Source organism: Ciconia boyciana, chromosome 8 (genome assembly GCF_034638445.1).
Source record: "Ciconia boyciana chromosome 8, ASM3463844v1, whole genome shotgun sequence".
Lineage (NCBI taxonomy): Eukaryota > Metazoa > Chordata > Aves > Ciconiiformes > Ciconiidae > Ciconia > Ciconia boyciana.
This window is the reverse complement of record NC_132941.1, coordinates 33,028,394-33,100,482: the sequence shown is the minus strand read 5'-3', so window position 1 is coordinate 33,100,482 and position 72,089 is coordinate 33,028,394. Positions and strand designations below refer to the sequence as shown.

General features: G+C 40.6%; 1 protein-coding gene across 4 annotated transcripts; it reads right to left on the bottom strand.

Annotated features, from left to right (window-relative positions):
• Positions 1–12,910: 12,910 nt before the first annotated feature.
• Positions 12,911–66,895, bottom strand: RHOBTB1 (Rho related BTB domain containing 1). Of its 4 annotated transcripts, XM_072871276.1 has the most exons (12): positions 66,618–66,895; positions 61,855–61,953; positions 38,242–38,443; positions 37,779–37,882; positions 24,775–24,960; positions 22,411–23,045; positions 22,078–22,272; positions 21,531–21,649; positions 19,100–19,250; positions 17,295–17,383; positions 15,678–15,783; positions 12,911–15,174 (listed from the first exon to the last, which is right to left on the bottom strand). In XM_072871276.1, exons 3-12 carry the CDS (start codon positions 38,431–38,433, stop codon positions 15,005–15,007), a joined length of 1,947 nt encoding a protein of 648 aa, XP_072727377.1. In that variant the 5' UTR covers positions 38,434–38,443; positions 61,855–61,953; positions 66,618–66,895; the 3' UTR covers positions 12,911–15,004. The 4 variants fall into 4 exon arrangements, with proteins under 4 accessions (XP_072727377.1, XP_072727376.1, XP_072727378.1 ...); XM_072871275.1 differs by having other exon boundaries at positions 22,078–23,045; XM_072871277.1 differs by lacking the exons at positions 37,779–37,882; positions 38,242–38,443 and having other exon boundaries at positions 22,078–23,045.
• Between the last annotated feature and the right edge of the window lie 5,194 nt (positions 66,896–72,089).

Here is a 72,089-nt window from a genome sequence, read left to right as displayed (position 1 = left end):
GTCCAAGTGGAGACCAGTGATGAGTGGCATTCCTCAGGGGTCGATATTGGGACCGGTGCTGTTTAACATCTTTGTCGGTGACACGGACAGTGGGATTGAGTGCACCCTCAGCAAGTTTGCTGACAACACCAAGCTGTGTGGTGCGGTCAACGTGCTGGAGGGAAGGGATGCCATCCAGAGGGACCTTGACAGGCTTGAGAGGTTGGCCCGGGCGAACCTCATGAAGTTCAACAAGCCCAAGTGCAAGGTCCTGCACGTGGGTTGGGGCAATCCAAAGCACAAATACAGGCTGGGCAGAGAATGGATTGAGAGCAGCCCTGAGGAGAAGGACTTGGGGGTGCTGGTTGATAAGAAGCTCAACATGACCCAGCAAGGTGCACTTGCAGCCCAGAAGGCCATCTGTATCCTGGGCTGCATCAAAAGAAGCGTGGCCAGCAGGTCGAGGGAGGTGATTCTGCCCCTCTACTCTGCTCTGGTAAGACCCCACCTGGAGTACTGCATCCAGCTCTGGAGCCCTCAGCACAAGAAGGACATGGAGCTGTTGGAGTGGGTCCAGAGGAGGGCCACGAAAATGATCTGAGGGCTGGAGCACCTCTCCTACGAGGACAGGCTGAGAGAGCTGGGGTTGTTCAGCCTGGAGAAGAGAAGGCTGCAGGGAGACCTTATAGCAGCCTTCCAGTACTTAAAGGAGGCCTATAGGAAAGACGGGGACAGACTTTTTAGTAGGGCCTGTAGCAATAGGACAAGGGGTAATGATTTTAAACTAAAAGAGGGTAGATTTAGACTAGATACAAGGAAGACATTTTTTACAATGAGGATGGTGAAGCACTGGCACAGGTTGCCCAGAGAGGTGGTAGATGCCCCACCCCTGGAAACATTCAAGGTCAGGTTGGACGGGGCTCTGAGCAACCTGATCTAGTTGAAGATGTCCCTGCTCATTGCAGGGGGGGTTGGAACAAGATGATCTTTACGGTCCCTTCCAACCCAAACCATTCTATGATTCTATAATTATTATTACTTTATTATAATTATTTTAATAATTTCTGGCTGTAAAATTATGAGCTATGTGATCTCTATCGGCCCCATAAGACTTTCTGACCAGTTACAAGAGCCAAACTGAGACATCAATACCATAGGCTTAATGTCCTACGGCTACATGGGATTATCAGTGTCTCTGCTTTCATTTAAAAGGCTTTTTGTTTCATTTTAAATTCTCTAGGCCTCACAGAGGGACTGGAAGGCAAAACGCTCCACCATCATAGTAACCAGCTGTACTGGATTCTGCCTTGTCAGCCTGGATCTGCTGGCAGGACACGGCCACTGCCTTGTGCAAAGGGCCTCAGGTACCATACTGACGTGCAAACCCACGGCCCCACTCAGCCCTCTGCAAGGGCCTGAGAGGAGGCTGTGGGGCTTGGCTCCGCTGCCCCCATCCACGCGCAGGGACCGGCCTCCCCAGCGCTCTTGCTCTGACGTTCATAGGCAGCTCGCTCCCAGCTGCCACCTGGGACTGTCTCGCATCCCACAGCAGTGGTGTGCTCTGGAGGCGGCTGCCCCACTGGCAAACCCAGCTTGGGGCAAGAAAGGAGCCGGCAGGAGCAGGCAAAGGGAAGGGCCCCAGACAAACCCATACAGATCTGTTTTATAAACCACCAAACAATCACTTTCATGGCAGGAGGTATCTTCCCTACAGCAGGTAAAATTACAGCATAAGGAGCGTTCACCTAGGCCGCATATCAGATTGACAGAGCATCCCTGAGAGCTTCATCACGCTGAAGAAAACATCTAGCTCTAGAGAGTCTCAGATGAACATATCTAAAACATGTGAATATCCCTAATATTTTCTTCATCTATTTAGTCGCATGCATATATTCCCTACAAAACTGTAGGCTGTTAACAAATGCAGCATGTATGATATGTGTAGGTAGAGCATCAAAGGAAATGCTTTGCCAAGGAAGTGGCGAACCTATCACCTGTACGGTAGGTCACAGCACAACTATGAAGGATTGTTTCCTTTTATTGTGCAATGGACAGTAACACTGAAACACACTTTTTCCTCACGCTTTGCTGCCTAATGGAACCAAGAAAAAAAGGTTATACTTGAACAATTTGAGGAAAACTTCAGCTGGAGACTGAAGGAGAAGCAGCAGCACACAGAAAAGGATTAAACACCACTATCTCTTTCTTTTCTGGTCAGCAGAATTCTCTTACCTTTTTTCCTCAAGATCCTCTTTGAGGCCCTCTTTGAGATCCAAGCTCCAAACTTCATGTAAGGCTGTAGTAGACGACTCCTTACAGAAGAACACGTCAAAGCTTATGAATACATCTCCACTAAAAAATAAGCTTAAAAAGATTTTTTTTTCATGTAAACTATTTTAACTTGCACAATGAAAGCAAGAAGACATTACTGTGCTTAATGCAACACAATTTCAGCAGAAAAAGATGGAAAGAAACAAGAATTAAAACCCATGCTGTATCTGAAATAAATCTACTCTCCTAGTAGGTCAAAGCCCACTGAAATAAAGCCCAGGGGAGGAGGAAGAGGAGGAGGAGAGGCTGCAAAGGCTTCTGGGGGATGGGAGGGCTATAAAACCCAAAGTAGCAGCAGACCTGGCCAGTTCAGAGCTTGTTGATGGAAAGGAGAAGTAATACTCAGAGCTAAAGGAAGCAAAAGGCAAACTGCTTCACACTTACCAAGCTTAAACTGATATTTTTTCTTCTGTTGTGTAAGAAGTGTAAGCTGGAAGATGAGATCTATTTCTTCCAAGGTCTATTAGAACCTTTATTCCTTTGCGTGAAATCTTCCATCCCATGACAAGTCAGTGGTTACATGCTGTTAGCAGTTTAGGTCCATGTTTGTTTAACTTGTATGCTTGCTCATAGACTGAGCTAAGGGTTCCTCACAGCTTCTTCTGTCCTGCTTTGGCATCCAAGACTTTGGTCTGCTAGAAACCTTCTCTTCCTGGCTTCATTGGGGTTGGCCTTGTGCTAGTTTGTAACACTGGAGGATGCCTCTTGTAAGGAAACAGTTGTAAGCTCCTGTCGTCTTTAGACTTCAGTCTCTGTTCCCTGCTGCTATACTACACTATTGTGCTAAAGAAAGAGGCGTTTAATTAAGGAACGAGCAGTAAAACACCTAGCAACCATAAGGATGAGTTGTCGTGTGGGGTATCTTGACCATGAATCCTAGCTGATCACTAATAGCAAGGAAAATGCCTTGCTCGAAGTTACAGAGGGTATTGCTGCTGTAGCTCGATTGCGAACAAATAGGCATGGGGCTCTCTGTGCAGCTGATGTACTTACAATTAGCTTCCACAGAGTATTTTTATCTACTACTTTTTCCTTATTCAGTGGGGTAATCCACCTACTTAAAAGTGGTGTTATGGTGCTAAATTAATCTCAGTAATATGCTTTTATAGCACTGCCTCATCTACTACAGAAAAGTTAATGATCAGCCACTCCTATTGCTTGAATCAGGCTTTCAACAGCCCATTCAGCTTTTAATTTACCCTTTTTAGATGCTGTAATGCATTTTTTTTTGTTTGCCACATTTTCCTCTGCTCCTGGCAACCTTCAAAACCCTCAGCAGGTGGGTAAAATATCCCAAACAGAGGAACTGAGCCTCATATTTATGAGGGAATGTGATGCTCTTTCACAACTAGCCACACAGCTATGTTCTAGCTAGCTATGCAAAGACAGATTTGATACGTACAACTCAGCAGAAAGCAGAGCCAAAAAGAAGCCATCTGTGCAGCTGGCACACATCCAAAGGGAATGGTGTGAAGGTTGTCCTAATAGCTCACCTGTGCTGCTGCCTAACGAGCTGCTCCAGTGCTTTCCTGCAGCTGGAGGTCAGAGGGTGATGGTGCAAGAGGAAGGATTAGGAGCTCTGTGCATGCAGGAGGCTTGCAAACACCCTTCTCAGCTAAGGTGAATGCACGTGAATCCACTCATGGTGATGATTATGCATGTGATAGGCCCAGTTTCTCCTCGGGTTGCCTACTACGTCCTCTTCAGCCTCCTCTAAATATTATTTTCCTTTTTCCTTTCCCCCGTCCAAAAGGCAGTGAAGTACGCACAGTATTTCCAAGGGCCCAGTCGGCAAAACAGGATGCAGGGCGAGGACAAAAGACACTGCTCTCCCTGAACTTTAAATCCTCTGAACCTATTTTTAGGAAAAGTCATGGTCTTTGTTGACCACCTTAGTACCAATAGACTCAATGTTTACTTTATTGACCAATATAGGTGTTCTGCCTAAGGTTTGGGTCTCTAAAAAAAAAAGGCACTAAGCCTTACATAAACATAGTTCTCAGTTAGCTGAACCCGGGCACTTCCCAAAAGGCATTTATGGTAGATCAAGTGATGTGCTGTGACTGCAATCTGGTATCAGCGTATCTGGGAGGAGTGTGTTGCCCCTTTTTGTCTTTCACAAGAAATAGTGAGGACTGGTCTGTATCTGATGGCTCTGACTGCGCCTTGTTCTGTCCTACCTGAAGTGCTGCACAAGCTCTCCATCACTAATGGCACTTGTACAAAACCAAGTTAAGTTTTCCCTGTAGTCTGACATGAGTATACCCACAGTCATCTTTAATCACGCTTAACTACATTTTGCTACATAGCTTAAGAAAAGCTTAAGCTACAAGAGGGAGGAGGATGTATGGGGAGGAAAGAACCATTTCAATTTTAAAGGCAACAGTAAGACAGAGCCTAAACTTTTAAAACTATATATAAAATAAAATATACGGATAAAAATATGTAACTTAAACTAAGAGCATGGAGCCAGAAAACCAAAGGACAGCAACTCAGAGGGACAGTTGCAGCTTGCTGTTTGAAGGGTCCTCAGCTGCTCTGGATGGAAGCGAGAAGCTCCCGCTGCAGGGAGGATGCCAGGCCCTACACTGTCTAGCTGGAGCTGAGAATTGAACTGCTGATTGAACTGGTGTGAGGTGGCAGAAGTCAGCAGGTTTGAAGCCTAATTTTTTAGGTGAAAAATTGCACTGTGAAAGCAGAGAGCTACAATAAAGAAAAAAGCACAACACTGATCCACTAGCCAGCAAAGAACTCATCAGAGACATATAAATACAACTTCACACACTTTAGTGTATAAACCACTCAACAAAATAAATTATGCTACACTGGCAAAGTGGTAAAAGGCCTTAAGAAAATTGAAAAAGCTTATAATAATGAAAGATTATTCCCAGTGCAATAGAAGAAATGTGTATCACACTAAGAGATAGTACTTTGTCAGCCTCGTGTGTGAAAATAAGCAAAGTGAGTAAGAAGCAAGACAAAGAGGGTAGGCAGAAGTGGTGGCTGGACACAGTATTTACCTTGCCTCTCTACAGTCAGCAACAGGCTGATGGCTACACATAGGGTAAGACATATCTCCCTATCTCCCTACTATCACTGCTCACATCAGAATTATTCTTTTTTTTTTTTAAATATGCTACTGTGCAACTCCAGAACTGGAAACTGATTAACTCCCAACAGGCAAAAGGGCCTCCTAAAGCGCAGGGCAGCATAGGTGACTCTGGGGATCACAACACAAAGAGCTGAATCTAACATGTACTGAGGTACTTGGTTAGGGTGAAATGATTCAAGATGCTTTAAAATCCCTGACAGACACTGTATTCATGCTGTGTGTTCTCATGTGATTTAGCATCATCCAGAACAATGACCAGTTTTTGCTGTAGACCGCGAGGCCAGTTTTCATCTTTAAGTGTATTGGCCAGGACTAGTCTATCTTACTCCCAGGAGCTGGTACCTGGGTCTGACTCCTGTGAGCAAAGGTGCTTCTGTTTTGCAGTCTTTCTACCTATAGACGCAATCACTTCATGGATCTGATCTCTTCTAAAAGAGTAATCCTTTGCACAGAGCAGCGCAGGAACACCACAATCTTCCAGGAACGGATGAAGGATGAATTCCTCTGCTTTCCCTCCTCCCCCTTTATGGGCGAGCCTGTACTTGCGAACAGGTAAGTGATGAGCTCCTGAACTGACACCAGATAGAAGACCAACCTGTTCAAACAGAAGGAACTCTGCCTGCAGCACAGGGAGAGAAAGAGCAGACTTGGGTATTCCTGCAGTGAAGTGGGAGTGTCCTTAATGAGGGTCACAAGAACAGCCACAAGCAGATCACCAAAGGTCTACTCAGCCCCAAATCCTGCCTCTGACAGTGGCCAACAGCAGATGCTTGGGAAACATAAAGCAAAGGTAAGGGTGAAATGGTATTTGGTGGTATACTCCCAACTTTCAGTGCCTTGGGCTTAAGTCCCTGAAGCAGAGGTGATGATCTTGTATTGGACAGCTTTCCTCCCCAAAGGTTTCTTTTGGGACCTGTGTGAGCTTCCAGCCAGTGTTCTCTGGCAAGAAATTTTGCAGCTCAACTAACACTGGTGTGGAGAGATTCTCTTGGTTGTGAACCTGCCACGTGCTAGTTTCATTTGATGCCATTCAACTCCCATACTATGGGAGTGCTTAGCTACTCCCTGATAGCCTTTCCACCTTCCATGAGTTTGGGCTTCTCCAATTCCCCACCCCTCTCAGGCTGAACACAGCCCTTCATGTAATAACGATGCCTGCTTTCTTAGCAGGCTAGAAGGACTAACTCTTCCTGAAAAGTATTCTGGTTTCCTAGAGTATGCTACTCCCTACAAATGTGCAGACAACTCAGCACAAACGCAGTGATTGTGCCAGCCTGCCCTCCCTATGCCAAATTATAGCCTGTATCAAAGAATGAGGATGCTCATGAAATGTCAAGTACCCATATCAAATGGTTTCGACTTGATTAGCGCTTCACTCAAATGCTGCCAAATCAGAAGATGACAGTGTAGCTGACTGCTGAAGGGACAAGGGGAAAATATTGTGGCTGCATTTTTCTCCCTAGGTATTGTGATTAAGACCAAAAGGGAATTCAAAGAGAAGGTCTGTCTTACACTGATGGGTCCTTGAAAGAAAATAGCAGTGGATGAAACAGTGAAAGAGCAAATTAGTTGAACCTGTAGCTTAAACCTGATGGTCCATTCAAGAATGCTGATTAGCTGTGCACCTAAAGGAGAGAGATCAGGGGCAGGTCTTGATCACTTGCACGATCCTGGCAAAACCACCTCTGTTTCAACTCTGCTGCAAAATAAAGATAACAATCCAGAGCCACTATGGTACAGGTTTGGATAAACATCCAGGAGATTTAAGGTGTGCTAGAGTGGTTATGGACTCTTGTGGATGATGGACAGCCTGCCAAGACGTGGCTTAGAGAATGGGCAATAATCCCATTTAAGTGCAGGTGGTGCAGTAAAGGCACACTGAAGTGCTGCGTGTTAACCCACAAAAAGCACAGCTAACTGATTTTTTTTTTTTTTTATGCATGCTACCATCAATGCCACCTGGATTTATTATTAGCATTAGAGTATCATGAGAACTTCCAATAATGGAAGGTGATCAGAAAAATTGCCTGGAAAGAACCCTATTAGATAGCTTATTGCAAAGGAGCACATGGACAGGTGGGAAAAGCTCCCCCCTGCACTGAATCCTTCATCCCAACATTTTTTTGGAGCATAGAGATCAGCAGTGCTGGGTCAGACCAAGGATTCATCTGTCCCTTCTGTTGCCTCTGACAGCAGCCAAAACCTGATGCTCAGAGAAACAAAGAACAGCATGACCAGTTAGCGATACCTCTCCTGAAAACTCCCAGCTATTTGCTTGACTTCAGAAATTGCTCAGTCGGGCATACTTTCTATGTATTTTATTAACTCCCAGTAAACTTCTCATCCATGAGCCTTTCCAGATTACTCAGGAACTTGTGCAAGCTCTTCACATCCCCAGTGTCATGTGGCAAGTTCTGCAGCTCGGTTGCTCTGCATGGGCAGCCTGGCTGACAAGGACTGAAAAACAGCTTAGAAGGAATGGAAGTGCAACGGGCAGAACTGCTGGATTTCTCTTTGGTGTCTGTATACCAAGGTTTAAGGAAAAAAAGCTTTTGAAGCCTGAGGGGACAATGTAGTTCTAACAAACAAGTTACCTCCCCGGTCCAAGTCTCACCCTGTGTTAATGGGCTGGAAGGGTGAGGAACGTCTCCTTGGTTTCTTTTCCTAGAGAGAAACAAAAGCCGTGGAGCTAGAACAGCAAGGTCATCAAATGCTGCCCTATAGTTGCAGCTTACACAGCAAATGCCTGCCTTTTTCAGGTGCATGGCACATGTGCTCCGTGTACCACTACTCAGTGCAGGCCACAGAACTCTTCCTGGAGCCCTACAGCAAGCTCAGACCAACACCACCTATTGTAGTGTCTAGCCAATAGGTAGCAGAAAAGACTGAAGGTGAATCATTTTACGGCTTCTAACAAACTCTGAGGCACCAGCCTCCCTGCCCCTCTGTTCAGCTATGGAGGAGCAATCAGTTCTACTAACAGTTAGTAAAATTCTGCCCAGCAACCCCTGCACTGACCTTCAGTCCCCTCCTCACCTTCAGACATACTGGAGAGGCCTAAGAAGAAAGGAAAACAAGTCTTTAACTTAATTACCCAATTATCTTTTGATAATCACCCAATTATCTTTTGATGCAGTAATTTTTATTTCTTACTCCTCCTATCTTCTTAACAAATTAGCTTCCACAAAACAAACCTTGCTGTGACTACAGCAAACAAACAAACAGAGCCCCCATAGCAAATAAAAAATGCCATTAAGTGCAGACATCAGTCTCTACAGCTCATTACCACTGTTCCTTTTCTAGCCTTGGAAACAAGAAAGGAAAGGGCTGTGCAGCTGTGGGAACTGCAGTCCTCCACTGGCTGCAGCACCTGCCAGAGAGATGCACTCTGGCCAGAAATCACTGCAGGCCAGAAATCACTTCAGTGTACTCAAACTTTACTGCCCTTGGCCAGCCAAAATGAGGGGGGAACAAAGCTGGGGAGGACCTGCCTCAGCAGACCAGCCTGAGGGAGGGAGGAAAAGCTCTGTGTACCCCTTGGACAACTAAGAAGTAGAAGCATATTTTAATCTCCGAAGATGAGTAGTAAGTGTGTGAGTACTTACACTTGATTGAGGTTGTTTTACAGAGTGCTGTCAGACATCTTCCAGACCGCAGGACTAGTGACACTTGATCACATCCCCTGCAAGCCAATGCAGCTCTTCCTGTGGACTCTGCTGTGCAGGAACAGGGAGGATTCACAGAGCTTCACTGGCCTTGGAGAGTCCCCGGGGGTTCCTTAGAAACCCCCTTTCTTTATACTGCTTGTGGGGAAAAGCATCATCATCTAACAAACTTTCATCACATGACAAGATCTGTTAATTATTTAAAAAATAATGCTAGACACTCTACACTTGAAAATGCTGATGTGATATAATCAGCATAGGGATCCACAAAACTTTGCAAGCAGGCTGTAAGTCTAATTGAGGACCCAGGAGAGAAATCTAAAGAAAGTTCTTTGTAATACGTAGTGCACAACTAATATTTATAATAGCTGGGGGGGGGGAGGGAAATCACATCTGATCATCCAGTCAGAATGACCAGCTTATATTTAATGACTAAGATGCAAATTTAATCATATACTCTTAAACTGCTGCTAATTGTAGGGGGTTTCTTTAACCTGTGAGGATAATTTGACTACTCAGCACTAATACCTGAAATGCCATGTAATCCTTATTATATAGCCATAACTTAAAAAAATATTAATCCCCGTGGGGAATAAAGAATCCTTTTTTTAAAATGCTAAAGGCAAGAAAAATTCTTAAGAAAATCCTCCCAGTGAAGTGTCATCACCTGGCTGCTTGTCTAAAACTTCAGAGCAGCCAGAATGGGGTGAGGGGAAGAGAGAGTCCTCCAGTGTGGCTGCTCAGACCTGTGCAATATGGAGGGATGGCACCCAGCTTGCTAATTTTATCTAACGGTGAACGCTGCTTTTCTTTAAAGCTGAAAACCAGAGCTGGTATCTACAGGGAATCTACCCATCCCCAGTTTAGCATCTTTAAATGGTACCTGAAATACTGCTGTCCAGGCTGTCATGCAGCTGGTCCCTGTGTGTTCTGTGACTTGGTCTCTGACTTTCTGAGTGTTTTTTGAAAGTTGTTTATTTTATATTTTTTAGCTTGAAATCCCTAAACAGGCCAATACCTGGCTGCCACAGAGCTTTGTTCTTCCACTGTGGGCTGTCCCAGTGAAGGAGACTGGCTGGAGATCCTCCATACGCTGGGGTAAGGTCCCTGCTGTTCTGGAATATCCTTCAACACGAGACAAAAATAGATATACCATGTCCAGCAGGTGGTACTGGGCTCCTCTGCGGGCCACAGGACAGATTGTGGGGTATCAGTGCTATACAGGAAAGGACTTGAGATGAATCAGCAATATAATGTTTTCACAGTAACCGGTGTCTCCCCCACTTTGTGGAGGGGGGATGCAGGACCTGCATGATGAGAACATCTACTGCTGCAGAACAGCCCAGTGGGAAGTTGTAGCTGTATGGCCTGCTTACAAATGAAATAATAAGGCTAAACAATTATAAATGAGCCATTACAATTCTATTGTCCCATGCTAACTGCTCTCTCTGAATCACATCTTTATCTCAGTTTGACTTTATCTAGAGCTGGGATACATTAGCATAATCATCCTTGCATTCTCTGATGTTAAAATTTTCTTCTTAGTCTCCTGCAGCCTTGTTCCAAAAGCTTTTCATGTTTCTACCAGAAATCAAGATTTCTATATAAGCAGCAGGGAGGGATTTATTTTGCATGTATAAATATACAATAGTCTCACTACTCTGGCTGCTAGTGCAAAGTGAATCCATGATATGGGTTATATTCTCTTGGCTAAAGGCAAAGGCATACGTTAACTGACAATGAATTATCCTATGGCAGAGCCTGCAGGATGGGGATTATTGCTGCTAACACACTGTCTTATCCTGTATGCAGTACACAGAGCAAACTTCTGTTAGCAGATTTGGAACACAGGCAAGTGATAATGTGTAAATTCATTAGGTGGCATCTCAAAGCCCAATGTGTGTGTGGGGGGGTATCACATCCATTTCAATAGGAATTTTGCCTGCAGGAGAATTAGACTCATGCAAATGCTGTTAGATCATTTTAATAGACCAAAAATCTAAGGGGATTCAGGAGTGGCAAGCAGCCACCTTAAAGACACCTCACTGCATAGTAGGTACCTTGGATTCCAACCCAGAGTAAATAAGTGCTGGCCTATCCAGTGACAAGAGTAAAAAGACTGTGATCTAGAAAAAAAGAGACAGAACAGGGACAAAACTGTAGTTTCATCTGACAAAGCAAATCTCATCACCAGGCTGTAATCTTAAAAAGTCTGCAAGAACGGAAATATTTCACCATCCTGGAGTTTAGGTACCAAAATTAATCCTATTTAGTACATTAGATCTTTACCTAAACCTCTTTGTACAGAAGATGGAACACTTGGCCCTCAGAGGAGGATTTCCAAGATGCTTTCAGCCGGTCTCCCAGTTCTTGTTACTGGAACATGGAAAAAACTCCCTGATTTTACAAATTAAACACTTCTAGGCATAAATTATTCTTGAGGGATATCTGTGGGTAAGTTGCTGAAGACTTAGGGCAATAAAGCACTGTGCTCCTCTTGCCTTGCTCTGGTACAATCCTGCTTTCAGTGCTCAGAAGGGATGTCCATATTAGTTTCTTCTACTAGGCACCCCTTCTTAATGCACCCACTATTTAGGACTATCTAGCTTACCGTTGCACACTTTGAGGCCTGATCTGACTAAAAGACAATGATGAGTAGGTCTTCAGTGAATGAAATTAGTGAGTTGTGGCTGAAGTCTGGCCAATCTCATCTTACTCACAAAACACTATTTCTGTCTTTGGTGTGCTATTTGTGGGTGGGAAGCCACAGAATCTGGTTTGTGTTGTGATGCAGAGGAACTTGCTCGCAGAAATTCTGTCTTAAAGAACCAATAAAAACCCCACTGTTTCTAAGAAATAAGCTGAATGAGACTCCCCAGAAACAAAGGACATGCAACTTCTTTTATATGGTCATAATATTTAAAAAAGAATGCCCTGAAGAGCAATGCTTCTGATTTGCTCCTTCCTTCCATGCTCCTAGTTTTGTCATAATCAATCAAGAGAAACATTTTTACATCTACTGTCACCACTTTTTCTGTTGAGCCCATTACCTTTTCTAATTGTAAGATCAAAGAAATAAAATTTTGCTTCCAAAAATAAATCACTGAGATATGCAACATTCTCATAAATCAGCATGTTAAAAAAAATGTATACTGTGTGCTGAATGTGCTTACTTTCAATGTCCTTGGCATTGCTTAAAAGCCTTAAAAAAAAAAATCACAAACATGGCATTCTTTGCATGACATCTTGCAGAAATCCTCTAGAAAAGCACCAGCTTTCTACCTCTATCAGTTAAACAACCTATATTCAGGGAGGTAGTTGCTGAGAGTCCACTAACAGGGAACGAGAGATTCTGTGTAATGGTTGACAACTAAGGCAGCGAGAAAGCAGGGAAAACAGTGTCTGTACAAAGTTTAGAGCGTACTGAAAACCTTATGGACTTCCTGCTGTTTACCTGCATTTTTCCTCCCCATGTCTGTCATGACTAATTAGTTTCATGTCCCTTGGGTAATATCATGGTAATTAAATATCAGAAACCATGGGGAAAAGTGGCAAGAGATTCCTTTGCTATGCAGTTTAACAGTAAGTGACAAGCACCAACCTTCCACCATCATATACAAACACTGTAGGATTTCCTTGTGACATTCCCAACCATAAATCCTAATATGCCATGAAAGTATCAGTTCAGTAAAATTCAATGAATGATACCACAACTGAATGCTTACAAGCAGCACTAAAAAGGGCGACACCTAATGCAAAATTTAGGAAGCTTCTTCAAAGAGCTGGGAGACAATTTGTAACTAAACAGTTTTATTGACTTTTTTTTGCAAAATAAAAAACACAAAATAACCACCAAGATTAAAGGCCATAGACAGCATTAACCAAATGAACCAGCCACTTGGTTATAGTAGCTGATAACTAGCACAACTGGATATTATTGCATATACCTTGTGTTCATTTATATACCTACTACAATTTGGCAAGATTGCAATAATACAGTAGCTTTGGTTGTGTAAAACCTAGTAGCAATACTTACTTAAAATGTGACTGGTTAACATTTTATGACAACAGGTATTTGTCTTATCTTAGTCTTGACACGTCTTCTCTCATTCATTCTTCTCCTCCACAATATACATTATCACTGACCAAGAACTAAGGATACATATTTGCAACCATCATTTATAGCCCTTCTTTATCACCATACGGTGATGAGTCTTATAGGGGTAGGAATCTGTCACTTGCTTTCCTTATAAAAGTTTGTAGAGCAGTATCTCTTTCCATGCTGGGTGGCTTCTACCATCCTGTGGTAGCATTTGCCGAGAATTAGTCCATTCAGAAAGCAAATATGTAGAAGTGTATATGGCTTTCAGTCCAAAGCCTTTCCTGACCTACAGTACTGGGGTTTGACTGTACTGCCTTGCCTTTGAATACAGAAAAAAACACAAACAAACAGCTTTTCACAGTGGTATGCTGAGCTGCCAGCACAAAACAATATTAACGAACCTAATACACAACACTACCTTGGTTACAGAACTGTGCCTGAGACACTGTACAGGATTGCATGTGTATGTTCTACAGTCTATGTATTTTAGTTTTGGTCTTTTAAAAAATGCTGTCATCCTTATGTAATCTAGCGTAACACTGCAGCTTTAGAGTAATGGTTGATAAAAAGTCATAAACACACAGGCTCTTTGAAAAACTGGAGGCTTTTTTTCTTGCACCACTTGTGCAGAATTCCTGCCTTTCTGCCATCATTTTGCCCCCAGCTTTCTGGGAATATCTACTTCCAGGGAAAATCTACGGTCTATTTAAAAATCATCTAACATTTTGAGTTCTACCTGGGAAAAGCTATAAAATAATTTGGATCAAGCTGAAGTGATCTTGTGTGTGAAGACCCCTCTTCATTTACAAAATGCTGTAACACTAGATAACTCCTACTTGTTTTTGCAGCCCTTTCATTTGCTTGCACTGAAGCAAAAAGGAATTTGGCATGAGGAATGGCTGCAGGGTTAAGATCCCACAGAAGAAGGTAACTGCCATGCAGTAATTCAAATGCAAGCAGTGTAACTGCTTTTTGTATTCAGATCCATACTTGTATAAGGATATAAATTAATAAGCCCTTCTAAAGGATTTTAGAAATATTCTCTTTGATCTAGACATATAAAACCTCTGAATACTTAGAATCACTAGATTTCACATGGCCCACATAGTCATAATTATTTGCACTTACATGGCAAATATTAGAAATACATTTGCCTGCAGTTGAACAGGTAATTATACTGCCTATTATTCAGCTGAGCAAAGATCAAGCACTCTATATCTTGCAGTTATTGGATCTTATTCTAACCCTTTACTTTAGAAAGGGGAAATAACCATCTAATTATATTACCAGTGCAGAGTACTTAGTTTAAAAAAACAACCTATACTAGGCAACTAGATTTTTTTCCTAAGATGACTTTTTATAAGATACTCTAAAAGCGGTCTCTTATGACTGAAGATTGTCTATTTCACTGTACTCACATAGTAAAAATAGTTAAAATCTAATTACAAAGCTGCTACATGGTTATTTTGTGGTCTGTAAAATAAAACTGTATCCAGAATTTTATCTGAACAAAATACACCAGACAGTATAAAAATATTTCCCAATTGGAGATTGAAACATTAATGCTGGATTTTTTTTTTTTTGTATAAAAAGAAATGTAATAATGGTAGATATTTATCTGCTTACTAGCCAAAAATATATATATTACTTCGAGGAGCTGTTCCAGGCTCACTTTCAGTGAGGTTGTGCTTTTGACCCTAGCAATAATAAATGCACACGTGGAACAAAGTTTCCTGAAAACCTGAACTACATCTTATTTCTAACAATCAGACTAATTTCTGACACTGGCTATGGATTTCCACTTATTTGCTTTGTTCAGGCAACTACAGCAGAGGAATTCCAGAAGCACCACTTCCGCTTTGAATGATGTTTATTCAGTGCAACATCTTCCTTTTCTCTTTCTTTTTTAACTCGCTGGTAGTGATCTTCTTCCTTTAAATACCACACAGGCGGCCAGCGATGCCTCTCAAAATATTCTTGATTATCTGATTAAAAAGAAACAATCAAAAATCCCCCAAACAAGCCAATAAGATACACAAATCCCAGAAACATCCGCAAAAAGCTATGCCGCTAATCATTTATCCAGTCTCTATTTTAGCTGGCTTATCGGGGCATTCCCCCAGTTTCCTTATATGCCTTACTTACAGGGTGAAAAGTGGTTGCACTCAAGAGGCCTTAGTCCACCAAAGAGTGTAAAAAATCAAGCCCTTTATGGGGTGTATTTTTCATTGTGGAGCCTGAAAATAGCTCTGTTCCTTTTAGCATCATTGAAATAGGTATAGAACATAACGCTTGCCCAGGAATCAGGCTAATGATTATGACCTTTCTTTACAGATAAGAAGAATTTATGAATGCTACTCAAGATAGCGCAGAGGTTCAGTCTCATGGCTTAGCTATCTGAGCTCATCTTTGTCTTCATGTTTAATCAGCTGGGTGGGGAGAAAGAAGGGGAAACCTCATGGAAACTGGGGAGGAAAGTTGCCCATACCTGAAGATTTAGCTTTGATTTCCTTGCGGAATTTGGAGCAAACACTGTTATAATTGGTGCAGACGTAGTGCAAGCACCAAGCTGCCAGCTGGTTAGCATTGTGAAACTGTAAAGAAAAACAAAGAGCTTATTCCATTTCCTGAGGTTATAATTCATTTTGCAGCCCCAATTGACAACTAAAGCTAGAACTGTCCCCAGCAGATTGTATCTGGCAGCACTCTCCCAAGCATACAGGGAAGCTTTTGAGGCTGAAGGGGCCTCTAGATACCCTAGACCTTGTTGCACAATTCTGCTGGAACAACCAGTGGCCCAAAAGGCTCATGAATAGGTGCTTAGCATGCACAGCATCTGTCAAACTGCATTCAGTCCCCCACAGGATCTGAACCCAAGGCATGCTGGACCTGAATTTTCTGGTATAATTATACCAGTCATATATTCCTATCAGTTACTGCAAACACTGCTCTGAAGTAACTCCCTGGAAAACTATGCTCGTTGACAGAAATTCAAGCATTACTGAAAGCTCAATACAAAATCTTGTACAAACTTCCCATGGTTGTAAGGAAGCATAGCCATAACGCAGGTCAGATTGTATAGCGTGTATATCTATTTTGGCATTCTGATTGTCTGCTATGATCTTCTCAGGTTATAAACACATCATATTGATGTAGGTACTGGGCACAGAGGATATCATAACAGTAGTTAAACATATTACTTCTGTCTTCAACCAGGAGAAAAAAAAAGAAAAACACACCCTTCATAAAATCAAAATTAAGTGAAGTGAGCTGCCTTTTCTAGGAAGGGGTTCAGTCCTGGTTTTGCAATAGCATTATAGGTATTGCAAGAGAGGCACTTGAAAGCAGCTGCAGGAAATCTTGCATGGTGGCCAGCTTGTGCTGTATTTCAGTGCTACTTAAATCCAGACGTCAAGCCAAGCGACAGCCAGACTCGTCATTAGTGTGAAATCAAAAATAATAAAATTTAAAAAATATTTTAGCTTGTATTACTGTATTTGGGAGACTGCTGTATCACTCCTTTTGGAAAACAGAGGTGTGCAGTTTAACTGTGAGCTGTGGGCTCTCTCTTGTCATGGTTTCTGGGCCTCAAGAAACATTGAAATGTGTTTGAACATAAAATAGTAGGATTTGCACTCACTCTGAACTATCAGATGACTGGCTCTGAGTAGCCAGTCTAAGTGTCAAGTCTAAGAATACAAAAAATGTTGCCTTTGCAATACAGGTCTAAATACATCTACAAGAACTGAATTGAAAGGAATCCAAGAATCAGTCACCATTACAAAGCTGAACAGCTTCATTAACATTACATTTCATGTTACTGAAGCATGGCCATGAGAATGTGGAGCTTGAAAGTGCCACAATCAAGAAAAGCTAAAATATATACTTGAAAGACAAGTCCTCCAAGATTACTTAAATAGATGTTTCACCTTTGAACTACTGGAAAAACCGTCTTTAAGATAGAAGAATAAACTAAGTTTTATTGTCAGTCACTCCCAGAACTGCAGACTTTGAGCCACTTAGAAGCAATGCTCAGAACCAGTAAGGTGCTGAAAGCAAGTCCTGCAGTTGGCCAGAATATCTTTAAAAAACAGCGCACACTGACCTGTGCCAATTCCAAATAGGATAGTACTTCTCCATCTATTGCGATGCCGCTCATGGAGGCTTTTGTCAGCTCTTGTACTGCATGCTGTTCTGTTAGAGTAGAAAGCTCATCACTCACATAGAAAATGGTCACATTTCAAGGTCAGATCATCCACAAGTAACAAAGAACCAAGAAGGCATGTTCTCCCTTCTCCTAGTGTTAACCCTAGCATTATGCAAGTGGCACATTCACCCAGATACCCTGAGCAACTTCAGATTTGGGTGAAGTCAAATTCTGGCCTTTAGAGTTGTGGCTGGAGATTCTGCATCACAGGTATAAAGTGTCTTGCTCCAGTGAAGCACAGCCCATATGAGGATTTGCCCCTTTGCCTCAACCCAAACTATCTATTTCTGGTTTCACACACAATTCTTACCTCTTTCTTACAGAAAGCGAGCCTGCAATTAATAACCACTTACATAAGGACAAAGTTCAGCAGCCACTAGTCTCTTTCTGGCAGAATGGATGGGTGTGATATTCAATATAAATTAGAAATATGGATCAGCTGTCTCTTTTGGGTAATACAAAAGCAATAGTCAAGTTTTTAGGCAACAGTGTACTTGCCATTGCATTGTGGATTTATTAACAAGTATACCCACAGCACTGATAAGGAAAAGCTCACTTCAGGCCCCCTTCAGATTTTCAGATTAGTCATTCCTAGGGATCCAGATCAAGGCTGACCAGCTGCCCCAAAGTCACTTCAGTTCAAGAGTCTCCTTAACCCTTTCCTAGAATCTTAGAGGTTTGAGTGTTTTTTGGGAAATGTTGTCAGCTGTCTACTGGGTCCCGTTGTTGGCAATCACCTTTGGACTCAAAATTATTTTATCAAGAATTAAATGGAATGAAATATTCTTAATACTGTATGTATGTTTATGCTGCAACTACTTAAAAAAATAACCAAGACTTCAGTTAAAATGTGTGTGTATAAAATCAGGCAATAAAGATTTGGTCTGTCAGAACCCGTGAAGACAAGGTACACAGTCCTTATGCACAACTGAAGGAGAGCTAGGATTTGGTATGTGATTAAATTTTGCCTAAATGTTGCCCTGTAAATATGTGTAGCTTTGCTTCATCTGTCTTTGAGTTTTGGCCTTGGCCATGTCTTCAGAACAATGCAAGTTACATACACAGAGAGAAGCAAACAAACAACTCCAGAGGTCTGAGGTGTGTATGGATTTAGTTTTAAACCTAAGTAGTATCCTATCCTGTAATTTTTCCTCTAAATATGTGATTGAAAAGTTTTTCTTCCTGAAATGAGGGCTGAATCCCCATGTATATACCAAAATATACAATTCCCATCTAGGCAGTGAAAAGGGATCCAGACAGCATTTCTAAAAAACATGATCATCTAGATCAGTTTTGAATTGGCTCAGTTACTCTCTTCAAATAGAAATGTATAATGGAGCACTTGATTCATTAAATAATGGAGAGCCTGGGGTCCATCCTGTTTTCAGGTAAAATAAAACCAACAGAATAGATATTACAAAACACAGACATTATATCAGTGCTGAAGAGAAGGTTTACTCTTTCTGGTTTTAAAGCACACAATACTTCAATGTTCTGAGCTGGTTTAGCACAGAACTAAAAAAGGCAAGAGAAAGGCAAATACATTTTTCTAAGTGAAAATATCAATTTGTATTACAAAATCCCTTTCAGGAAAAAAAAAAATTTCCCTGACACTTGAGAAAATCCTGGGTGTTCCAAAACCATTAAAACATGTTTCAGCCATTGCAGAAGACACTGCATTGGACAAGGCCACAAATTCTTACCTGCTAGTGCAACCAGGTGAGGAAGGCAAAACCTATTTGCCAATGCAATTAACTCAAGGGTGTCCAGCTCCTGACTGGAGGACAGTTGCTTGGTATACAAGTAATCTAAAACCGCTTGCATGGAAGTCTTGTTTATGTTGGGAAGAACTACCTGGAAAAGATATTTAAGGAAAGAGTCTCTAATAATTAAGGAATTTTCATATAGAGGCCATATTTCACTTCTGCCACTTTGCTGGACTCTTTTTCTCTTCAAGTCATTTTAGAAATGCAGGGAATTGGATCCACATCAAACAGTGAATCTGTTCAATGCTTTCTAGCCTGCGAATGGACAGCTTTGTGGGATACATAAAGCCATTGAGCTCTTCCCATGCCAAACCTCCCTTCTTGAGGAATGCAATCTATCTGCTCCTGGCAAGGCATACTCTGGGGATTCTGAGAATAACGGAAACCAAAGGATAACAAAAAACCCCACCCCTTTCAGGCTGTTTATAAACAACCAAATTATCCAAGTAAATGATGGTTGGGAAGGGACTGAGAACTGAAGAAATTAAGCAAAGAAAATGTAAACCATTTCTGCCATACACGTGTAATTAAGTGTAACCACTATGTAATGAAACTACTAAGACAAGGACAAAAGCTATCTAATTTCTTGCCAGCACAATCCTAGCTCTACTTCACTGCAGGGAAGCCTAAAAGAAGAGGAAGGAGACTTAGAAAGCCTCACTGTAACCTATCACTGTAGTATCTCAACTTGCACATGTGATCACTCCTTCAAAGAACAGGGTAAAACTGATTCTTGCAGGGCTCAAGGTTGCAGCAGGTAAGTCTGCTTCCAATACCCATGCTAGTCGATCCCATTAATCAGCAGTTTGTAACGTACATCTTCATAACTCAAGAGATGCTGGCACTGAAGAATGCACTGTGGTATTCTGAAGAACTTGCAGTAAAAAAAATGGCAGAGCAGAAAAATAATAATAAAATTATGATGAAGAATTAAATGTACATGCAACTTAATCTGACTGCTTGGAACCAGTCAGCACATACTTCCTGCTAGAAGGGGGTTAATCGTTCTCATGTAAATGGTTGTTGACCTTTGAGGGCTTGTGAATTTTCCTTTCAGCTCTGCCTGGATGGGTGGGATTCAAAGCCAGATCTGTTAGTGCTAAAGCATGAACCTCTTATGCATATCAGCCACTCTGGGAAGCAGCTCAGTTCTCCAAGTAAGAGGAGCTAGTTGTGAAACTCATTCATTATTAATATATTTTTTTTAGTGCAGAGAACAGTAAATTCAGTGAATGAGTTTATAAAATGTTGTGTCCTGAATACAGAAGAAGTAATAAGTAAAAAGTAGATGGTTTTATTTTTTGTAAACCAGTCAAAGGAAACCATTCAATTCATATCTACCTATATTTTAAAACTTCCAAAAGCATTACGGAATGCTTTAAACTTTACAAAATGGAAGATAAATATTTTAAATTGGAAAGATGAGCTAAGACTGTTAAGTTAATCATTAAAAATAGGCTGGTAGAAAATAAATGTATATTCTTCATTGCCAGATGTTGCTTAGTAGAATCAAACTATGTATTTTTAATGAACCACTTGTCGAGCATGCCTGTGGGAAAGGAATTATCTTTACAGCTGTATTAGAAGAAGCAAGAAAAATCTAAGTAGAACACAATATTCCAGAATATTAAACACAAAAACCCTGGACTCTTCATATAAACAAGACCCGTAAGCATGGAAAGGAACAAGAATATCAAAACAAAAATAAAAACCAGGGTATGGATAAGACACAAGAAAAAAAATATTAGCAGAGTGTTTAGAACTTGAAAAACAACATGAAGGCCCCTGAAAATAAAAGGCTTCTGCTACAAAATCTTAATTCAAAGCATTGAGCTCTTTTATACTGTATTTTATACCTGCTTTTCTCAAGAGGACAAGCTGATGCACTAGAGAATCTGAGCTTAGTTTCTATTGAAATACTGTGAAGCCAGCCCCCTTTTCTAGTTTAACTCTCCATGTTCTTTAACGTTTTTTTCCCTTTAATTCCTTCCTCAATGCCCCTGCTCCAAGTATTCTTTGTAATGCTTCTGACTGTATAAATATATATTCACACAATTTTAAAACTCATTTTAAAGACATTCACAAATCCATATTAAATCCCCCCCCCCCCATTTAATATGTTAAAGGATTTCAGGTTTAAACACACATTCCAGCATTGGAGGAAGTCTTATGCCTTGCAGAAAATATGTTTTCCTCGTAGGCATCCTAATTTAATGCCTTAAGAAGAAAAGCATCCCAGGTCTGCAAGGGAAGAATAAAGAATCATTCCAGGGATTATTGCAACCCTTCAAAGAGATACAAAATGATGCTTCCATCACCCTAAATCCATCAGACATGATAAGCAAAATGGGCAAAAATGGACAAATACCTCACTGTTTGAGCTTTCAATAAATGATCCTCCAAACATAGCAGACATCCATTCACAGCTACAGATCAGTAGTGGCTTGTGGGCATTTATGGTTCCATCATCCAATTTAAATGTCACATCTGCCATGGGAACAAAGAAACAGGCATGTTGCAAGTCTGCGTTTAAAGTGAAACTGTGTCTCAAGAATGTATGTTTCACTTGCACACTGTTAACCAAGGACTTATTTCACTTTCCACGACCTCCACCCCGAAGACAACTCTAGCATTTTATATAGTTAAATAAAAAGCCTCACTTAAAAAGGGGATATTGGACGTTCGACACTTTGAAAAATTCAGTCATGTATTTAAAAGCTTGTGAGTAGATTTGGAGAAATTAAACTGCAGAATCCCAAGTTGGAACAGTTGGCCTGGACTAACACTACAATTTTGGGCTCATCCCTCCTCTCAGAACAATGTAAGCTGTCACAGTTTTTGAAGTCTGTGAAGCGACAGTAACATGAATGAGAAAAGAATTATTGCTTTTCCTGTTAAAGCATGTACTTACTTACCAGAAAATGTCCCTTTGCAAAGGCACTCTTTTATCCGATTAGCTTTTCTGACATGAAATGCTTTAGTAATCTCTTGATTCATGAAGGCTTCTTTATTCGTAATATTCTCCACCATCATTCGCAAATCAAATACTTCCAAGATTTCAGCAATCTGAGCCAGTCTTGTGAGATCTTTCTCATTTTCATCCAGTTGCCCTGTGTATAAAAACTGCAAAACAGTTTTAAACGGTCCGGCCTGCACAGATGCATCCATTTTTACCACAGTTACAGGACATGTCCTATTTGAGACAGGATTCACTTGCATTTCCTTATGCACACTAACAAACCCCTTACCCCAGGATGACAGAGATCTTGCTGAAGAATTTGTTTCACCAGGTTCGGGTTCTAGCATGTTTAAAGAGTCAGTACTTTCTGGTGGGGGAATTTTAACATCAGCGGATTTCAAGGATGTCTCATAACTGTCACCATTTGTCTCAAGGTGACTTGTCAGAGCATCCTTATTTGTATTTTCTTTATTACACTGTGTTTCATCCAAGTCTGGATTTTCCTCACATTCCATTAAGAAAAGGTCATAAAACTTTGAAGAGGAGGTAGCTAGGTAGATCTTGTGAGCAAAAATGTAGTCCTGCTCCTGGAGAACAAACATAACATCTGCACACAGTGGGCTGTCCAATAAATATCCAGCTTCATTCATGCTCGGTATGGGACACTCAGGAATTTTGATAACTGGAGGAGGGGCTTTTGGAGGTAGGAATGGAGCCTGAAGCAAAGGTTTTTGGACCTTCTTCAAATGAGATTTCCAGAACTGCAGATGTCTTCTGGAGATCAGGGCAGCTCTAATTGCATTGTCAAACACATCTTTAATCCCAAACTGGTCAAATACACTGGTTTCATAGTATGGTATCCCAAGTTCCTTGGCAACCTCTCTGCCTCTTTCTGGTGGCAAAATGTCTCCTCTTTTTATCGGCCTAGGGTTAAACAAAAAATAAACCTTCTCACACACAAGGATCATCACAAAGTTACTCCAGAAAACATGGAATTTCACAAAATGTCTCAGCACCAATTCTGAGATAAATATCATTCAAATGAAACAAAATATAAAATTAAGCCCACAAAGCCCTTTGGAAACCTACAACCATGACTCCAGAGAGTTTTAGAATAGCGCATACTTGTAATTTTGTTTAAGTTTGGTGGTGTCTTTCCGTTGTTACTAAAAATATGTAGAAATTATTTGCACAAAATAGAGCAAGCCTTCTCTCTGTTAAAGGGAAATTTACACTAAAAAAGTTGATAGAATGCTTGAGAACTTCCATTATTTAAAAAATCTCCTAACATCCCTTTCTACTCAGATATTGTCAGTATCTTTCTTTGTATCCCTCATTTAAACTCAAATGGAAATTCTCATGACATAGAAATGCCACAAATATAGCTAAATATGAATTGAGAAATATTTCTTAAGCTTATGGTTTTTAAAGAAAAATCATAGTAGCCTATGACAAAAGTGTAACTGAACACACACTTCAAGAGATATGCCTGTTTTGGCTGTAGACGCATTATGTGGGAACTCATGAATTTCCAGAGCAGCTCTAATACACGACGTAGGGTAAACAAACCAGAAAGAAGTCTGGGCTAGGATCCATTTTCCCAACAAAAAATCATATCACCAGAAGACATGACCCAACAGTGCATTCTCTGAGCATACCATATTGGGCAGACACAAGTTGGCACAGACTTAACACACTCCAGACAACAGCTTGCTTTAGTTGCCAGCTAATAATCAGTTCAGGTGGCAGAAGTCTGTGCTAGACATGCAGAGTACTGATTCAAACTTTATTAACGGTGAAATTAGAAAGGAGGATTAGGGCAGAAGAAGAATTTTGAGTTTTGAAAAAACATTTCCTTTTAAAGAGTCAACCAAAAAAGCCCACCCCACCCACACAATGAAGAAAAATTTAATAAACAAACCTATGAAAATCATATTGCCGAGTCAAGAATTTAAATGCAGTGCAATGCAAAGTTTTCTACGAGCCCATGAAATATTAATTCAATCCCTTTGTAGAAATTTGATACAATACAGTCTTTAATTAATGAATCTGGTCTCATTCAAATTCACATAAAAGGAGGAAATTAGAAATGAGCAGGTAATTGTAGGGGTGTTTTGCCCAAACATGTGAACGCTTGTCTTTTGAATCTGGGAAAAAGAAAGCTTCTCCAGAATGACCCCAAACTCTCTTTTAATCTCAAAACTTCAAAAAATCTGATTTGCAACCACTTTATTTTCTGCCATGATCTAGGATTACATCTATAAAAAAAATAATAATTGAGAATTAAGAAAACTTGAGTAGAATCTGTCAGTTTAGAACACTACCTGACAGTAGTGACAGGGTAGGGCACAATACACATGTTCAGATGGAGAAAGACATATATGAAAACCTCAGGTAACCATTATTATGTCTATATTATCGTAGTGTTCAAGCACCCAAACATGTTTAGATGTCCAATGCGCAAAAATATTGTGGGAAACATAACTGCGTGTGTTAAAGAACTAACCAACTAAGACAGAATTAAAAAGAAGAAAGCACATATATTCTCATTTTACCCAAACCAGGAAACTAGGCTCTATCATTTCTCTTTTGAAAGTATTGTATCTGATTAACAAGGTGATTTTTTTTTAATTCTTTTTTGTTTAAACTTTACCTTGCCAAAGGCCGTCTGGCTCTGTTAACAGCTTCAAGATCTGCATAGCGGAGATCTAGTTGGCAGCCCACCAGAATGACAGGTGTGCGAGGACAGAAATGCTTGATTTCTTGATACCACATTGTTTTCACATGATTCAGGGAATTAGGATTAGCAATTGAAAAGCACAGAACAACTACATCAGACCTAGAAAGGCAACAAGAAAATAACCAATTAAAACCCAACAAACATACTTTCTGCTGCAGCTTCACCTATTTTCATCACTCCAGCTTAAAGCCACTCCACTCTACACTTTGAAAAATGCGCTGACACCCAGATGTCCAAATACATGTTGTTTGTGCAGAGGTTTGATAGAAGCTACACATTTCACCACAAAAGCATGGTAGCACAAAGCCACATACCTAGGAAGCACTTGCCCTTCTATGCTGAGAGATGATCCCTGCACGTATGAAGAGAGATAGGTCTTGCCATTCTCTACTTTTACACTACAGTTATTCACAGGCTGTCATTGCTCAAGAAATAATTCTGTTGACTGGACACCTAAATTGCAATTCAAAGATCATTGGCGCTTAGGAATTAGAAAGGAGTTATGCAAAACTTCAGAACAGCCACACAGGCAGACACAGATCACTTCTGAACTTGTCATGGAGAAATACCTTTACTGCACCATTTTAGATACTGAGGTGGTCTCCTTTGCAATGCACTTGGCACAGCAATTCTCTAACATCTTTAAAAAATAACCTGTTAGAAAGGCAAATTACTGCAGAGTGACCACTTCTACAATATAAGCAAAAATAAACATTACAATGAAAATAAGGTCAGTAAAGCATAGAATAGGACAGTGGCTTAAATCAGAGTAAGCATGACAATATTCGTAGGCTTTTAAAGATTTTAAGAAAACAAAAAGTACTTCACTAAATAAACCTGCTTTATAAATTGTAAGTATGAGGATTAAGTTTGACAGTTCATCCACTAAACCATCACCTAACTCTTGACAGAGCTAGCACCCTAAGGCAGAGAAATACCTGAATACTTGTCTCAGGGCATTCCTAACTTGGGGCAATTTCATTATTTATAAACTGGGATGGGATGTTACAAAACAGTTTTCAAGCTTTTGGGGGTCTCATGGGGAAAAAAAGAAAAGAATAAAAAAAGTTGAATTGAAACTCTTAAGAAAAATTGCGGGGAAGGGACATTTTGAGGAAGCAACTTATTGCTACAAAATTGTCAGCAGGATAAGCTCAGCAACACCACGTCTGTCTCACTTCTATTATTCTTTAATTTAGCACAAATGTGTTGTGTCTGCAGTTTGTGTAATGTATAGAGCAGCAGCAGTGAATCTTAACATTCACCTTCTAAATAATGAAATACCTCCTCAGTACTGCTGCTTCCTACAGTTCACTGCGGGCACAGATATATCCAGCAAGACTATTTCTAAAGATAGCTGCATACAATACAGGTACTGCTGTGAGCATAAATTTAATGCAAGAGAAATGCTCCTGCTCCAATTTCATATCTTACATAAACTGCAACACATCTCTCATACCTAGAAACAAGGCCTTTTCAAACTGGGAAGTTATCTACTAAATAATGAAGTGGTAAGCAGCTAATACACTGGTCTTCTACATAACTGAGGCAAACACCCTTTAAACTCAAACTTGCTCTATTCAAGGTCACGTAAGAGTAAAACCTAGGCCCCAGCAGACATTTGCTTAGCTCCCAGAAAGGAGAAATCAATGTACAGCTAAGATAAAAAAAATTGTGTTACACATATTCTAATCTGGTAAATCGTTGTTTAATTCAAGATCATCAGGATTGCTGGAGAGGCAAGCGTTGGCTGTCTGGCTGGTCCTAACTATAACTAAGCATCTTAGAGAGACAGACTGTCTTGCGTCCTTTAGAAATTAATACCTAAGCCAAGTATTTGCCGTCACGAGTATCCAACCCTCCTGACTCTACAAACCACAAGACACACATCACATCTCTCAGAAAACCAAAAGGAAACAGCTCCAGCAGCAGTTCACAGGCAGGAGATGACCACTCTCCCCTGCGGCGCTGCTGCTGCTGCCTGATGCTGGACTGGCCACAGATCTGGGCTCCTGAGAAGAGCCAGTGATGATCTGTTTCCTTGGACAGGACAGGCCGAGACTATTCAGCAGACTGGCCCCAGCACAGCCCTGCATGTATTACAGCCCTTGCCAAGGGAGTCTCAGGTTTTTGCCACAGAGCTGCATGTGGTTCTTGAGCAACTCATCACCTCTGACTTTCCCTGGGTGACCATAAAACTGAGCTGGAGAAAGCTGGTTTCTTTACCCGTAACTCACAACACACATAGTGTTGCACTAACTGGACATTTCCATCTTACCGCCTTCTGAATGAAGTGAAAAACAGAATAAAGAGGTTAAAAAATATGATTCGCATATTATTTATCCTGTGTTAAAACCTGGACTTCCCCATAAAATTAATATCCTGAGAGTTCTGTACTGAACAGGGAGAAATAAATGGCCCTGTGCCATAAACAGGATGGATGGGAAATGACTGGGTAGTGAGAGAGTTTACATGCTGAACCAGCACCACAGCTGGGTCTGCTAGCTCCCAAAATAGCATCCACCTTTATCATAACAAATTAAGTTTTCATTCAACTCATAAGCATACTTTGCACTATTAGTACAAACTGGAGGCAGTTATATATGAGGAAGATTAACTGTCTACATAGGACTGAACATTTGAGGAAAACTGTCCTTTGGAAACTTTAATTAAAATACCTACAATACCTTTTAATGTCAAAAGCACATTTACAACTTGCTAACGCCTCAGTATAAAGTTTGGTTTGACATTTGTTCATAAAAGCCAGAACCTGTCAGGTTAAAATAATGCATTAATATTTCCTAAACATTAAAAATGTACCAATGTTATTTTAATTTTCTCAGGGAACATAAAAGGATAGGATTTAAAAAAAATATCTAATTTATTGCCATTTTTGTGTGGTTTGGTTAATTGGAGAATGAGAAAGGATGAATCAGGTTTACTTCTGCTTTCTTCTTTCTCTCTGCAGCAATATATTCACAAATACAAGCTGTTTTTTTCTAAGAAGAAATTTCATAACCATTTCCCAGTAAAATTCAGGAATGATTCAAGAAACATTTCCATACACTTGAATACCAAAAAGTGGTTTAGAACTTCTCCATTACATTCCTCCCAGAGCACCATGCAATTGAGATGGGCAATAGATAAGGCACGGTGTGTATCCACCTTTGTTAAATACAACAAAAGCATATGATTACACTTACTGCATATACTGATGTTTGATACTGAAGTATCACAAGAAACAAAGATAAGTACTAGAAATAACTCAAAGAGAAACGGTAGCTTGGATATCCAACACACTGTCTTGTAGATTCAGTGGTACATGTTGGAAATGCATAACGCATTTATTCTTACATTCTGCTTTTCACAGGTTTATCAGAAGAAATGGTGAATCATCTACTCTTATTATTTGAAACATCTGAACATACTTAAGTATCACCAAAACTCATAACTTCTGTGTGACTTGCTCTAGCATGTGATCAACCACCAGTGAAACACTCTGCATCACCAATGTAAGAAAACAGGTTTGTTTCTACTCACTGGGGCTCCAAACAGGGGATAACACAATGTAGATGTGTGGGACTTGGCAGGTGGAAAAGGGGAACAGATTCTCTCAGCTGCAGGCAAATCAACCACCACTCACACGTTTGTCACTTCCTGGCTGACCAGACTCCTGCATTGATGTCTCATGTTAAAGTGTAAAAGCACCGTAAGAGCACTTCAAATGCTCCCCTTGGAGTGGGGGAAGTAATTCTTAATGCAAAACATACACACGTGAAGTCAGCCTAGCTTGGTCTAAACATAGCTGTGGACTTCCTATAGGAGGCTCCTGTGGGCAAAGAACGAACCTTACCACCATTTCGAGAAGCAACCCATCTACCTAACATAGGTATTACGTCAATGCATTCAGCGATATTTTCCCAAACTTGGATAAGAACAACTTTTGATGGAAGCAACTACCCCCTTTTGTACTTCAGAGAATGAAAAGAAACCCTCTGGACAACCAAATCTCTGGCAGAATCATGGTGTGCTGCCATCCTGTGAGCTCCTAGTGTGTGAGTTATGAACTGTACCAGATGTACAGAGAGCAGTCCAAGTCACTGCCGAAAAGCAAGCAGTATAGCACTGACAAAGACAAGACAACTTTAAATTATCAACCTCAGACTTCAGCAATAGTCAAGCTACAGGTAACCATTGTAACCACCTGGAAGTTACTCTGCAATCACTACAATGAGAAACTCATGAGGTGAGGGAGGAAAAGCAGTATATTAGCTATGTAATAAACCTTTCTGATGAATCTGTTAGAAGCAGCAGTTAATGTTTTCTAACTCGAGCTGTTTTGTGTAACAGAGCACTCCATTGGTTTGCGATTGAGATTTTGAAAGACTCATCTGCTTCCATGCTGTGTGTGTTCCAGAGCTGGTATAATGAGCTGCACTGCAGATGTACCTACACACCACATTGCTGATCCATGTCTCAACGAGAAACTGCTACATATTTTCCATCTTCACTAATACTCTTCTTTTAGACAGAACTTCAAGGAAACAGCAATATTAAATGATATCTCATATATTCCATGGCAAGTGTGTTTAAAAGTTTAATGTTTCATAGTTTGAATCTAGAGTTATAAACTGTAGTGCTGGCTGCGGATACGCTAACATGGGGTTTTGTCTCATTAAAGAAACAGGTTGCTTTCTGAAATGTACACACTGCATTACCTAGGAAGAAGTTGTTCCCTCTAGTTTATAATTTACAAGTTACTGGGAAAAATTGCTGCATGCAAGAATTGCTGGTCATGTGTAAGGGGTACCATTTGCCATACAGTCATGGAATAATACTGTTGGGTTTGGAAAGGGGAAGAAATAAAGCTGTGAGGAATACAGAATGTGAAGAGGAGACGTCTCTGATCTGGAAATCAATGCAGGGAGTGGGAAAGAGGAAAAGGAGGAAGACTGAACTGTATTGCCATGCTTATCTTCTCATCTTTCTAGAGGACAAGTCAAAAGTACATATCTTGTTTTAGAGAGCTTAAATGAGATCCCTTAAATCTGACAGAATCAGTTTAAGGATAGACAAATTATACTTTGGCTGACAAGAAGTCTGTTGCACATATTTAATCAAATCAAACTTTAAGAATAGACTTGGGGGGGGGGGGGGGAAACACAGTGGATTTCTCCTATTATAGTCTTTATTTTTCCCTATTTTTAGATATCAGCTTTCTTTGAGAAGCAAGGTTGAAGTAAGGAGTCTATTAGAATTTGGTAGAGATTAATTCAAATTGTTGGAATCTCTTGACTTTACCAGAACAGCTAATCCTTAGACATATATTTGTCAATAAAAAGTTGTTTTGCTTTTACTCCTTCTGCCCTCATTTTTTTTTCCCTACACACTTCCCATAATTTTCCCAGGATTCCTCAGACATGCATCACAGCTGAACTTATCCCACTTGAGACCAGAATTTGACAAGAGCTATCTCTAGTGTGCACCTGCATAGTCCTTCAACCACCTGAAAGGAAAGATTGTGTAGGGCAGCAGCCTGAGTCCAAATAGCAGCTCCCAAGTTCCCAAACACAGTAGGTTCAGGCAGTAGAAGGCCATCTAAGAATTGAGAATCTCATTTATGGCTGAACAAAACCCTGCTAAATCTCCACGTCAATCCAGATACATTTTGAAGAGAGAGATTCACTCAGTTATACAACATTTTTCATGCATGCATCTCACTGAGCTGAAAAAAAATTGTGCAGATAAGCAAGGCTGATAATGTTTTAAGTGGACTCAGTTTTTAGTAAATGCAATTGCAGCCATCACATGAAATGAGAGAAAATTAAGTGACTGGTGAGCATAACAAAATGACCTGAAGACACAGGACTTATGTGTGCACACACAAAACAGATGAGAGGCCAGGAAAACTAAAATGCAGGGGGTGCCTGGCAGGTGAAGAACTGAAGGTATCCAGGTAAGGCAGGGCAAGACCATGCAGTGCCCTGGACGTGAGCAGGAGAATCAATTAGTTCTATACTTTACCGACAGCAGTGAAGCTTCTTAAGTACTGGTGTAATGTGCGAAACTGTCAAAATGCCCTGAAATATATTCAGATTTTGTGGTGAGTAGCATGCAGATGTATTTCTAAAATTTCTGTAATATCATTTTTAGTAGGAAACAACAGTAATAAAAAGAAGATAAAGCTACCTTTAAGAAAATTGCATATTTCAAGACTGTGCTTCAAAAGTGGAAAGAGTTTTCCCATACATTCCTTACAAACAATACATCATTCTTAAGTGTTAAGCATTTTAAAATCTGTTCTATTTCCTTTGAGGTACTCATGGGAAAACAGTGGTGCATTTACAGAGAATGACAGAAAATGTTTTGATATCACAAAGAATGATTAAAATATCTCATTTTCCATTGCAGAAATGGGTAAGCGCTACTCTTATTGTACAAATGTGTGACCAGCAATAGTGCTAAAAAGAATGGCAAAGTCACGTGGAACAATGTAACAAGAGGAAAACAATTTTATTTTTAATTTAAAGGACTGCTTACACAGTCTTGGAATTTGGTTCATTTTATTGCTGGCTGTAAGAAGTAAATTCACCCATAATTCTGGTTCAGCATTTACATATGAAAAATTCAATCTTAGTGCTAAATAGAATTTTGCAGTTGAAACAGGCTGCCTGCAAGGTACCCTAGCATGATTCTGGGCCAAATTTTGCCAGTAGACTAAGTAAAACTCTCTTTGGAATCAGGTATGTTTGCAGTATGCACATCCACCATAACATACCAATACATGCCTTTTTCCCTTCCCTGGAGCAGAGATCTCGATTACTGCATTTCTAACACAGGAACAAAAATTCTATGATAAATAGAATTCTATAGATATTTTAACTGAGGCTGAAATCCTGAAATATTCTGTGTATTACATGCAAAGTTGGGATTTATAAAAGACACAAAGCCTGAACATCAAATCAATGGAGAACAACGAAAGAAAATGATAGAGCAAGAGAAGGTACAGGGCTAGCTGGAACACATCTGATCAAGCTGGGGCAAACACCAAAACTCACAATATCATACAAAGGGACTGATAAGAATATAGCTAAAAGTGCTTTTGTAAGACATATCAGCTGACTGCTGTCTCCAGACAGCAGTCAGAAAATGAAATAATGGGAAATAAATTCACAAAACAATGGAGAATCCAGAAATATAGAGAAAGGCAGACTTTTCAAATTTATTTTCTGTTATTGTAAGGAGGCAGCTTATGTATGAGAACTACATGCTATCTCTCTACAGAGAACCAATTAATTTTCATCAAAGATACTGCAGAAGAATAAACAAAAATGAAATGAACCCTTTACTCCTGGCCCCATCCTCTAAAAAAACCCAGGAACCAATGATCAGTCAGAAAAACATACTGAGTTTAAAAGAAGTAAGAAGAGATTTCGTTAAAACATCACTCGAAGCAACATTTTTAGAAGAAAAAAATTATTTCAAGGTAGGGGAGGGATGTAAGGATGGAAAAGGGGGGGGGAAAGAAAAAAAAAAAGAAAAAGGAAGATCCAAAGCTAGGTCCCAAAATTCAGTAAAAGCGTGATTCCTTATAAGGATGACTGATGAAGAACACAGGAAGCCAGGGGAAAGACAAAGAGGGAGGTAAAAATCCAGAGAAGATGAAAGAATGATAGGGTTTGGTTTGCATCCAGTATGAGAGTGACTTCTGAAGTCACAGAAGACATGAAAACTGAACATTAACAGATGCTAGATGCATCTCTCTCTGGGGAGAAAATATGGACTTGATAAAATTGATAAAAACTCAGTTTAAAACAGTTATATCTGGTTGTGCAGAGTGGTTTCCATATTCTGACATACGTATGAAGAAATCCAGACTGAGACCCTGAGACCCTTGGAGTAGAAAACAGCTCAAGAAATCCACCTACCACCTATTCACAAAGAAATAATTCACTAAGATCAAGATTTTCACGGAAAGTCACTTCCCAGGTTTAGCATTTCTGAAGATTTTTGATGTTGCCTTGCAGTCTTTTAGAACAGAGCCCAAATGCCCTCTTTCCACCCAGCCACTGACTTAGGAGAGCAAGGAAAAATGGAAAATTATGTAATACCACAAAAAACATTTGATACACACTTTTTCACTCCAGTCAAGGAAGGTTTAAAGCATTACAGGTGTCTATTATAGATAGATTACATATACATCACGTTGAGCCTCAGACCCCACCAACAGTCATTTAGCACATACCTTTTTAAAGAAGGAAGGATTCCTAACAGCAATTTCATAGCAACCTCTTTATGCTGACAATATGGAACCAAGGTGGGATGCAGAGAAGTGGTAGATCTGCATTAATTTCACTGGTTTAAGTATATAAAGCATATACTTTCCCATCGACTGAGTGAAAAAGCCTCAAATGTTAGTGTAGATAACAAAAGAAGAAAAAACTAGTGCATACATGCACCATATCAGAACAAAATTACTTGAGAAAGCTATCTCTGTGAAGGTCTCTGCTTATTCTAGTCTTTCTGGGGGCTGATCCAAGTCAAACTTGAAAGAGAAAAATAATCGTAACAAATATTTAAAAAAAAAAGGTTTTTTACATGAGTTCTGCAGGATTGCTTGAAGAACCTGAATAGCTTATAAACCACTGTAAAGTAGATGGGGAGGCTCACAAATTTTGGTATTTGAAGATGATTTGAAGATACTGCATATCACTTTCTGTGGCTGCAAAACATAGCAAAAGGAAGCAGCCAAGGTGAGAGACACCTGAAAACAACTGGATTCCCCATCAGCTGACCCTTTGTTAACAAAGCAAAGGACTGTCTTGTGTCTGTTAAGTGCTACCTGCTGTGAAGACACATCTCTGATGATCCCCTCAAACCCACACCAGTGAATGGCTCATAAGGCATGTGGAAGGTGGAGAATTATCGTTACATAAAACCAAGGATAGCAGGACTGCAGGGGAAAGTGTGGGCTTTCATTCAAAGCACTTCTGAAACCTTGGACCTTCTCTGAAGAAAGGAGAGGTGCTGCTGGCCCATTCTCAGCTTAGGCACAGGCAGTGAGTGACAGAGGGCACTGATCTAACTAAAGGCAAACTGAGTAACTCTGTAAAGACACCCACCTCACCCTTATCTCACTGAATTTGCTGAATGCAAATACCATTTTACATCAAAGCTACCTGGGTTTCGTTTTACAGAAATATCATCACTGTCCTATAAGAAACAGAAAACAAAACAACCCTAAAGAGATCGGTGGAAATCTTCAAATATCAGTGACAAACCCCTATTCTCATGGACCCTTTTCAGCACTGTTCAGAAGGTGTATTTCTATGGATTCAATTACATTGAAGTAACTGGTTAAGGGAATTGTAATCACAAAGAAAAAGATGAATGCATGTGTTCCTCTGTGTACACACAATACGCACAAGGCTTATGAAATCCATTCACGACAGAAGAAATACTCTAAACATATTTTAAGAGGCTCTGTCAGCAGTCTCACAGCAAGGCTCATTCACATTTGTAAGTCACAAGGAAAAAGCTGTTTTCTGTCCATGCTGTATGAACAGATTTTGTTTGGTCTACAGCTCATATTTAAGTTGCAAGTAAATAAATCATCCTGGCTGAATTAGCTGACAAACCACATCCATGGTATTGAGAATAAATATTTGATTGGGACTGAATTAACTCTTTGCAGATTTGTGCTCATGTTTACACATACTGGAGCTACATGTATTAAAAAAAAGCAGGATAAGTAGGATATTAATCAAATTGTAGTCAAACATGTTTACCTGAAAAAAATAAAAAAGAAGAGGATGCAAAAGGAAAAAAGTGCAAGCCAGTCTTTTTCCCATTTTGCTTTTAGAATTAGTTTGAACACAATGATATGTTGACACTCTCATTCAAAACCAGATTGGACAGAAGAATAGAGGATATTGAATCCTGACAAGTTGAAATGTAAATTAAGATGTTTTCATGTCTTTACACATGCAATTTTGTGCCTCCCAGGGAAACTGGTACATAATAACAACTTGAGCTTTATACGAAGTTCCGACCTTATTTGCAGGCTTAGAGAATACAACAGCACTGAGACTAGATTGTTATTAAACAAAGAAGTGACTGGGAGCTGGAAATCAATACGCTAATCATAACAAAGACATTGTCATTTTACAACATTTTGGAGTGATTTTGCATCAAATGAAACTCTGTAGGACAATATCAACAATTGACTGGCATCACATAGTGCCTAAGCTGAACTGAACAGGATACTTCCAAAACTAAAGCACACACTCTAGTTTAAGGAATAAAAACCATATCATGCTATAAAACTGCAGCAAATATTTCCACGAGTCCCTCCAGCCACATCCCCCTCCCTCCCCTTAAGCTGTCAGGAACTGTTTCCCAAAGCTTCCGGAGGACTGTGGTTACTAAACACAACACCACACAGTAGAATGCAAGCTGGATCTCACTTTCCACACTCCCATTTTAAAGGGCAGCAGTAGAAATATTAACTATTCCATCCTCAGTGGCATTCAAATATATTTATCTCTTTCTGTCACACAAAAATAGTGGAAAACACATTCCTTCTGTCATTCTCCTTTCATGTTTCTATCTGTGAAAAATAAAGAATTAAGAAGGATTTATCTTTGCTGCAAGTCCTATTAACTGTTCACCTTGTCATCTATAGCATAATCTATTTATGTAACATTTTGTAAAACTGTATGGAACAATCTCTTCCAACAAGCCGCAGGTGAATTAATGACCTGCTGGTTCTTGTTACACCATGTTTAGGACAATTAGAGGTCTTGGCTAAGTGTTTGGCTGAAATAAGCCTTCCCCTGCACAAAGGGGCATATGCATAAAAAAATTTTGAAGGGAACCAAAGGATTATATTATTATATGATCCTTCAGACAATGAGAAACCTGGGGCACTTGTAGGTGTAGCCTTGAGCAGCTTGGCATAAAATACGCCTTTCACTGTACTGCAAGATTTGACTTAGGTATAAGCAGATGTAGTCCAATGTACAGAGGTGATTTAAAATCAATTCCTATAAATGTGAACATTCAATATTGGAAATATCTTTTTAAAATGCTAAAATAGATAAAATACTAAACGGTTGGTTTTAAATGAAACATTAACACCTTTCAAAGAAGCACCTAATCAGTGCTTACAATTAGGAAATTTTACAGCTGAAATTCTATTTATAAAATAGTTTCTTTAGAGTTTCCCGTTATTTTCTGCATTAACAGACTTGCAGAAAAACCACTAACAGAACAGCAGGTTTCCAGAACAGCCTTTTTAAGTTAATCAGGGTATAGCAAACCTGATTCTACACAGGTTCAGTTCTGCTAACATCACAAATGAATCACTGTGTTCATATGCTTAATCCCACAAGATCTCAAGTTATTCATGTCCTCCTTGGCATTTGCAGGATTAGAATCTAAGTATGTTGTTTCCCTCCTCTCCTGTCCTGTCAGTGAACGTGGGATCAGAGTTCAGAACATGTCTGATTTTGTTCTCCTAATCTCTAGTAATCTTCTCAGTGACACAGTATCTGTTGCAGAATATCAGGAGGCCACATCAAAGAGGAACAGTTAGTGGAAATGTTAAGTTACATCCATATTTATCAAAGTAGGCTCCATATGCTGCCAAAAGGTAAAAGAATATCTATTCACATACTCAAGTAGCACTAAATATTAAGGTCAACATTACCTTAAAGTCAGTAACTTCCCTCACTCACAGAGCTTATTTACAAATGGTACAGGTTGTGTAGCCAGATGTGTTGCTACTTCAGCTCCTGACACAAAATTCAAGGTAATTCATGACTCTGTGAAAACACAACTAACACAGTGCCATATACAAAGGACGGTTTGTACAAACTGCCATATGGAGTTTTACAGTGTGAAAATTTAACTGGTGGATTCAACCAAGAGAACTCTCTCCAGCGGTTGTAAGGGGTAGAGAGTAGAAAAGACTGTCATCCTTCAAAGTCACTTGTTTCATCAGGTAGCACAGAGAGAAGGAAACCAGTTAAGACAGTACATTTTGGCAACATGGAATCCAAAGCTGGGCCAGACACTCTAAAAAGGGTGTTCCCAGCTGGAAAAAAAATAAATATCTGTCTATGGAAGTTTGATCATCTGCAGTGACTGAAGCAGATATTCAAATGCCTGTTACTCAGCTGTTCTGCTGTCTGTACTGCAATAAGGCCAGATCTAATTACCATTAAACAAAACAGAAAGACTATCACTGGCTTCAGTCCTTGTTGAAACTATGCTGAAATTATATTATGCATGCTGTAAAAAAATCTAGATTACATGCATTTTAATTTATTTTTTTTTAAAATTTCCAGGGTTAATCAATTAACTAGCAGACACTTGATATTCATAGAAGAAAAAACTTTCCTTTCCTCAGCTTTAATTAAGAAAATACAGAAGACCCTCACCTTTCATGAAATTGGCTCTGCTCTCAAGAGGTTAGCTGCCCATTCATCACAGGTTTTAATAAAATAAGTATTTCATTGAGTAAGAATGATGTTTCCCAACATCTCCCCTTGTTAGTTGCTTGTTAGGCAGGTATCTCATACACTGCTTATCCAGGCAGGGAATGCTGATGTTCAATCTTGTAAAACTACAATCTCATTTTGGGGAATGTTCTTTAAAATTTGAAATAGGACAACAGTTGTTGACAGAGCTTAGCACGCTGTTCAAGGAAATGTAGTGTAGTAAAACTATGCTGCTTTTTAAATATTTATATCTTTTTAATCCTTGCAGCAGATAATCCTCTTTGCAGTAGGCAGGAATATGAATATCCTTGATTGTTTTTAAGTCCTTGCTTTTCAAAATTAAGATTTGCAATTTTTTTCTGCCTGAAAACTTTACTACAAGTATTACTTAAAATTTTGCTTGGATCAATTTACCTTCCATAAGCAAAGCGCCTGTCTTTGTGGTGGTCCCCAAACGTATCCCACAGCCTGAGAGAAACACTCACTTCATCCACAACATCTCTTGAGCGTTCAAGGACCTAGAACAGAACACACATAGCATTCTCTTTCCCTCCATCAAACAAGTAAATTTCTAATTTGCCCCATAAGAGGGTCCAAAGCATACTAGACCAAGAATCTATCACGTACAGTTTTCAGCAAATGCTGTATTTTATAAAACCGGTAGAATATGCATCTTCCTAAAAATAGGTTTGATAAAAAAAAATTACTTTGGAATGAGAGACTTTGGGAGATGCGTATCAGACCATGGCTGCAGTAGAGAGCATGCATAAAATACTTGTGAGCTCATTGCTGCATCCTGACCAGGAAAGGCTTGCCAATAAATAATAGTACAACCTCACAGCATGTGCTCCATATTTTGTACACCTGCAGTCCTTACCTCTTGGCAGACACGGTACTGATCAATGGCCCAGACAGTTGGTACGTGAGTTGCCAGCAGCTGATACTGAGTCAAGGTTGTATTGCATGCTCTTGCACAAATTAGACGAGTCTTTCCCACTGCATTATCTCCAACCACCACACACTTGATAGTTTCAACGTTGGGTCTTTCGTAGTCCATGTCAGTGTCCATTTATCAAAAACTGTAATAAGACAGTTAAACTTGTTTTCTACTACTGTGCAAAAACAATGCTATTTAGAATCAGAGCCTTCTACTTCCACTTCTTGAGAGATGCCTGAAGAGGACAAACTCTTAAGGAAAAGTTGTAGTAAACTGTACTAAAGTAAGCTAGCCGTTCCTTGAAATACTGCACAGTTATGCAAATGCACAACTATTTTGCCTGCAATTGGTTTATGCTGTTCACATGCTATTTTCACTTTGGCTTCTGTAAACACAAACCTGTTTGCAGAAGATAGTTCTTGGTGAAACAAGGACAGCTAGCACAAACTTACCTCTTGCTAATACTTTTTATGCCAAGAAGGAGAAAAGACTGGACATCAGTGGGTTTAACCTGAAGGATACCAGTATAAACCTGCCTTCTGTAATCTTGCCCATTCGGGATTTGATTTAGGGCTGTCCAAACAATATTGCTAATAGCAAGTCACACGGATGGTTTTAGTTATATGCACACAATAAAACCGACTTGTAAGATGACTCCAGAGACACTGTTCTCTACAAACCACAACTCCCATTATATCCTGCATGTATTACACACTCTTAATTTTCCAAGGAGAAGTTTGTACATGGACTAAAATGAAACCAAACAGCCCAATGGGAACTTGCAAATATACTTATCTATACCTACAAATTCTTTTTCATGTGACAACGGAAAGTGAAGAGAAGGAGATTTTTGAAGATACTATCCTCAGGGAAAGTTAGTATTGAAAATATTTACTTAAATATTCTATGGCAACTTATTGAACAAATGCCTGGATATGAACATAAGTTGGAAAAAATGGATATTTGAAAAACTAAAAACAACTCCTCCATGTTTACTACAGTTTGTCATTTTCATATAAAGGAATGTGGGATTTTCATATAAAGGAATGTGGGATCATAGTTTGATATATCTGATTTCAGTTTTCTAATGTCTAGTAGTCTGCTGAGCAATCTGGTCTCTGCCAGGGAATTGTAATCAAGGACGGAGAAAAGGGAAAATGCAAGGCACAAACATGTTCAGGAAGGCTTGCCTAATAATTATTTCAGCAAGGAAACCTACAGCAATTTAATTGGCAAAACACAGGTCATCATCTGGAATGATGGTGTTATTTTTCCTGAGAAGAAAGCACTACAGATAAAGAAACCAAATGATTTGTTTTAATACCTTTTTTAATATTCACATCTTATTCGCACTTAAATATAGAATATATATTAACTGACAGGCTGTTTAAAATAATAGATACAAGCTGCTTTGGTGTCCACTTTTCACTGTCAGAGGCACTATGTTCTGATTTAAGAAAAAGCATGTTTAGTAATTATTAGCCAAACACTAATTTTAACCGCATTCGTTCGTTATTTAAAGTGATGTAAACCAAGAAACAGAAGTCAGTGTTAGAACTAAATGTTACCCATTTATTTAAAATTTTGAGCATGGACTGCATGCTAATAGCTATAATGGCTAAGGTACAGTTATAATCTTTATTTACGTGTGGACGGGAGGAGTTAGGGACCACATAGACAGCAAGGTGCAAGGGTGAGTTCATGCCACTACTGTGTCACACTGATACATTTTCACAGACATTGAATGCTTCTGGAAATGCTACAGACTAGCATGTAAGAATACACTTCAGAGTGGTGTCCTACACTAGACTGAAACATGGGCCCAGAAACTCTTCATCCTGGCACAAGTATATGGTTGCAAAACTTGAGGTTTGCAATCTGCCAAATGTAGAGCAAATTACATGGCTTCAAACATACATGCACAGTATCTACTGCATGTAAACCCTAATGGCCTTGTGATACCAGCCTGCTATGTCGGTACAGAGGTTTCAGCTGATAAGGAAAAAAAGCTATTAAAATATTGCCTTTATCCCTTCACCTGAGTTGTAACCTGCATCCTGAAAGGTTACTAGTCTTGAGATAAAGGGCTACAGAGATTTCTAGTCACCTGTCTGCGATCCAACCACAGCTGCTTGTTGGATGCAAGCTCCCACAAGGCTGGTACCTGGGATGGCCCATGGGCTCTGTACCATCTCCATGAGTCCAAATACAAGAAGAGAAGTGAGAGCTAACTCCTCTTTCCGCCTCTGCATCCTTTCCAAGGATACAGTCATGATATAAATAAAAGTACAAAAACAATATAGTTTTTCCACATTACAGAAAATGAGACATATTTGTACGCCACAGCCTCAAAGGCAGGGCCCTGAATGAGTAGCAAAAACCCAAGAGGTTTCAGTATGTGATCTAAAAAAGTTTCATTTCAAGTGTGAGAATAAACAGCAGCCCCCTGACATAATATGTGGTATTAAATTACTTCATATTTTATTCATGCATGGACTAGACAACACAGATGGAATGTGGAAATGTTTACAAGGCTGGAAAACAAAAGGAAGGAGTGTGCCTAGCCAGTGTGTCTGGTTGGTTTTAAACTACCAAGCAGAGAGATGCCAAACCAATTTTTCTTCTAACCCAATATTCCATTAAAATGCTGTTACACAGATTAGTTGAGGTTCTGTATAACAATCTGATTTTAAAATTCTTCAAAAGTTCTTAAATGGTAGTTCTGCAAAAATGCCCTTCAGTCAGTCACAAAATATGTATTAAGTACAGAGTCTGGAATCTTAAAAAAATTTCCAAGAGGATAACAAAGCAAGTTTGAAATTAATAGGCAAATCTAAATAAAACTAACAAGAGAAATCAATGCAATTATTTGAGAATCCTAGAAAAGGAACACATGAAAATAAAATTTAAAATTTATTATTTTTTAAAATTTCTGATATACTTACTTACTTAATTAAAACAAAGTTACCACAGAACTCAGACACAGCATGCCTGAATGCCCTGTTGTAGATCAATGGCAGTCTAATGAAGAAATTTTTAGCGTGACTCAATACTGCACAGGACACAGATTAAAATAAACCAGGAATAAAACCAAAACTGGATCTTTGTGGCTATGTTAAGGAAAGTTCTTAAATCCACTCCAGTATATATAGAGTATCTATGTATTAAAAATGCAGATCATTTTAATATTGTTCACTAGTTTTCAGAAAGGGATTAAAACAGAAATAGCTCCCGAAGAGACTGACAGACAGAAGCCTGGACAGATATTTAGACACCTCAAATAAAAACAGATGCTAACAACAAATTACAGTATAAACAATTAGCAAAACGTGTGGATTAAATGCTTACAAATGTAGCCAGAAGCCTTCTGGCTACTGGAATGATTAAAGACAGGAATATGTGCAAGATCTTAAAAATACAGCCACAGTTAGTTTTTTTAAGGTAGCCTCTAGGTGAAGCTTCTGCTAAACCTATTATATAATCACACTGATTAAAAATGCTAAACATGTATTTACAAAACTTAAATAAAAAAATAAATCTAGATTTGAGCTCTGAAAGTCTGGTAACATCTGGGAAGACCAACTGGAACTGAAACAAAGCTGGTCAGACAAGAGCAAACCAGCATATATAAAGCTTAATTAAAAAAACCAGCATAAAATTCCAAGACCAATTAAAAACTTGCTAAAACCAACCTACAACCTGCAATAGTTTAGTTTACCAACAAAACAAAACAGGGTAAAGTAAGAGGAAAGTTACTGGAAGTGTGACTAGTCTCAGAGAGGACACTGCCAAAAAAGCTAGAGAAAGACAAAAAGGCCATCAAATGAGGAGCAGTGAGAAACCTACTAGGGGAAAGATCTGACCAAATATGGGTGCTCCGAAAAGAAAGCAGTGAAAGATTCAGCTGCTTAATCCAGTTCTAGAGAAAGATGAGCAGATGGATGGAAATGAAAAAGGATAGCCGCAAGAATAACACAGGATCTCAAAAATCTCTTAGGATGTTTCTATTTTTACATTGTCGCCTGTGATTGTTTGCAGATGAAGAGGAGGCAGAGGCAGCCAAAAATCAGGAGATGTGAGTAGACTCAAGATCTAAGACAAAGCCATTTAATTAATTCACCTGATTAGCAGAAAAGAACTGTTCCAAATAAAGCTGATTTATTTCCAAAGAAATATAAGGTTACTGTTCTGAACCATGGCTTGCAGACGGTTACAGTCACTGATTTCTTACTCTGTTGCTTCACCTCAAATTGCTGTAGGGTGCTTGGTTTTTTGTTTAGTTTTTCCTCATTGCTGAACGAGTTGTTATTATTATCACTAAAAAACAGTTGTGGTTGCCATAGCATGCAGATCCTTCTGGCTAGTTAGCCTCAGTAATGAAACACTGCCTTTCTAGAGAAATTTTCCAAAAGATCTGTAGATGAAGCATATCACTTGATTATCTAGTCCAGTGGTACACAGATTAAACACAATAGACAGATACAATCTCTCTCTCTCTGTATTAATGTAGGTGTACTCATATACAAAAGACAACCAGATCCTAACCATGAACTTGTCTTGTTTTAAGAATGCAGCTTAATATATTTAAAGCTATAATTGCATTTTTCTCTGCTGGAAAGAAAGTGGATGAAGATCCAAACCCAACAGTGAGTTACCTGTGCAGGAGCAGGAATCCACCCCTATGGATCTCACTGGTGATGCAGCTAACTGCCCATTTTGAAATTTCCAGATATTTTAAATCATCACTTAGCATGTACAAAACATAACCAAGATTTTTTTTGAAGAGCAGTAGCTAATTATCAACCCTTTTCTCTTCAGCAAAACACCACAAACAAATCACTAAGAGTGTCTACATTAATCAGTGATTACAGAGTGATCCTGCAGGCATTTACTTCTTAGCTCAGTAATTAAACACGTCCCATAAGACTGAGATAGCACCTCTTCGCATGAAAAGAAGCAAGCATGTTACTTAGTCCTTGTGTTAAGAGCAAACTCTTCAGCTGAGGGTTCAGAGTGATGGCATGTAAGAACCTTGCCTGCTCAGTAAAGTTTTTCTTTAAGTTATTCCATGGAAAAAAAAATATTAATAATTCCAACCTGTCTCAAGTAATCTGACCAAACATGCAAACCAGGAAGTCCTTCAAATAAACAGATTGCCAACCACAATTACAACATCACAATTTTATTAAATGAATCTAATGGAAAGAGACACCAAAATCTGCTACCACTTAATATGAATGCTGTGAGTGGGAATTATTTTAAAAACTTAGGCCACCAGTAAGGTAGTAAGACCATCAACATTTATCCCTGAAAAACACACACCTTTGAAAGTATATGAAAGAGCATTTCTAGGTATTCTATATTTCAATCTATTCTGGAGAGGTACTTTGAGTATAGTTTTGGAGTGACTCCTTCAGAGAACCATTATGCAATAACATTCAAAAAGAGTATAAAAAAAAATTACAAGACTACATAATGCTCTTACCTCCATTCCCAAGTTGCAAAATTACTGCTTGCAACCATGGAAACTGGAAAAGGAGATGCAAAATGCCAAGTTCTTCAGACACTGAAGTCACTACCTTACACTGCAGAATCCCAAGGCACCAGCATGCTGGCAAGGACCAAAGAGCACATGAGCCAGAACAAGCGTGTGAAATGTTCGTTCTTAATATATAACCTGCCAAGTGTTGTTTCAGAATCTTAATGGATTAACACATATATGCCAGGTGAAAAAGCAGGGGGGCTTACTGTTCCTTTGTGCAAGAGCACAGAATTCACAGACAGCTCTGATTTGGGGAAAGGTTAAGGGCTGTTTTATGGTTTGGCTCAATTTAATCAATGAATTTAGGGCCCCACCAAGTATATTTGTGAAGTAAATCACAACATGGTATCACATAACAGATAAACTATACCAGCTGCTGAAAGACCATCACAAAACATTTTTCACAAGGTATAAATTAATATTAGTATTTTATTAAATTGCAGAAGGGACAATGGGGAGATTGTTTTAAAAAGAGAAACTATTCCTTGTCAGCATTGAAGAACCAGCTGGTGACAAAGGGTAATAAGACTCAAGGTGGGATCAGATCACTAGGGTCACCAGCGGACAAAGATGGGCATGATTCATATCAAGCTGGATTCTCATCCAGGATGAAGAGGCATTGCCCTATTGCCATTATTTAAAGTTCTGGCAGTTTACATGGAAAGTCTGAAAAGGAAGAGACTGACACAGGAGGAAGAAATTCAAGATTAACTCTGGAATTTATCAACTGCTTGCCCTACCTGGCCCATCGACAGAAGACAACAACAGATAGAGGCAATGATTGTGAATGGAGAAGAGCCCTTATATTCTAAAGTTAACCTGATCTCAAGCATGAGACCCTTGGACCTACCATGGGTAGAAAGAGAAGGGTAGCTGACTGAAATGTTGCTTCACTGCATGAGGTGATAAATGAGATAACTGTGGCTGTTGCTGCCCACAAAAGGAGAGCACAGGTCAGCAGGAATGCCTTTATCTTCCACAAGGGCAAAACCTGATTCTACCCTTTTTCAGCTGTTCTGGGATAGTTGGAGTGTTTCAGCTTAGGGCCAGTATCAACAAAGAAATAAATACCACAGAACACCGCTAAAATTTGATACAGCTGGAGAAGGTAAGTACTGAGGTTGTCATCAAGACAGACTCCACTTGGCTTGCCTGAACCAGCTTCTTTTGTGACAGCTTTTGGCCAACAAGCATCAGATTTAATCCTGGATGCTACCCCTTACTTTGTATTACCTGCTGGAAGAAAGAAGTTCTCAGAACTTCTGAACTCCATTCAGCTGCCATAATCCCTGCTCTATTCCTCAAGTTTAAAAGGGAGCCAAAAATTGACCATGGCCACACACAGAAATGAAAGGAGCAGCCTTTAAGGAAGATGTAAAATTGAAGACAGAACAGACATCTCTATGTTTACCTCGAAAACTTCTCAGTCAAATCATCGCCACAACCTTTGTAGAAACTGTAGAGACAGGAAATAATAATTCATGGCTTGTAGTATCAGAAACCTGCCAGTCTGCTCTTTCTCAGCGTGCTTGACTCCACACTTGTTTCTAAAGGCTAGTTATTAGGACCCTTCGTCAAACCCGACCCACCTCTGTGATGACACAGGTTGCTCCTTTCATTTCTGTGCATGGCCATGGTCAATTTTTTGCTCCCTTTTAAACTTGAGGGATAGAGCAGATGTTCAGATCAAGAATACATTTTTGAAGCAAATACCCCAGTTGTCACCACTTACCATGCTTTGGTTCACATCAGGTGCAATGACACAGTGCACAAACTGAATTCCTTTCAGACAAATCTGAAGTGAAAGATGTGCCACCCACCACTAATAAGCAAGTGTTCAGTCCATAGGACCAGATTAAAGGTAATCTGAAGTAACACTCTTTTCCCCTGCAATGTGTGCGGTGTGGACACTGGGTCCTCAGCACCAACTTTTTCATCCCCAGGTCCCCTGCTACTGCATCACAGGACCCACTAATGTAGACAGAGCATCAGATGCTCTGGCTCCTGGTTTGTTATTTAGATCAACATAACTGGGGCAAAGCTGCAGCTGAATCCTTAGTGACTGCGATGCTGCAGAGTATCTGGGATAACATACAAAACTTGAGACTAAAGGGAGAAGGATCACTGGAAAAGTCTGATTCAACACCACTGGGTATCATGGTAATAAACTCCATGAAATCCCTGATTTTACTCTTATGTAATTAAGAGCATCAGAAGCTTGTACAGCATTAAACTACTGATACTGTAGCATAGGTTGCTACTGATTTTACCCATTTATAAAGACAGGTGTTGACATTTTATGCTCTGTTTGGTAAGGACATTATTCGGAGCAGTGTTCCCAACAGTACAGAAGGGAAAAAACCAACAATAACCACCAAACAAGGCATTCTCCCAACTTTTGTGCATTTCTGTGGGGAAAATATGTATCAAGTTTTGCTAGGGCTACAAACAAAGACAAATATTACAGAGACACTGGTGACCTTCTAGCACAGAGAGCTGTTGAATTCACTTTCTGTGCATGTTTTCCTTCCAAAAGACAGTCAGGCTCTTGTTTCTTGAACTTTATGTGATGTCTCATGCATTCTCCTCTTTGTTAATTGGTGACATTAGAAATACTTTATATGTGATTTTATTCACTCCCACATGTGATTGCTACAAGGAAACTACACAACGAGAGTGAGACCTCATAATGACTTGTTTGCGGGGGGAAAAAAAAATTAAAAAAGAAGAGAGAAATTGCCATCTTGTGTCTTTCATGTCAGACAGAAAGGAAAACAGAAAAGTAGAATGGTGTTAGATGGGAGCCAAAGGGAATCCATACTTTCATTTCATAAACCTACCTCTAGTAACAAAGGGCCCAACTATCACCACACATACTGCAGGCTTCACCAATTCGAGCTCACACACCATGCCACCACACACTCCTTCAGCACAAGGTTTTGAGCTCTTTTATGGAAACCCAATCAATGATGCAAGGGTACATTCACACCAGTCTGACTAGTCTTGCTATGAGCTGCTCTGCAAGTCTGCTGTATGCAGCAAGGACTGCTCACAGCCTTTCCTTTCCCCCCCTCCCAAGCACATACTTCATTGTACAACATTTGTGTACTCTTCTGGCAGGATAGATGGGAGCAAGAGAGGAGCATGTCAAACACCTGTTGCTCTTTTGCTTCTCCAACTTCAAGGCTTCTCTGTCTTTTCATCTCCTTCACCACAGGGCAACATCTGGATGCAGGACTTAAGCATTTTTCCAGCGAATAAAATGTATTAGTAAAGAATCAAACATTGGGATTTACTGGTCAAGTGATCAGCTCTTCCTTTCAGCCTAATGCTCTACCGTATTTGTGAAGCTTGGAGTTTTAAAAGGGCAGGAGTTTTAGAAAGCTCCCCAGAGCTAAAATTGATGTTTATTTCTTCTTGGATAAAAATACTTCTACGTATCTGAGCCTGCCCCAGATCTTGTGCTCCTTAAGTATTATGTCACTTAGATAAGGAACCCTAGTACAAATATTGAACTCACCAAGTTATTTTTTTTTCTGTTAAGAGTGTATAGACACATTGTATACCCGAGACATAGAATCAGGCATACAAATCCAATGTGCATATAAAAGAAAAGCATAACCTAATAGGAGAGGACCTCAGAAAAATATTGAAAAGAAATTAAGCTGTTCTGTTTTCACATACTGTGACTCCCAATCCTGAAATACAGCCTGTACAGAGATCTGTGCCATTCAGTTGCTACTTACACTGAGCAGTCATACGGTGACTCCTTAATGCAGCGCTAACAATGGTGTTTTTCTCCCCACATGCTTTATTTTTGCCTAGAAAGACCGGTACCTTAAGAACTCCCCTTGAGCACACTGAACAAACTAATTTCCACCTCAGCTTCTATTACAGCTCAAGCTGAACACTTGGCTTTGAGTCAGATGTGTGTCCTGAAATAGTACACAAACTAAAGATGAACAAAGTCATTGAGAATATTCTGGCATCACTTCCTTGCTCTCACTGTGACCATATGCAGAGCTTCAAGGGCTTTCTTTTATTATTACCATTTTTTAAACAAGTATATTGCTGCCTTCAGAAGCCTGAGTAGTGCCTTGACCAACAGAAGGCAACTCGGAGCTCTCCGACTAGTCTGCCTTAGTCTGTCCAGTGACTGATTTCTCTTTGCTCTAGATGTTGGATGCCACAATACCCACTAAAGGTTGACTTAACAAATTGAAGTCTGCTACTGTTTGTCTCTACATCCCCTTTCTACAGCCCCCAAACAGGTCCCGACACAGACACCTGATAATCTGTGTCCTGCAAGACCCCCCAGCAGCCTCCTGCTGTTGTCACAGTAACCCACAACAGACTCCACAGACACAGCAGGGGGAAAGAAGGGGGGGGGGGGGAAAGAAGGAGAAAGAGAAATCCTTCAGGTTTTTAGTAAATGACACTCAGAAATGCCAAGCACCAGGAGGTTTCTGCTTCCCGTACACATTGTACCCCTCTATTTTTGCCTTGCACCTTGTTGCCTCGCTGGAAGAGGAAGCCGGACAGATCTGCTTCATCAGGGACTCAGCCCTCTCTGTCCCCGGGGGATGGGAGGATGCCTCCTCCTCTCTCTCCCGACGAGGCGGGAGCGCACCTGCGGGGAGACGGGACGCGCCGAGCGCCGCTACCCATGCCCCGCGGAGCCGCTGGCTGCCAGCCCGACCCGGCCCCCCGCACGCAGCCGGGGAGGCTGCGCGGGCAGGTCGGAGCACGATCGCGCCCGGGCAACGCGGGACCTACCCGGGAGGGCGGGATGCCCGGCAGCCGGGGTGCAGGCAGCGGGGCTGGCCCCCAGGCCCGGCGGGACGGGAGGGGGGTGGCAGCCGCCGCCGCGCCCCCTTCCCGCTGCTCCTTACAGCGGCGGGGCAGCGCCAGGAGCCAGCCCGACTTGGCAGGGAGGCAGCATGCCGCCGGCGCGGCTCTGCCCGCCCGGCCCCGGCGTGCGGCGGGCTCCCCGCCCGCCCCGACCCGCCCCGCGGCGCTGCCTCGAGCGGCCGGGCGGCGGCAGGGCCAGCGGGAGCCGCGCGCATTGTGACGTCTTGCAGCCCCGAGTTCTATTTTTAGCGCGGCGATTGGATTTCATTCATGAAGCCGGGGCCGCGAGTAAAGAGGCGGCGGCTGGAGCCGCGCCCGTCGCCTCCGCCCGGCCCGTCCTCCGGCGCCTGCCGGCAGCGCGGAAAGCGCGCAACCGCGAGCGGGGGGCAGCCCAGAGGCGCACCCTCCGTCTCCATCCCGGCACTGGCACACTCGGGGGCTTTCTGCCACGGCCTCGCACCGGAAAAGGTCGCACACGAAACTAGTAAAAAATAAATGAATACACACATACACACACCCACCCCCCCGTATATATACACACGCTATAAATACTGTGTACGCATAAACAATGCAAAGGTCCTGAAGGCCTCCCTGGATACTCCCCTAAACTGGGTGCGCAATTTCTTAGTGCAGATGCCGCTGTTATGCTTTGAAATTAATATTTGAAGCCTTCATGTAAAAGAGACGCACAATTAAACCACAACCCCCCTTCTCTTAAGCTGACAATCTCGACTTGGAGTTTTCTAACCAGTGAAGATGGCTCAAGGCCCTGTCTGTAACCAGAAAAAGCACTTGCAATTCGGACCAGGCTCCCTGCTAAAACACTGCTCCACAGCTCCTCTCTTTACCACTTGACATCAACAAAAATGTAACTAACCAGTAAGGGGCATGGGCACAACTGCTGCACCCAAGGGAACTTTTTTGACATGGTTGTGACTGTTGGAAAGAAAATATTCTCTTACAGCAACCTGGACTCACACATTGCACAGTCTTGTAGCAATAATACAGTCATTTTTTGGAAAACATGTTATAAAGTTGTTTTAAAAACACTACTTCCAGTAACTGTTAACAGTACTAATAACAGGTTAACAGCATCCAACTGCATTTGGGTACAGTCAATTACTTACATTTTTCAAATACGCAGAGGCGATACTTACATTAACCAGGTCAGACCGCACCAATTTTCAATTGGGTACAACTATGTCAGGAAAAATTACAGATTGCAACTTTGTATCACAAGAGGCTACTAATTGCAGAAGGACAACATGCATCATTGCAAATATTAAGTGTTACTTTCCTAGCTTTGCACAGAGTTTGGATGGACAAGACAAATGCATAAGAAACTAAGAAAAAAAAACAACCTTTCACTCAGATATCTGCTTGCAATCAAAGAAACACTGAATTGATAATGCAGGCAACAAAAAGTTAAAAAAAAAGCCACCAGATTTAAAATTTGTAGTATAATTACCTTCCATTTTTTAAGTTTCAAGCTCTATGTGCACTATGTTTTCTCCACAAATGAGGGCTAAAAATTTTCATTCTCTGCAAGAACAACAATCCCTGTATTCACTTGTTTCTAGGACATGCAACTTTTAGGAAAACAATAAGGCCCAGATTCATCCCACTTAATTCCGGGGGCTGAGCAAAAAAGGGTGATAAAAAAATGGCAGGGTGATAAAAAGGGTATTCCTTTTACTGGACTGTTTAAGTATGGCAAATCTTAATTCCTTATCGGTACCTTTGTTTTACAGTCTAAATTATCACTTTCTGAAGACAAATCACAGGGCTGGAACCCCATGTCTCTATTAAACACACCTAGACTATCGCTGCTGCAAACAGAGTGAATGTTATTGTCCAAACAGGTAAGTTAGCATCGTGTGGGAGAAAACTGATACAAAGCAACCAGACTTGCTCCGATACTGACTCAAGAAGTATCGGACTGCAATAAAAAAAAAATCCTTTAGATCTGCTTGCAAGCTTTTTACAGAGCTTTTCTACAGGAATAAAGGGAGAGGGCAGGAAGAAGGGAGATAGCGTTATTTTTAGTGCACAACAGTAAATTTAGCAGAATACAGCAATGACAAAGATTAGTCAGGTGGTTAAAATGGGGAAAAGAGAAACATGGCTTTGCTTTTGATGGGAATAAAAAAAGGTCTCAAGTTTCTCTCTTTTTTTCTGTTTCATCAAAGGGTACCCAGAGCCTGAAGGCTTCTGCAGCTGTGGAAACAGCTACATGCTGCTATGTAGTTTCCATTTTAATGACCATCTACAGCAACTTTTACCATTCAGTGCTTTCCCACCACAAACATATAACTTCTTATATAATTCAGATTGCAGCTTTTCCAGCAAAGTATGAAATAAAACCCCAGGACAGCTAGAAGCTCTCTGTTCTCTGACACATATTCCTATTGAACCATATTTACATTTTTCCAAACTTTTAAACAAACAGTTGAGTTTTGACCACAAACTTGAGTGACGCACACCTTGAGAAGTGGCTGGAATACATCTCTAATAGGGTGTAGAGCAACTGACAGTTTCTAGGCTTTTATACAAGAAAGCACAGTAATAAACCACAAGTATTCCCACTGACTTTGCATAAGTCAAAATACGAGTGGTAAAGCTTTACTCAATTCGATGTTTAAGTATTCCAGGTAGCCAGCTTGGATTTTTTTTTCTTTTTTTTATTTGTTTGTTTTCAGGGGACTATAACAGCTAGAGGGAAAGGGAGAAGAAGGTAAGTTCCATCTTCACAAGCAATCCTAAAGGACATGGCATTGGACCATGGCTAGCATTTAACTACAGAGTCTGCTTTTGCCAAGTCCGTACAGCTTTCCAAAACATGATTATGGGCTGCCAAGTGTGCCTCATCATTGCATCTCCATTATGTGCTTTTAACACTATCACACAACTTAGAGAATAACTGGATAAAAAAGAATAAAATAATAATTAAAAAATGCATTCACACCCATTGAGAATTCTACTTAGAATTATTTTAGTTTTGCTAAATCACAAAACTCATTTGGAAGTGCAAATGTAAAGGTATATTCCCATATGCTCCAACATCTTATTTGTTACTCTGGGGCTAAATTAACCTTTTGTTTTTGAGAATGTATTTCTCGGATGATTAACAAACATCAGGAGAGAACATCAGTTGTGCATAAACCATAACTGAATTTACAAATAACCTTTCTACTCCTGGATCTGGAGAGTTAGTTTAACTTCAGAGGCTGCTCCAACATGCAGTTAGCAGAACTCCTTAGGGAGCTTTCTACCAGCTCAGAAATGCTGAAGCTCAGTGCCCTCAGGCCCTTCCATCCTCTGCACTCCTGAGACACAAGAGAAAGGCTCAGGAGTAGATAGGTTGAAAAAATACCAGTCAAGGATAACAGGACATGCAGGAAGAAGGGACTACAAACATTTACTTCAGTTTCTTTGTCAAAACTCTTCTGGAAGAGGAGGAAATGGACTAGCCCATGCTTCTTACCACCCTATAATAATCTAAGTCTACTGTATCTGCAGAAGAATGATAGTCTAAGCATTGTAAGACTGGGGTTTAGTTTTTATATTAGTTTACCAGCCTTCTGGTAAGTCTACACTGCAGACCCATCCAGACTTGAGGCCATCTGGAAGCAAGGGGTTCTTCCCTGTATTAGAGGCTAGGTAGGGTCCATCACAGATGCCTGCTTAAAAAAAAAAAAAAAAAAAAAAAAAAAAAAAGAAATCTAGTGATGTGGCCCCTTGTTCCCTCTGAGGACCCATTCAAGCTTTTAATTCAGGACAGCTGAGATTATTTCCCCTCTGTTTTAGGTAGTAACACCCAAGCACAAACTCAGTTTCCTAAGACAAGTTACACACACTGACAACAGTCAGCATGGACAGTTATGGGACTGGGCTTGAGTGTGCACCAAGATAGGGTGGATCTGACGTTGCAGAGGCAGCCTGAGATAGTCCAAAAATGAAACTCAATAGTACAGGACAAACTAGAGTTCTTCTCTCTCCCTTATCGCTGAATGCAGGGGCCCTTCATATTAGAAGGCTTTAAGAGCATGTTAAGATTAAAAGATTGTTAATGCACAAGGAATTAAGTAAAACAAAGTAAGTTAAATTATCCCATATGGGCTCCATGTTGCATATGGCAATCTCACAGGGACAGAAGGTGCTCTCTACAGTCCATGGAACCTGCTTTCAACAATACAAAAGAACATGAATGAATGATGTACAACCAAAATAAGGAGACATGTGGTACTTCAGTTATGGACTTCACATCCACCCATTCTATGTGATATACGTAGTCTCAGCCAACTGGCAGCATGTGAATTAAAATATCAGAATTACCCAGCTCCCGTCATTGAAGCTTACTTTTTCCCCACAATTAGGCTTAGAGACTTTAATTATGTGGGTAGATCAAAATAATTTCTAACTACTTCTGTAATGGATTAGTATATATTCCATTAGATTTTATCCATAAAAAATTCATAAAGAGAAAAAATGCCTTGAAAAAACTATGTAAATGCACGTTCTATACACATTGAAATAAAATTCAAGTCATTTCCTGTCAATACAATTTTTGTATTAATGGGTTTGCATTCAGAACTGTAATGTACCCATGCCAAATGCTTATGCATTCACAATTAGCTTTCTTTTCAAAACTATTATATATTGTACACAGTCCTTTTTTCTCTTTGGTGTAATAAGGACAGAGTTTAGCATTTGACGTAAGGTGCTTCTATTTAGTGATGTCAACATCTATTCTCAGCCAACTGTGCAAATTGATTAGGCCAGTTGCATCCCTTTTCATACTATCCCAGACAATTGTCTCAATTCTCAGAGATGGAGACATGTAACATACACAATGATATCTCTGCTGTGTGCATTAGACACTAACATAGACCACTGTGCATTTATTTGTTAGGGTTTTTTTTCAGTCATTCACTGAATGCTAAATATAGTGCAAGACCATAATCACTTAAGAAGCCTGCAATGCACCAGATTTTATTAGAACATTCTATGAATGATATATAGGACCAGTTGTTTGCCTTATGAATTGTACTTCCACATTCTTTTTCACTAGCAGAGGGATATAAAATGCTTAATGTATGCATACATTTTAAACAGCTGGGTAAACAAGAAAGGGACTATCTAGAGAAGGAAAATGCCAATACTTATAATTTGGAATAAAAATTAGATACCTGCCAGTTTTTCAGAGGGTTATATTTCAACAATGCTTTAGTTTTTAGTCTAATCACGTGTAGGATGTTGGCCTTTGCCTTCCCCTGCTTCCATATTTAACCTATTATAAGACCCTGCTCTCCCCACTTCACCCCACAACAAAATCACAATTTAGGTGGGAAAGGGCCTCCAGAGGTCATCTAGTGCAACCTCCTCTTCAATGCACAGCTAACTTCAAAGCTTGATCAGGTCAAGGATGGTAAGTCCACAGTCTCCAACGTGCCTGTTCCATTGCTTAGCCACTCACTATGAAAATGTTTTTCTTTACACCCAGTGAGAATTTACCTTGCTGCTACTTGTAACCACTCTCTCTTGTCCTTTTGTTGTGCAACTGTGAGAAGACTCTAGTTTCCCCTACAACCCCTTGTTAGGTACCTGAGATAGTAATTAGATGCCCTCTTAGCCTTCTCCAGGCCACATAAACAGCTCCCTCAGTCTGTGTACATCTTGTGTTTCAGTCCCCTAAGCGTATTAGCGGCCCTTCATTGCACTCTTTTCAGTTGGTCAGTCTCTCTTCAGTACTGTGAAACCTGAAACTGGACACAGTACTTCAGATGCAGTCTCACAAGTGCTGAGTAGAGGGGAATAATCACTGCCATTGACCTCCTCATTACACTCATCCTAACGCAGCCCAGTATGTGGTTAGCCTTCTTTGCTGGAAGGGTGCTCTGCTGACTCAGGTATGTCAGCCTGTTCACTTAGGCTGTCAGAGCGTCTCTCATGAAACCCTACAAAACTCTATTACTGCCTTTGCTGCTGCACTTCTCTTTCTACAGGCTGCATAGTCTGATCTTAAAAGGAAGTGGAGTCATTTGAATAGTCCCAGTTTGCAAAGTTAGGTGTACCAGGATACAATTAAGCAAAACAAAATTTTGGCTTAATATGAAGAACAGCAAGAGAAACAGCTAAGTGTTTATAGAAGAGTCTCCCAAGGGAAGAAATGGCAGAGTTATGGCTTGCTGCATTCACAACCCAGGGAGGACACAGCTGTATTAAGAATTTGCTGTACAGCACAGTTTTGTGTTAGATGTGTAATTTTTTTTAATGGTGACAATTTTGCTACAGCTTGTATTTGCTATATTCCCTGCTTCTAGATCCTCAGAACTCCAACATGGGTAAGAAAGACTTAATCAGCTTATAAAAGCAGTTCCAAACAGAAGCTAAATGGGAGGAACTGACTAGTAAGAGGATTTCTTCTTGAATGTGTATCATTTTGCTGTTTGGCAAGGGAATGAAACGAAGTGATTGCACCAAAGTGTCATAAGACTTTTTCCAACTATCCAAAGCATGCCTGCTTTATCAGCTATTTCCAGTATTTAAGGGGTTTTCCAAGGTACAGGAGATTCATCTTCAAAATCAATGGTTTGCCCTCTATGGCAATCTATTGGAGTGTTATATTTTATAAAGCTCACTAACCAAAATTAAGGGTAATGCTATGCTTAATGCAGCAGTGGAAGTTTGACTAATATGAGAAGAATTACTCTAAGTTCTTGACAATTCTGTCCCTAGCTACTGCCTCTGTTCGCAGACTGGGACATACCAGAAATATATTTTCAGCCCAGAATAACTCTTCATTGCCACTTCACAGGACAACATTCACACATACATGAAATGCTAATCCCAGGAGCAAATACTCACTTTGAAGAACTGATTTCATGTCTGTGCTACGTTACCCAGTTGTCTCACCTGTAGTGCTGGCATCTGCATAACTGTTCAGAGTTTCTTAAAACATTTCTGCCATCTAATCAGACGTTAATGGAATGGAAAACTTTGCAGAATGAAATGAGAGTCATAGCCAACAGTCAGCTGGGGAAGATTTTTCTGTCTGTCTGACCTTCTGGCTAGCCGTTGGTCTCCATCCCTCCTCTATGTAGATCAGTCAAAATGCACTTCTGCCTGACTACTGAGTTTCAAAGAGATAGTGATATCTTGGAACCCTTTTATACTACAAGAGGAGGTTTTCAATTGCAAACACAGTCTTTGCTTCTCACTCTTGATCTGAGCTATTGAGCTTTAAAAGCCACGTATAAATGGATCAGCTCTCATTCTCTGAAGCATTATAAATGCTCTCCCTGCCTTTTGAGGCTTGTAAAAATCACCTAATGTATTAAAAGCCTAGTAGCTTTATATGCAGAAGGATACAAAATATGGACCAAATTTTAGAAGCTGAAATATTGGTCAAAGATTGCATAAATTCTACAGGAGCAATACATAAATAGAGATCTCTGCAACGACATGCCATTACTGCTTTGAGTTGCTTATACTGGTGCTATACAGAGATCACAAGGACAAGTCTTGAACACAGATCTCTAATCATATGAATTGGAAGGCGTAGGGTAGGGGTGGTGAGGGGAAGAGAAGCAAAGTGGATTTTCTCTACTTTTTCATAGTTGCCAAAGACTAGTATTATTGGTCTCTGAATCACTGTTTATATACAAGAACAGCAGCCAACAACAATATTATGATTTTTAGAGAGCGTCAAACCAACAGAGCGGGATTAAATAGTAGAATCAAGGGCAGCTTAATCTCACCATCATTAATCTTTGAGAAACAGCCTTATTAACTACAACTTACTCTTCTGCACCTCTGTCCCATACTTAGACGGACATGAAAGTAAAAGACCCCAACTAAGGTTTAAGAGCCTGATATAAATCCTACTGAAACTGATGGGGAAAAGCTTTCATCAACTCCTCTGGGCTTCAATTCAGGTGATAATTCAAGAAGAAAAAGTCCATAGAATTAGTTGCAACATGTCTGTCTTAGAAAGATGAATACATATAACTTAAAGTAGCTGAAACAAAACAGCACTGAATGAAACACCTATCACTTTAATATTTTTTTCCACTAGGTTGTTCAAAGAATGTGCTGGTTTGGATTACAATTCCCCCCCTCCCAAGATTACAGTACAATTCTTCATTTATTTTGAATAGTGTGATTCTGCACAGTAGCAGCACTGTGGCTTTAATAATTCAAGATCTAAATTCAAAGTCTGAAACTCCTGTTACATTCTGTACATTCTCTACTTTTGAACCATACATTTTTTGAAGGAGAAAGCCTTTCCAGGAAGGTAAGACCTTGTGCCTCTTACAACCATTTACACCAGTTTAATTACATGATTTAGTTACACTAGCACATATTACCTTGCAAAGACTGCACTTTTGCAACACAATCTTAAATTCAGTGGGTTAGACTGGATTATATCAACACAAGGTTTCTACTGTCCAAACACTGCTCATCTATTTTAGCGGTTTACTTCGATATCTCCAAGCAAATCTAGTTACCACTTTTTTGTTTCCTCAATGAGCCAAGGCCCTAGATCATATGCAGAAAGAATACTACCAGGGTTGGTTCTGATGGACATCCTTCTGCCCCTGATACACTCTATAAATTCTAGCAAAAATGTGTAGCTGAAGGATAACAGTAATTGCACAAACTGCAGAGGAATGCACACCAATGATCCATACAAGTGAATGCACACAAGTGATTCCAAGTCTAAGAAGCAGGGAATGAAGACAGTTTGCATGTTTCACCGCAGGCTGCTTGATGAGACTTTCCCAAATTACATTTATTAGGAGTAGGTACCAAAAAGGATTCTGTCCTTTTTTAATGCTACCATTCAAAAACAATCAACCATGAAAGCACATCTTTCTTGCACATATTTGCCGTTTTTACAGAGGTTATGGAACATATTAACTCCAGGAGCTGTCAAAGTATCATTGTTACAGGCTTGAAATACAGATTAGGCAAAAGACAGAGATCTTAAAGGATTCAGGCTACTATGTATACTGTGTGATTTGCAAAGTATGGAGAAAAAGACATCACTTTCAAATTACACATACACAAACAGATAACTGTTACATTTAAATACGTCAGGAGCAGAATTTACCTTTGTAAAATAAAAAACAAACTACAACCACTAGCAGTGGTTTTGAACTTAATCAGGCATCCAGGGACCTTTAACAAAATCACAAGTATTTTAGTGCTTTGAAATTTCTCATGCATTCATTGCTTGGAAGTCATATTGCCAAAGCATCATGAATTCTATTAACAGGTTGGTTGGTTGTTTTTTTTTTCATTTTCAATAAAGTAGCAAGGTATGTAGCTTTTTATTTTTAAAGAACCCTTTACAGTCTTTTCTGAGTTAGGCAAGAGTCCTTTCCTGGATAAGGGTAGAAGAGAAGAAATACAAAGGTATTCATCTTATTTGCTCCCATACATATTGGCAAAAGTGCTAGAGTAGGGTGCATTTTGTAGCATTAAAGAAGCCTCAAGTGAACTGAATGCCTCCCCCAACTCATCTCCAAAATATTTTTGCAGGAAAAAGTATGAATTATTTACAGAAGCAACTGCCTATAAAATTTTGTCAAACTATATCTGTTATAGAAGACAAACATTTCTCCACCATTCCAATTTAAAATAGATGAACAGCACTTATTTTTTACATTCGGCTTCTAGCTGAAATTCCGAACTACAGCTAAAATACTATTGTACTATTATCGCAAGAGAAATGTTGAGAGTTCCTTAATTACAGTGTTGCCAGTGGGAACCACTGTTGCAAACACACAAAGAAAGGAGGATTAAAAGAACCAAATTCACCCCTGGAGAAATTCCAACGGAGACAGTTCAATTGCCTCAAGAAAAGCCTGACCCACAGGTATTTTCCTTAGAAGACTGGGAAGTATTTTTTGAAATGTTCCTCTTTATTTAGTGACCAATAATCTACATATATGCCTAAGCACATAACAGTCAAAAACATGTATCTGAAATAGAAGAGCCAAATTTAAGGAGTTCAAGTGTTAAGCAATAGTCGTAAATCAAAAACTGAAGCATGGATAGTCATAAGGGCCACAACATAGATATCTATCTCAGGTGTAAACGGTACCTGATGCTCAGGACAATTATTGGAACATCTGCCCTTTAGGAGCCTGTGTAGCAGCACATCTTACCGCTGACAAAGTGGTGAAAACAAGCAAGCATCTAAAGCTTAGGTACTGTTACCATACTAAGTATGTTTTTATTGCTGCAAATCCTCATCTTGAGAGTGCTAGGCCCTTGCTTCCAAAAGTGCGAGACACAGGTAATTCCAGTTGGTAATTCCTCTGGGGTGACAGCACCGCTTTTATATCACAACTTGGATTTCTTGTGTTTGGTACCTTGTTGCTTAAGCTCCCTGAATTAATGGACATTTCAGAACAACCTCGTTTCTTTCCTCATTTCACGCCTAACAATAACAAAGAATTGTTTCCTGATTCTGCATAGGTGTTGTGAGAATCATTCATTCTCCTTTATCAAAAGCACAGGAAATCCCATGAAGTTAGAAACGTGCTTAGTACAGGATTTCAACAGTCTGCGATAGACAGTGCTAGAGAACATAAATGTAATTACAAAGATTAAAAGCAACAAACAAAAACACTGCCCCTTCCCCCCACACCACAACTACAGACACACAGCAGCCCCCCAATTTTCTAATCTCTAGTCACAAGCAATCATAAGCTTGCTAAGAACTAGCACAAGCAGTTTTAAAATTTGCTCTGCTACATTTAATTCTACTGAAGGTTACTGTTTCACCCTCCACCCCCCCGCCATTGGTGTTGCACAGTCCAGAACTTCATTTTTACCTATCTGAATTGTCAACTAAATTAAATTGCCAGACCCTGTGCTGTAGTAGCTAACACATATGTACCTATTTTATTCCACTGACTGTGAGGAAAGTAATCTCTGAGAGGGCAGTAGCTTCTTTAACCAGAGAGCTAAATTTACTACTACTCGTCTCATAATGCCTCAAGTGACACACAAGCCCATAAGCAAATAAGCCGTGACCAGGATATTAAGGAGCAAGTAACACCTCTACAAAGACAAGCCTTCCACAGATGTAGCATCTTCTGACTCAAGCACACGACAATACGCAAGTTATCTGCAGGTCTGGACAAAAGTTATGTTCTCTTCAATAAGTGAGACCCAATCACAGAAGCAACAGAAACCGGTGTGGAAACAGTGAGTTTCCAAGAACATTATTCGGTAACTTAATTACATAAGCTATGCGTGTTACTCAGAAATTCATTTAAAGACAGAAAATCAGGCTGGGAAGTGAGACTTGACACTGGGAGCAGAGGTGAAGAGAGATATTGGGGTTCTTAGGTGTGCCATTTGCCTTAATAAGTACTTTGTGATGCTGAGAACACTCTTAGTGTATATTAAATAATTCATAGCATCACAACTTGCATACATGTAACATTATATACTGGCTTTCAGGAACTGCATTACCTATAAAATGACTTCCATTTTTGTTCACAAAGTATATGTTTGTCTTTGATGATGTGCTGGAGGAGGCTTATTAAATTACTAATGTAATTATTAAAGCTATTAAATTACCAATTTTGAGGGATCAAAACTGCATATCAATTCAAAGTACATTGAGATAAGCATAAATCTAACCTAAACCAAGTGTCTCTTCACTTCAATGACCCTCCTGTGAGGCTCTGAATGCTGAAATCCCTTTCTCCTGATAGCATTAACCCCTTCTTTGTATGACCCTCCCTGGCCAAAACACTGATGTAGTTATTCCTAGGGCTCACAAAACATTGTTTGGTAGTACATAATGATGGGGGGAATGCTTGGTTTGTGTTTACTTTGAGAACCCAGGGGAGAGATTGCTCCCTAAGCTTCCTGACAAGATGCTTATTTTTATTCACATTGTCACTACGTTTTCCCATGAAAAAATATTTATGCTTCAGAGGAAATGTTTCAGTAACGTGTACCAGGCAGGATAAGCAACATGTTCACTTCCCTTCCCTTTATTATGAGAAAGCAATTTTGCTTACATGAGAAAGTAAATAAATAGATTCCCTAGAGATGCCTGGGAAGGGGTCATTCTTGCAGGGAACCCGTCTTGAAAATATTAGCAGTGTGTCACTGTGTTAGATGACGTGTAGAGGTTTCATTTGTAATTGCAAGAAAAGAATACATCAGAGATTTATTGTTTCCTTTGTTCAAAGAAACAGACCATTCTTGTACAATCCTAATTAAAAAGGTTTTCCCTTCTGACAAATTTTAGTAGCATGTTATGTTCCTATCTGCATTATTATAACATACACTTAATACATATGGCAAGATATAAATCCACCTTTTGTTAATGCTTCTGAACATATAACAGACTGGGAAGGCCAATGGGTGAAAACTATGTAATTTCATTGATTACTCCAAACTTCAAGCGGGGGGCTGGACTATATGACCTCCCGAGGTTCCTTACAATCTGAATTTTCCTGTGATCCTAAATTAAGGAGATGTATTTGGGTTTACTAACTTACATGTTTACTGTATCAACCTGTGAAGATCTGTGCGTGGGACTTGGCAAAAGCATTATTAATATGCACCTGTAATTCATGCTGGCAACAGCCCTACCTTTTCCCTAGGCTGCACAGAGCAGTAATAGAGAAAGCTGCCTGATTGCATGAAAGAGTACCTGTGTATTTGTGGTACAAGCTCTTTCTTCATCCCAGGATCTCACTCATTTCCTGCATCTGCAGTTAGTCTGTGTAAGTATTCACTCTTGAAAATTAGACTTAGCAGCTTCCGTTTCTTTGATGCTTTGAAGAAAAGCTTGACATTGGGTCAAAAGCTACTATGTGCAGAAGCCACCCATTACACTAATTCTGCAAAAACACAGATCCTTTATACATTTGTTTTTATCTACAGGAATATCAGAAAGCTGACTAATCCTGTAAGTGAAAGGATTAATTCCAGGACTTTTCAGTTAAGACTTTCAGTACAAAGTTCTCCAAGTCCCAGGTGCTATAACTTTAAAACACCTGACCAAAAGCTGCTGGACAGAAGGACAGCAGTGACAGGCAACACTAAGTGAAATGAGTCAGGTTTTGTGGGGGTTTTTTTGTTTGTTTGGGTTTTTTTAATTTCACCATGGGAATACTTACCTCACAGGAGAAAATAATGTTCATATCCATTTTGAACAGCTTGATCAAAAGCAGAATTCCATTAAAGATATTTCATGTCTTTCTCTTAATGTGGCACTCCTGAAGGGGAAAGGAAAAAAAAAGGAAAAAAAAGAATAAACCTTACTATTTTCAACCTAAAATTACAACACATGCAATACCAAAGACATCTCTTATGATCCATTTTATACTGTAAAACAGACCCCTGCTTGGTCAACAAAACAGTCCTTCAAAGTTTCAAACAGGTAAACTGAATATCTGCATTAAAATACTAACTGTACACTCCAATGCATTGAAGAAATAATGGATAGATAGATGAGCTTTTAAGCTTAACTGGAGATTGACACAGCTCTGTCAAATAAAGCTTGTTCTTGAATATTTTTCCTCTGCATTTAGATAAAAAAAAAAAATCACCTTACATGTCAGAACCAAACACTGCTGTATCACAGTTAACCAGCTCTTCATAGGTTAGCTAAAAGACCCTGAGGAGGGGGTTTTTTGCCCACCTTCAAGAAGGTGACAAGACTCTAAAATACGAGCTGACTGCCTGATGACATGTGAACTGGGACTTCTGTGTTGCTTCCACCTTCCGTCCCAAACGAAATTAATTATAGAAGTGCTTCACTGGGCTTGGTAAATGTCTGCATTACTGTGGCTTGGTTCCCATCCAGGAGCAAGGCTGAGGTTTTCCAAGAACCTAAGGTGGGAGCAACATTGATTTCACCTCAGATGCTGCCCGAAAAGCAACACTCAATGACACAAGTAGCTTTCAGAGGTTTCCTGCTAGCTTGAAAAGCAGAAGTGAAATGCAGATTCTTCAGCTGAAGAGGCTAGTGGCCTGCTTAGCTTTTCTAGGCATTTCTCCCTCCTTATCAGTAACATTTCAGAGTTGAATTTAGGACTGAAGTTAGTTTCTCACAGAAATTCTCACCTTCTGTAGATACCCTGCACAAAACAGTGCAGGCGAACACAGAAAATGAAGTAACACCTAATTCCACCTTTGTGGAACAGGCAAGCCACTGGAATTGACACTAGAGCTAGAGACATGATCTTTATATCCCTCTAGAAGTCCTTCCCTTCCCTAGAAGCACCTTTGCTACTTATCCATAAGCATTTTAGTGGCAAAGACCATATCAGTCTTCCTTAACTGCCATGTTTCATGCCGCTATGACTGTTGAGAATCTTCTCACCATCTTTTCTATTGTGTTCACCCTGACTTTCTCCAAGGCAGGCCCTTACAGCCTCCACATGTAGCTTTCGTAGCTTTGTGAGCCGTACAAATAACAGCCTTATCCCACAATGAAACAAAACCCCAGATAATGAATTAAATAGTGGTATTAACATACACAGGGCTCTCAAACTGTTTAAATACCTATTTATGTGATACTGTGCCATTCACAACTCTTAATTTGTTTCCTCAGTACTGATGGCAGATTAGAAGTTACTTGCAGCTTCTTTCAGAACATCGTTCTTAAAAAAAAAAAAGGGCGATCTGGTTTATCTGATAATAACATCAGAGCTTTTTCTGGTTTTATTTCACTGAGATCTCATACATTTCAACCAGCCTTTCTCTGCTTTGCTCTCATTAAAATCCACAGACATGGCCTCCACGGATACATCGAGATCCTTCTCACTCTCAGATACGCAAAGTCCTTCCACTAGCTCATTCATAATTATTTTTCAGAAATCATCATTTATTTATATTATTGTCCTATTAAAGGCCACATTGAGACTCTCCTGCTTGCTGAGAGATTTTTTTAATTGTTATGCTGTAAAGTCAGACCAGTTGTTTGAAGAGTGTAAACAGATAGAAATGTAGTTAAACCTGATTTTCGTCATTACTAAAGCATAAGCCTAAAAGCTCCACTTCACAGAAAAAAGTTTCTGGCCTCCATCCCCCTGCCCCTCAATCTTACTTCCGCTTTCTGGTTTTGAAGATAGTTGGGACCACAAAAGAAAGGTTATAATCTTAATTAGCATTGCACTACTGATTACAACTCCAAATTATAAACATCTTCCCTACTATAGTAGTGGAGGCAGATCTTCTATTTCTGTGATGATGATCTGCACTCAGAAGAATAGAGCAGCTAAACCTTATGTGCAACTTCCTTATCTGAGTCTTGAGGAGCTCACAGCTGAAAAGAGAGGTGGCCTTATGTGACTCTTACGCTGTGTGCCTGCACCAGAGAGCATCAGTTCTGGCCACACGAGTGCAATTCCTTCTCTCTTCCATCTGCTCCTCACCCAGGCAGGCATTAACTGAACTAATGCTCACCCACAACTGCAAGCACACTATGGTGCTGCCTGAAGGACATGCAGTAAGGTCACCGTAAGCTGAGGTAAACTAAAGCCAGTTGGAACAAAGAGTCATTCAGGGAGGGATATACTTATATGGTCTAATTCTCCAAGGTGGGGAACTTCCTTTAAATAGGTGGGAAGGGGAGGAGCAGGTGGTTGTTGCCACAGGTTGGCAGATGATACAATTGCAGTGCAAACGAGGCCCAGAAGGAATGCAGATGAGACCATGTGGAATGCTGGGCTCCCTGAACGGCTCCTCAGGGCCAACACGTAACCAGTCACATGTGATCTTGCCTAGGAGCCTCTTCTGCTGTGGACAAGTCACTCCTCTAACACAATGACACTAGAGAAAACTCAAGAAAAACTCAGCCCAATTTTCTCCTCAAATCCACCCCAGCTTCACCTTTGGGTTGTTCAGCAGCCTAAGTTGATCCAGTCTTTTTTCTCCCCCAGTTTTTTTTTCTTTTTTAAGATTATTACCAAACTAACAATATTGCAGAATTTTATCCTCTCAACCTACCTAAGAGCTTCCTTTTACTAGCCTATCATCTCTATGTATTGGTTTCATGTTTCTGTAACATCACGCATTTTCAGTACATCTGCCCAAAATCTCTTCAACAAACTTTGAGGAATTATGTGGAAGAAAAGTAATTGCTTATAAGCGTGATGTTTCTGCTTTTTTTAATATGGCCTTACTTCAAACTTCTGCTTTTAAAAGTTCAAATACGGGAAGAAGTTAAAGTAAAAGAAAGACCAGAACCTTAGTTCACTGTTGTAATCTTTGCTATGACACACCTCACTTACTGTACATTACATGGTTGAACAGACAGTAGAAATTTTACTTCCCATTGATACCTAAACCAACATTTCCTCTCAACATATTTTCAAACCTTTAATGTTCTGGAATCCATAGTAAATGGAAGTGTTTTGCCCTTCCTACTTCAGGTTAGACAAGTGTGCTTTTTCTGGGGTCTCCCCTAGAGATAAAGGAATTTTTTCCTGTAGTGATTACATAGACAAAAGTAAATGATGACATGTGATGTAAATACTTTTATCTAAGTAAGTACAAATGACGGCATTTGGTGAGAAGTTGACAATCAGGTTCTAAAAGAAGATAGGATACTATGATTGCCACTAACCCTACCTTAGGAGCACCCACGACGACTCAGTTAACAGCTGCTAGACAAAAGTGTATATACAAAAGCTCTAGTTTCCTATGCTTCCCAAGTAGGGAAAAGCTTTGCCCTTTTTTCGTTCCTCTTTTCTGAGAGCTGCCAAAGAGCTGGGTACGGCCCACTGCTTCTCCCCCAGAGGACTTCAACAACTGTAAGGAGCAGAAAGGGCTCTCTAACTTCATCCTCCTGCTAATCTTTTTAGAGACACGTCCTTCTTCGCAACCAGCTCCTCTTGTATCCGGTTCTCTACATGCATTTGCACTCTGTACCAATTGCAAATTTCATTCATGTAAGGCAGAGACCCATTAATAATTTAAGATTAAAAAGGAACCTAAGGGCAGGAATATTCCATTTTTGCTCATATGATAGATGTTACTCTGCTAGTACATCAACTCAAGTTATCTTTGTGCATGCTACGTTAATTCAGTAAATTGCTTTTCAAACAAAGTGCATTCAGAAAGCGCCTGGAGAATCTATACGAGAGGAAAGTTTAATTTTTATGGCGAATGTGCCAGGTCAATATCCAGGAAGAGAAATACAAACAGGTTTTAGTTTTGTCCACCGAGCTTTCAAAAAGAGGGGGTAGCCATAATAAATCGTATAAAGAAGTCATCTGCACGCACAAGTAAAAGCCATATCAGGTGTAGTGATAAATACCCCAGCGCACTATTTACACCATATTCAACCAGAGAAACAATAATACAGGTAACGGTATTTAATAGCTCGGTAGCGTTGCAGCGGGACCGCCTGCACACCCAAGGGAGCTGTCAGCATTTTTAGCCTTACCGGGGAAAGGAACGGGACACCAGGTCGGGCCAGGCAGATGCCGGGTCTCCCCCGGGGGCGGGACGCGGCGGCCCCTCTCAGCCGCCCGGAGGAGCCGGGAGCTCCTGTCAGGATCTGCCCTCCAAGAGGGGCGGCGGCTGGCGCCCCCCGGCCTGCTGGGCAGCACCGCCCCGAGCCCCTCGCTGCCTCAGCCGCCTGCCGCTCCTTCCTCCACGGCGGCTGCCAGCGCCTCCTGCCCCGGCAGCTCCCACTCCCCTCGGGTCCAGCGGAGCTTGCCACCCCGAGCGGCTCCGGGCGCGCAGGGTCACCCGTACCCTCGTCCCGACACGCCCGGCCCGGCAAGCGCCCTGGAGAGACTCGGGCAGCGCCTGACAGCAGCAGCGGCGGCAGCGGCGCCTGCCTTCCTGTCTGCCTGCCTGCCTGCCTTCCTCCCTGCCCGCCCGCCCGCCCGCCCCGCGGGAGCGCGACCGGGGCCGCGCGTCTCACCTGAGCGCGGAGCGGGAACCCGCTGGGGACAGGGTAGAAGTGCCAGCCGCCGCCGCCCGCAGCGCTCTGCCCGGCGCGGCCCGCCTCCTCAGCGGTGCGGTGCGGTGCTGTGCGGCCCGGCCGGCGGGGAGTGGAGCGGCCGACGCGCCCCAGCCAGCCAGCCAGCCAGCCAGCCCCCCGGGGCGGGCTGCGCCGGGCCGTCACGTGAGCGCGCTCCAGCACGCGGTGCCGTTACGGCCGTTGCAGCCGTTACGGCCGTTACAGCCGCGCGCGGCGGCGGCGGGAAGGGGGGGAGGAAGGGGGCGTGGCGGCGCTGCGCTGCGTGGTGCCGCGCGCCGCCGCTCAGGTGAGGTGCGAGGGCTCCTGCGGCCCCGGCACGGGTGTAGCCGTGGTCCCCACGGGGCTCTTCGCCCCCGCGGGAAGCGGGCAGCGGTGCGCCGCCTTCCCTGCCCTCGGGAGAAATCGTTTCCAGGAATTGAGGGGCCGGCGAGGCAGGAAATCCTGCGGGGCCCTGTGAGGGGAGCAGCCGCGCTGGTGGGGCCGGGCTCAGGCGTCCCCGCAGCGGGGAGGTCCCCTGTCCCCCTCTTCCGTATGACTAGCAAGGACACCTGCGCTCGGTCTAAGCGCACGCATGATGAAATGTTGAATCCGATTGTGGGATCGGGGTCTGTTACATTTCGATGGAGTGTGTATACTTCTGTGTTTAACGTTTCTGTCTGCTGACTAAATTACACTGCGATTCACCTCGGTTTCCCCACAAAGAATTAATGTTAAGCCCGTTTTCCTACCAGGATGTTTCCCATTTACACCGTCTTTAGGGTGTCTGACCTCTGTATCAATAATACACTAACGGAACTCTTTAAAGAGAACAATAGTGGGAAGTCATAAGTAATCCAGCGCCATACAGTATTTAAAAAGGTTGTAGAGCATATTGCTGAAACGCTTAGGTAAAGCTTGGGGAATGGCCCAGTAGCCTGGTATTAAAGGAATTCTCTGCTTACTCGGTGTCTTGGACTTCATTTTCTGCCCTGGGTCTTTCTGTTTGTAGGTTCAGGAGGAGTTCGGAGGGCTGTGGAGACCAGGTACTCAGCTTTCATGCAGTAGCCAGTGCTTCATGTCACTTCATGTGCTTCATGCAGTGACATTTAGTGTTGGTTATGGAGAGTTTCTGACAACATTGCTCTTCTAGGCTAAAGAAAAAGTGATACAGGGCCTAAAGACAGCAGGAGCTGGCAGTATGGCAGGTAGAGGCAGGCTGGGCTTGCTGTCAAAATGCTCTCCTATTTGAATGGCAAGAGATCAGGCATCCTGTTTAGAACTAATGAACCTAGCCCCCAGATGATGAAAACTAGAACAAAAGTGGGATTCATTGAATTTGCTGTCTTCTTTTGATGATTTTTATTTCATGTGCTTTCCTGTGGAGTCATGAAGGCCTGAAATTTACCTGCTGTATACTGTATCAGTACTGCTGTATATGTGCATACTGTATCAATACGTGCTGTATCAATATGCTGAACTGTGCAGCAGGGTGAGTTAGCCTGTGTGGAACTCCATGCTGCCGTGGATAGACTCCTTTCAGCACATATATCATCACTTTAGAGTACTGTCAAGCACCGGCATACCCTGTGCTTTAATTTTGTAAAAGAAATGTGGGACAATAATCACAGGATTTCAGGAGCTGGGCCTTTAAAATAAATGATACTTGGTATTGTGAGCCCCTCGTTAAGGGAACAAAAAGACAAAGTGTTAACAACTTGGCTAAATGTTAAGATTTTGAATAAATCCTGAAGGAGAATGACCTTTGTTGCATGTGTGGTACCAAGGGCAAAGAAAGATCGCTGGGCCATAGTTACTCCCTAAGAATGGAAGGATGGTTTTGTTTGGGAAGAGTTTATTCAGGGTTTTGGTAACTCATAATTAGAGCCCCAATGAGGAAGCCTCTGCAGTGCTTCCACAGCATTTGCGTGCAGAAGTGTATAGTTGTGCAATTTCAATTAGTACAAACAAAGTGTCTGAATTGCTGTAACTTGGGCTGGAAACACACTATCATTTGCAAGGCGATTGGAGCAGACAGCTGAGCTCACAAAGTTATCATCTGAGTCTGTTCAGAAGACGGCCTCAAACCTTGTATTGGCTAACATTTTTAGCTCTGCTAAGTAAACCCACATGAGATAAAAGTCAACCCACGCAACACGTTATATAGTTTGCTTTAGATCAGCTGTGTTTTGTGAACACTGCATGACTTCTATTTCATGTATTTCCTTTAGCACTTCAAAATGAATTTAGGTTGTGCGAAAGATTCTTGACTGACAGTTTTGGAAATTGAACTCCCATGTTTAATCCCAGACTGGGTCCAGCACAAGGAAGCTTCTCGATGCTACCAGGGAGGAAACTTTGCTAGGCTGAGGATAGTCCCATTCACTTACTTTCTCATGCCAGCAAAGGCAGGATTTCCTGTTTCTTCACTGCCCTGCAGTTATTGGTCTAAGATTAGACATTAAAACTATGCCTTGGATACTAAGACTGCGTGTTTAATTCAGAAAAAGCAAGTATTTAGTGAGTCATCTGCTTTTTAAAGTATGATCATTCTGTTTCAGCCTTAAATTAGTTAGGCAGTAGTATGGAAAGGTAATGGTCTTTCCAGCACGCTTGCTCTGTTTTCACCAACTTTGATTTATTGTCTTTATTGATTTTTGCAAACAAATTCATTTACTCTTTTAAGATGCAGCTTCTTTTTGTGCAAAATTGCCAGTGTTGAAGCTATAAGCAGAGATGAAGAGTGTGATATTATCCTTCAAAGTGCACATGGAATAGATGAGGAGAAGCTGTGTAAGTCCTAGGCTTCCAGGAATGGATGCCATGGCATTTTATTAAATTTGCTGTTAAGAATAATTGTTGGCTGACAATTCTGTAACATTTATGACAATATGTCTTGAACCCAGTCATAAGACAGACTGATACCAGTCATGATGTCAAGACTGTGATTACATTGCTCCCCATTCACAGAAGATACTGTGGTGACAAAAATATTTATGGTTGTGAGTCTTTTCATTGCTGCACCATTGTAGATGAACTGCAGTTATGTTATTCTGACTGTAGTAGCTCCAGATGACTCATGTCTTCCATTATACATCTGAGTTCTTAAAGGATAATAGATTTGGGAGAGGTTTTTGTTCTGTAGAGAAGTGATACAAAATCTGTTCTGTGATGGTTGATGCATTTGTCCTCTTCAGCACCCACTAAACATATAGGATGGAGCTAGACTGCCTGAACTTTCTGAAAGTCCTAACACCTGTTTTCAAACAGTGCCTGGAAGCATTAGGTCTCACTGACAGTTAATAGAGCGTAGACCTTTGTGCTGTGGTGGAATAGGGAGTGTTCTTGCACTCAGTTCTGCTAAGTGAGCTGTGGTGACAAGGGAGGTCATATGGGAGGTGGCGATGAGCTGGTCAGTGAAGTAATGTCCCTGGCCTTTCCAGCTAGGCCTGGAAGCCAATGGCTCATTATGCTACAATTTATTGAGATGTTTTTAATATTTTACCCTCTGTCACAAATAGATACTTTTAATATTTTACTCTCTATGCTCTTAGGGTTATGGCTGTGGTTACCGTAGCCCTTTACTGCCATGTCGGACAGGAACAGGCTTCAGATAGTGGCACTGCATCATTAAGTATTCTCTGACTCTGCCCACAGCCTCCAGCAGGCTGTGGTCAGCTCTGGCTTACATTCCTATTCCCTATCATTTGGTGTTAGGGCAGCTGGGACTCCTGTTCTCCACATCTCTGTGTAGCAAAGATTGTACTGGCCTTGTGGCTGCTTCTTTGCCACAAGAGACATCAGAATCACAGTGATTCAGCTACTGAGGGCTTTCAGAGCCTTTCTTAGAAGGCCTTATTATGGCTTTAAGCTATAATACAACAAATCATTCCAGAGTAGTGAGAGGTTTCAGTTCTTTCCTATGAGGTTTTGGCAAGCCCACACCTAAAACACTATACATAGTTCAGTGAGAGTTGTGAGCAGAGCAACAGCTGAATAAAACGTCAGAAGGCATGCTATAACCTTTTGCTGAAGGTTTAGTATTCTAAACACTGAAGCAATTACTGTGAATCACTTTGTGTTCATACTAGACAAATCTACGGAAGACTGGCAGAGGTTTGGGTAAAGATACTGGCTTGGGAACTACATGAGAGAGAAAGGATTTCACTGGTAGATTGCTGTAACAGTGAAATATTTTAGCCTGAGCAGAAATACTAGTTAGGTTGTGGAAATGCCAAATCTATAGTATACAAAAGTCATGCAGAGGGAATCCATTCCTAATTTTGGCAAACCTACCTGAATCTTGCATTGCTTTGGGGCTCAGAAAGAGCAGGAGTGAAATGACAGCAGAATTCCTGAGGTCTAGTGGTTCTAACAAATAAACTTTTGTTAACTCCGCTTTGATGGACAGTTTCTGTTTATCCAGCATCACTCAAAATGGTGTCCTCATACATCTCCTTTTTAAATAAAAAAGCTTATGACCAGGTTGGACAAACCTAGGAAGAATACACTCCAAAGAACACTGGAAAGAACAGTAGTGCTATGGAAGGAGGACAGAGAAGACAAACCTTTTCCCTCTTTAATTTCCACAGTTTCATTAAACATAGTCAGTGAATGCATTTAGCCACACCCAACTGTTTTTTGGAAAGCACAAAATTCAGCAAGGAAAGCTTATATGGCTTTATAATTAAACAAAATTGATCCAGGCAAAAAAGGACCATGAAGTAATGTAAAGTGTTAAACTGTCTGAAACTTATCCATCTTCATGTTCAGACGTAAAACTGAGACAGAGCAAGAACTGACCAAAAATTCCTATCCTATCCTTTTTCTACACTGTAACTGCAGAGCTTAGGTATGGATTTACTATGGGGAAGGAAAAGGGACTAAGTCCCTCCATTTGTGTGGGGTTGTGTGCTTCTGCAACATCTGGTAGAAGGATTGTGTGCATATAGTCTTCCTCTGCCTAGCCCGAGTTGCAGAATTTAATCACTGTTTGAAACCAAGGTGGATTGCAACAATGCATAGTGTGTGCAGTTGTTTACTCTGCCAATACGGAGGATTTGCACCAATGTAGCTGCATTCCTAGCAAATCCTCAGTGTAACAAGCCAAGGCCTGTGATACCACCTGGACTTAGTTCTCAGCAACCTTTCACCATAACCTTTCACCACGCGGTGAATGTGAAATGCTACCAAACTAGAACAGCACAGTTTGCTCTGGAAAGCATAAGCGATCAGAAGTGAGTAATGGAGAGCAGGCCCATAGTGAATTAAATGCTGGTTAGCTGCAAACGTACATTGGATTTAGTCAAATTACTTGTCTGCCAGCACAAATTCTTCTGGTGACCATCAGTTTCCAAGAAAAAGATAAAATTTTATCGCCCTTCCTAGGTTTAGCACAATTCAAATGTTAAATTGTTTTGTGTGCCTTCATTCCTG

Bases quoted from the DNA above. Each gene is read 5' to 3' on its own strand.
- RHOBTB1 (XM_072871275.1), bottom strand. From the start codon at position 38,433: ATGGACACTGACATGGACTACGAAAGACCCAACGTTGAAACTATCAAG. The intron at 15,784-17,294 runs GTCAGTGTGCGC...TTTTCTTTACAG, and splicing joins CCTATTTGGAATTGGCACAG to TTTCACAATGCTAACCAGCT. The intron at 15,175-15,677 runs GTATGGGCAACT...CTTTTTAATCAG, and splicing joins AATCAAAGCTAAATCTTCAG to ATAATCAAGAATATTTTGAG.